The sequence below is a fragment of the Somniosus microcephalus genome, chromosome 3, assembly GCF_052327205.1.
Source record: "Somniosus microcephalus isolate GS21.2 chromosome 3, FLI_Smic_1.0, whole genome shotgun sequence".
NCBI classification, from domain to species: domain Eukaryota; kingdom Metazoa; phylum Chordata; class Chondrichthyes; order Squaliformes; family Somniosidae; genus Somniosus; species Somniosus microcephalus.
The window spans coordinates 205,140,293-205,212,381 of record NC_140989.1 but is presented as its reverse complement, the minus strand read 5'-3'; the positions used below and the strand labels follow the sequence as shown (position 1 = coordinate 205,212,381).

General features: G+C 48.6%; 1 pseudogene; it reads right to left on the bottom strand.

Annotated features, from left to right (window-relative positions):
- Window positions 1–21,977: 21,977 nt before the first annotated feature.
- LOC147121679 (uncharacterized) lies at window positions 21,978–55,667 on the bottom strand (annotated as a pseudogene).
- Between the last annotated feature and the right edge of the window lie 16,422 nt (window positions 55,668–72,089).

Below are 72,089 nucleotides of genomic sequence, written 5' to 3'. Positions count from 1 at the left end.
GCCATTCGGCCCTTCGAGCCTGCTCCGCCATTCGATGAGATCATGGCTGATCATCCAAATTCAGTACCCTGTCCCTGCCTTCTCCCCATATCCCTTGAGCCCTTTAGCCTTAAGAAATATATCCAACTCTTTCTTGAATATACTTAATGAACTGGCCTCCACCACCCTCTGTGGCAGAGAATTCCACAGGTTCACCACTCTCTGGGTGAAGAAATTCTTCCTCATTTCAGTCCTAAATGGCTTACCCCTTATCCTTAGACTATGACCCCTGGTTCTGGACTCACCGGCCATCAGAAACATCCTTCCTGCATCTAGTCTGTCCAGGCCTGACAGAATTTTATAGGTTTCGATGAGATCCCCTCTCAATCTTCTAAACTCCAGTGAGTATAAGCCCAATCGACACCATCTCTCCTCGTACGTCATTCCTGCCATCCCAGGTATCAGCCTGGTGAATCTTCGCTGCACTCCTTGCATGGCAAGAACGTCCTTCCTCAGGTAAGGCGACCAAAACTGCACACAATACTCAAGGTGCGGTCTCACCAAGGCCCTGTACAACTGCAGCAAGACATCCTTGATCTTGTACTCGAACCCTCTTGCTACGAAGGCCAACATACCATTTGCCTTCTTAACCGTCTGCTGCACCTGCATGCTTACCTTCAGTGACTGGTGCACAAGAACACCCAGGTCTCTTTGCACTTCCCCTTCTCCCAATCTATTGCCATTCAAATAATAATCTGCCTTCCTGTTTTTGCCAACAAAGTGGATAACCTCACATTTATCCACATTATACTGCATTTGCCATGCTTCTGCCCAATCACCCAACCTGTCCAAATCGTACTGGAGTTTCACGACATCCTCCTCACAGCATACCCTCACACCCAGCTTTGTGTCGTCTGCAAATTTGGAGATATTACATCCAATTCCCTCGTCCAGATCATTAATATATATTGTGAACAGCTGGGGTCCTAGGACCGATCCTTGCGGTACCCCACTAGTCAGTGCCTGCCACTTGGAAAACGACCCGTTTATTCCAACACTTTGCTTTCTGTCCGCCAACCAGTTCTCTATCCAAGTCAATAACTTGCCCCCAATCCCATGTGCCTTAATTTTGCACGCTAATCTCTTATGCGGGACCTTATTGAAAGCCTTCTGAAAGTCCAAATACACCACATCCACTGGTTCTCCCTTATCTATTTTACCGGTTACATCCTCAAAAAATTCCAGTAGATTTGTCAAGCATGAGTTACCTTTTGTAAATCCATGTTGACTTTGTCCGATCCAGTCACTGCTTTCCAAGTGCCCTGCTATTACATCTTTTATAATGGACTCTAGCATTTTCCCCACTACCGATGTCAAGCTTACCGGCCTATAATTCCCCGCCTTTTCTCTATCACCTTTTTTGAATAGTGGGGTAACATTAACTACCCGCCAATCCATGGGTACCGTTCCAGAGCCTATCGAGTTCTGGAAGATGACCAGCAATGCATCTACTATTTCTAGGGCCACTTCCTTAAGTACCCTGGGATGTAGATTATCAGGCCCTGGGGATTTATCGGCCTTCAGTCCCATCAATTTTCCTAACACCATTTCCCTACAAATACTGATTTCTTTCAGTTCCACCCTTTCATCAGACCCTATGTTCCCCGGCATCTCTGGGAGGTTATTTGTGTCCTCCTTTGTGAAGACAGAACCAAAATATGTATTTAGTTGGTCTGCCATTTCTTTGTTCCCCATTATAATTTCCCCCGATTCTGACTGCAAGGGACCTACGCTTGACTTCACCAATCTTTTTCTCTTCACATATCTATAAAAGCTTTTACAGTCAGTTTTTATGTTCTCTGCAAGCTTACCACATATTCTATTTTCCCTTTCTTAATTAATCCCTTTGTCCTCCTTTGTTGAATCCTAAACTGCTCCCAATCCTCAGGATTATTGCTTTTTCTGGCCAATTTATATGCCCTCTCCTTGGACCTTATGCTATCCCTAATTTCCCTTGTTAGCCACGGTTGGGTCACCTTTTTTGTTTTATTTTTATGCCAAACTGGGATGAACAAATTCTGTAGTTCATCCATTCGGTCTTTGAATGTTTGCCATTGCCTATCCACCGTCAACCGTTTGAGTGCCATTCCCCAATCAATCCTACCCAACTCGCTCCTCAGACCATCGTAGTTTCCTTTATTTAAATTGAGGACCCTAGTCTCCGAGTCAACTACTTCATTCTCCATCTTAATGAAGAATTCAATCATATTATGATCGCTCCGACCCAAGGGGCCTCGTACAACAAGATTGCTAATTAATCCTTTCTCGTTACATAATACCCAGTCTAAGATGGCCTGATCTCTGGTTGGTTCCTCGACATATTGGTCCAGGAAACCATCCCATAAACACTCCAGGAATTCCTCCTCCACAGTATTGTTACTAATTTGGTTGGCCCAATCTATATCTATATCTATATCTACTGAGCATAGAAACCAGACCTTCATGGAAGTCCTCTGGAATAGGACTTCCAGTGCAGAAACGGGTCCTCATGGCCCCCCTGAAGTGCAGCAAGGTGCTGTCAAGCCACTTGCTATCTCTGAAGTAGGGCTGACCCATGAGAGGGATGTTGGTGGCAGACAACAAGGAAGTGGGGGTTCCTCTCCCAGCGCTCAAATGACCATGCCACTGCAAAGCCCTCAGTCAGCGCCCCACCAGAGCCCTCACCCAACTGAGATGGGTGTCTCATCCCCTGCACAGTCGCAGGAGCAGCAGATTGTTGCCGAGCCCTCACACGTTCGCAACCCCAGAGGATGGCCGCCAAAGGTGTCGAGACAGGAGCAGCAAGAAAGTGAGCAAGGGGGCTCCACATCTGCTGAAGCCACAGGGGAGGCACCGCGTAGGAGCACATGTAAGAGGGGGATAATGCACAAGTAGTCACAAGGGTAGTCACTTGGGTGTTATGTTGTGTTTATTTTTGAAATGCCACCAGTTGCTTGTTGTGATAAAAAATTCTGATGGCAAACTGTTGAAGTTGTGGCCTGTGTCATTTCGCAAATGGGACTTCCACATTGAGGGCTTAGAGCGACTTGCAATTGTCAGTACGGTGGTCAGGGTGATAGGAATCTGCAGGTTCTTGTCCATTGTCGATGCTTTGGTAAGAAGGTGTGAGGCAAAAGTGTTTGATTGTGCAGGCTAAGCAAAAGTGAACAACATGAGTGCGTCCCTTGCATCCTGGGCAGCAATATGGTCACGCTCTGGTGACTTCTGGCCTGTGCATCTTCAGGTGGGTGACTAGCAGCTTGGCACTCCTGTTGATGCTCCTGCTGTTGGTGCTGCTGTTGCTCATGGTTCTGCTGCTGCCGCGGCTGGTCTTCATCTGAAACTAATGTCCAGGAGGAAAGGAATTAAATGGTCGCCATGCTTCTGGTATATGCCTCAGTTGAGGAAGCGCTTAGTCAAGGTGGGGAGAGGGTTTTCCCAGGAGGTCACACTGGAGATGGGTGTCAGGCTCCAAACTTCTACAACACTGAGCATGCCTGTTAAAAGTTCCCCCAGACCTGTGGCAACAAAGCTCTGCCACCTGCAAATGATCATTACATAGAAGATAGGAGCAGGAGTAGGCCATTCGGCCCCTCGAGCCTGCTCCGCCATTCAATGAGATTATGGCTGATCATCCAAATTCAGTACCCTGTCCCTGCCTTCTCCCCATATCCCTTGATCCCTTTAGCCTTAAGAAATATATCTAATTCCTTCTTGAATATATTTAATGAATTGTGAATATATTTAATGAATTGGTGAAAACTCCTTTGTTATGGTGGAGCTGCAGCTGTTCGTAAGCAATCCACTTGTGAGTCCGCCAGCATTACCTGGTGTGTTCCAGACGAGGCGTGAGGGATCAGTGGAATGACTAAAAATTGGAAAGGCCTCTCAAAATGGGATTATAGAGGCTATTAAGTGGTTGTTAAGGGCCTTAAGGGCCTATCTCTTGGAGGTCAGAAAACACGCTTTTGGGAAACTTGCTCGGGGGCGGGATGGAGGTGGGGTCAGGCCCGACCACCAGCCATTATTGGTGATTTTAACAACTCACACGCCTCCAATCCCGCCTCCTCAGGCCTGGCAAAATTGAGCCCTATGAGTCAGTGTTGAGGACTCCCAGGTCCACTCCTTCCCGACTGTATACCACTGTGCCACCACCCCTGGTGGGTCTGTCCTGCCGGTGGGACAGGACATACCCAGGGATGGTGATGGAGGAGTCTGGGACATTGGCTGAAAGATATGATTCTGTGAGTATGATTATGTCAGGCTATTGCTTGTCTAGTCTGTGGGATAGCTCTCCCAATTTTGGCACAAGTCCCCCAATTTTGGCACAAGTCCCCAGATGTGTGAGGAAGACTTTGCAGGGTTGACTAGGCCGGGTGTGCCGTTGCCGTGTCCGTAGCCGGTGCCGAGGTCGATGCCGCATGGTCCGTCCGGTTTCATTTTTATTATTTTGTTTCGTGGCGGTTTGTTACAACTGAGTGACTCGCTCGGCCATTTCACAGGGCAGTTCAGAGTCAACCACATTGCTGTAGGTCTGGAGTCACATACAGGCCAGACCAGTTAAGAACGGCAGATTTCCTTCCCTAAAGGACATTAGTGAACCAGATGGGTTTTTACAACAATCCGATAGTTTCATGGTCACCAATACTGATACTAGCTTTTTATTCCAGATTTATTTAATTAACTGAATTTAAATTCCCCAGCTGCCGTGGTGGGATTTGAACTCACGTCTCTGGATCATTACTCCAGGCCTCTAGGATTACTAGTCCAGTGACATTACCACTACGCTACCATTGCCATGGTATCTGGTAGAAAATGAATTTTAACTTTTCAAAGCACTTTGTTTTAATTGGATTACAGTAAAATAAAAGATTGCTATTGTTTTATGGTTTAAATTGGTCTCATTTTAAATCAATTCAAACGTTTACAAAGCACTGTCTTCATAATTTGGTTACTGCCAGTTCTGAGTTGTGCTATCGTGAGTGACTCCTCCCCCACCCTCTATGGTTTTAACAAGTAAGAAGCAATCAGAAATTGTAAATTGATTGGGAAAATTATCATTAGTAAATGATGAAATAAAGAAAAGAGAAAGAGAAAGGGGGCGATTTTCCCACTGGAGGCGGGTTGGAGGTGGGTTTTGTGGTGTATGTAACCTGTTCCACCTTAAGAGAACTACCTTAAGAGATGTACTACTTTCTCTTGGCTGCTGTATACTGTAATACTGTAATACCGGTGGTGACCACACCGGTATATAAGTGTTGTGCAAGGATTTGCTGGGCAGTTTAGCCCTGACCTTCGAATAGTAAAGACCTGTTAAAAGTTATTCTTGTTGTCTGTGTCCAGTGATTGATCCTAAACATAACTGGGACATACAGACTCAACAGTGGCGACAAGTCCGATCTTACCCTGCGGCAAATTTACATCCAAGGCAGCTTCGTCCTCAAAACGGGCGTCGAGAAGAGGCATCCGCCCTCATCATCCTGCTGAGCACCATCGCACGGGAGGCATCGAGAACCCGGGTTAAAAAGAAAATGAATTCTGACCACGAAGCCCTCCATCAGCGACAGGCAGTGATCATCCCTTCTACCACGGTGGTGGGTAAGCCGATCAGCGACATGAGCAGAAAGTCGGCCGCGTTGACTGTGGAGTAGGGGAGGGAAAACGGAGGAATAAGGGCGGAGAGCTCGACCACGGCCGGTAGAAAGGGCCGGGCTGCAATCGAGGCCGAGAGGCGCAGCGACTGGGGCAGCTTAAGGCTCGAGAGCCGCGGAGAACTCAAACGCAGCTGGTGTACAGGACCGGGCTGCGAGCGGGGCTGCGAGGCAAAGCAGTGTCGGGGAGTTGAGAAGCTTAAGGCACGAGAGCCGCGGAGAATTCAAACGCAGCCGGTGTAAAGGACCGGGCTGCAAGCGGGGCTGCAAGGCAAAGCAGCGTCGGGGAGTGAGAACCGCTGGGGAGGCAAGAACGGCAGCAGCAAGACAATCCCCATTGCAGCCAGCGGGGGAAGAAGGCAAACGTGGGAATCCGCCATTGTAGTCGGCGGGGTTGAAGACGAGCGTGGGAAAGACCGCCAAGCGTGGGAAGCCGCCATTTTAGTAGGCGGGGGAAGAAGACAAGCGCGGGAAGCCGCCATTTAAAAAATATATATATTTTAAAAACTTGCAAGGATGCCTAAACATGGGAGCATTAATACCTTTGATAGTGATGTCGAAGATTGGACCACGTATGTAGAACGCATGGAAGTTTATTGTAAAGCAAATAAGGTACCAGATGATGAGAAAGCATTAACCTTATTAAGCTCAATGGGGGCGAAGACATACGGGCAATTGAAGCACCTTGTATCACCAAATAAACCGGCGGATCAGACCTTCGCGAATATTGTTAATGTCCTGAAAAATCATTTAAACCCTACGCCACTGATGACAGCGGAACGATTTAAATTTTACAGAAGAACGCAGTTGAAAGACGAAAGCAACGCTGAATTTTTAATTGAACTACGTAAGTTATCGAAGTACTGTCAGTTTGGGACAGGGCTAGCAGATGCGCTGAGAGATAAATTTGTGTGTGGATTGTTAAAAGAAGGAACACAAAAGCGACTGCTTGAAGAGAATGATCTTACGCTTGATAAAGCTGTCACTATTGCAGCATCGCAAGAAGCCGCAGCAAGAGGCACTGCGGAAATGCAGCTACGGTCACCGGAACTCTGCACCAATCAAATGGTCTTGAGTACAGTAAAATGTTATCGTTGTGTAAAGACAACACACGATCAGAACCAGTGCTGTTCAAAAATCAGGAATGCAGAAAATGTGGCAGGCTTGGTCACATAGCTAAAGTATGCCGGTCAGGAAAGAAGACCAGCAACAAAAAGTCACCGCAGGAAAAGTACAAAAAGGTACACAAGGTGACAGAGAACAGTTCGAACGAACAGAAGTCAGATTCAGATGCCAGCAGTAATGAACTGGGTAGTCTAAGAGTACACAATGTTGGTAAGGAAGCAGACCTCCAAACAATTTGGGTCACACTTCAGATAGCAGGAGTCCAAGTGAAGATGGAATTGGACACTGGATCGGCATTGACGGTCATGAATAAGAAAGATTACAAAAGGTTATTCCCACATATTCCCCTACGGGATACGGAGATTGTATTGAAAACATACACGGGGCAAAGAGTATACCCCATCGGGAAGATAGAGGTAAAGGTGGTCCACAAGGGCAAAGAAAGCCGAGGAATGGACTTATATGTGCTACCTGAGGGAGGTCCACCACTACTGGGACGGGAGTGGATTAGGAAAATAAATATGGACTTGCATTCCTTTAAAGCACTAACGGTAGATTCCGGTACAAAAGATGTCAAACCTAAACGGTTGTCCAGAATATTGGCCGATGCTAAAGAGGTGTTCCAACAAGGACTGGGAACACTGAGAGGAATTACGGCAAACATCAAGGTTGAAGAACATGCAAACCCGAAATTTTTCAAAGCCAGACCTGTACCTTATGCAATACGACCTGCTGTGGAAGCTGAGCTGGAAGGGCTAGAACGTTCAGGAGTACTGTCTAAGGTAGACTGGAGTGAGTGGGCCACGCCCATTGTCCCAGTCATGAAGCGTTCATCGAGCAACAAGCCGGGGGAACTGGGGAAGGTTCACATCTGTGGTGATTTCAAGATCACTGTTAATCTGGTGCTTCACACGGTGCAGTATCCGCTTCCACGGATTGAGGATATCTTCGCTTTGTTGTCTGGCGGGAAACACTTCACCAAGATAGACCTGGCACAGGCGTACTTACAAATGGAAGTTGAGGAAGAGTCACGCCAGTATCTCACGATCAACACGCATAGAGGCTTGTACCGGTATAATAGACTGGTTTTTGGAGTGGCATCGGCTCCAGCAATTTGGCAGAGGGCCATGGAGCAGGTATTACAGGGAATTCCAGGTACACAATGTTACCTGGACGATATTCTGATTACAGGAGATGATGACGAGGAACACCTTGCAAACTTGGAACTGGTGCTCACCAGATTGAAAGAATATGGTCTTCGAGTTAATCGCCAGAAATGTGAATTCTTTCAGAAGCGGATCTCGTACTGTGGTCATGTCATTGACCAGGAGGGGCTTAATAAGTCTCCTGACAAGATCGAAGCTGTTGTGAAGGCTCCCGCTCCGGATAATGTATCCCAATTGAGGTCGTTTCTAGGGTTGATTAACTATTACCATAAGTTTCTGCCAAATTTATCCACGGTGCTGCACCCGCTGAACGCTCTTTTGCAGAAGGGAGTACCATGGAAGTGGAGCGAGGACTGTAAGAGGGCCTTTCACGAAAGCAAGGCACTGATCACCTCAGAGGAAGTGTTGGCTCACTTCAACCCAACGCTGCCTATTCGTTTGGCTTGTGATGCTTCTCCATATGGTATTGGGGCAGTACTCTCACACAAGTTGCCAAATGGCCAGGAGAGGCCAGTTGCGTTCGCATCTAGATCATTGACCTCCGCTGAGCGCAACTATGCTCAGATAGATAGGGAGGCTCTCAGCCTTGTGTGGGGAGTAAAGAAGTTTGATCATTACCTGCAGGGCCAAAAGTTTACACTTCTGACAGACCACCAGCCGTTGGTATCCATTTTTAACCCTAAGAGGGGTGTTTCGGTGATGACAGCACAGAGACTCCAGAGATGGTCCCTTTTCCTAGGGGCACATCAATATCAGATAGAATTCAAAGGTACAAAGCAGCATGGTAATGCTGGTGGGCTGTTGCGCCTGCCACTACCTACAGAGGAGGAGGCACCAACGGTTGACCCTGTTGAGTTATTTCACTCGACCGTCATCGAATGTTTACCAGTCACCAATGCAAGTATTGAAAGAGAAACCAGGAACGACACAACACTGTCCAGGGTCTACGAAGTGACAGTGAAGGGATGGCCAGCACATGGTGATCCACTGTTACCGGCATTCTCAGCAAGATGAGAACAGCTGTCCGTCTGTCAAGGAACATTGATGTATGGAACAAGGGTGATTATTCCTCCTAAGTTAAGAGAGAGAGTTCTAAAGGAACTGCATGAAGGTCATCTGGGGGGAGTCAAGATGAAAAGCCTTGCTAGGGCTTATGTGTGGTGGCCGGGTATCGACCAACAGATAGAGGAGCTGACTAAAAGCTGCTCAGGGTGCCAAAAAGTGCAAAATGCACCTTCGATTGCACCGCTGCATCCATGGGAATGGCCTTCAACCCCATGGCAACGTGTACATATTGACTTTGCTGGTCCTTTCATGGACTCCATGTTTTTAATTGCGGTGGACGCACATTCTAAATGGCCAGAAGTGATTAAGATGACTACCACTACCTCGGAAAAGACGATCGCGGTGTTAAGAACGATATTTGCGAGAAATGGATTGCCAGAACAAATATGTTCAGACAACGGACCGCAGTTCGTGTCAGAAGAATTCCAGAGATTCATGAAGAAGAATGGGGTGAAACATTATACCTCTGCCCCATATCATCCGGCTACAAACGGGTTGGCCGAGAGATTTGTACAAACGTTTAAAAAAGCAATAAAGGCCATGAGCGAAGATCAGATTCCACTACAACACAAGGTGGACAAATTCCTACTGGCATATCGAAACGCCACTCATGCAGTGACAAACCAAAGTCCTGCCATGATGTTCTACAACAGGAGGTTGCGGTCCAGGTTGGACTTGTTAAAACCAAATGTGCGGAGGGAAGTTGAAAACAAACAGCTCCAGCATATAAATAACAAGACCACTCGGAGTTTCAAAATAGGACAACCAGTGTTAGCCCGGGACTATAAAAATGAGAAATGGCAATCTGGAACAATTCGGGCCAGACAAGGACCCCTGATGTACACGGTAGATATTGGTGAAAATGCAATACGGCGTCATGCTGACCAACTGGTAGAATCAAGAACAAGGGTCGAACCCATGGTTATGGCAGAGACAACCGTGAAAGAAGTTAGTGAACCTGAAGCATCTACCTCAGAAGTAAATGTACCTGATGATGATGTCCAATCCATAAGAGACCAACTAGATGAGTCACCCCAGCAACGAGAATCAGAGACCCCTGAAAGGCGTTATCCAACTCGAATCAGGAGGCCTCCTCAGAGACTGAATCTTTGAACTGTTTTGCATGAAGTTGTATATATATATGTTATTATGTTATGTTAAATGGGGATATAACTGTTAAGCTAAAAAGGGAGGATTGTGGTGTATGTAACCTGTTCCACCTTAAGAGAACTACCTTAAGAGATGTACTACTTTCTCTTGGCTGCTGTATACTGTAATACTGTAATACCGGTGGTGACCACACCGGTATATAAGTGTTGTGCAAGGATTTGCTGGGCAGTTCAGCCCTGACCTTCGAATAGTAAAGACCTGTTAAAAGTTATTCTTGTTGTCTGTGTCCAGTGATTGATCCTAAACATAACTGGGACATACAGACTCAACAGGTTTCGCTTTGGGTGGGTTCCAAACCTGCCTCCACTGAGAGGTGGGAAAACTTTTCCCCTAATTGGCCAGTTGATTTCAGAGGAGTGGGTTCCCCTAGGCCAATTAGTGTTTTGGGATTGAAACTCGCCTCTGCTGATGTCACTTATCCAGCTTCATTTAAGGGCTGCTTGCTGCCTTGCTTCATTCCATTGGCTGTTGTCTCCTTGAAGAATGGCCAGCTCAAAGGCAAGGGCCTCTCCAAGGTTCTCGGATGAGGCGCTGGGTATGCTGGTTGAGGGGGCGAGAGCTAGCAGCGAGGTGCTCTTCCCCTCATCTGGGAGGAAGAGGCCTCCCAAAGAAACCAAGGCTGTGTGGGTCCAGCTGGCAAGGGATATAGGGCTAAAAATTGAGCAGCGCCCCATTTAACTTCATGTAGCGCCTTGGAAAAATTGGCACCCCACACCAAAAATTGAGTGGTTGCGCCCCAAGAGGGAAGCGGGACGTTACTGGAAGCGCCCCGCATCCCTCTTGGGGTGCTGTGAGTCAATATCATGGCGCTACGTGCCGCAGCGCATGCATCGCGCCAGCGGTATTGCAGGCCTTCCTCCCCTTCTTAAAGGGGAGGGGCCTTGCGCAGCGCTACCCGGGGCCCAGCTGGGCTCCCGGGGTTGGGGAGTACCGGCAAAAGAGCCCGACACTCAAGATGTGCCGGGCTCTTGGACCGCAGCCGGCACTCCATGGCATGTGCTGCTCAGGAGGCCGGGGACGGCAACGCAGGCCGCTGCTGGCAGCAAAAATGGCCGTCCTACACATAGAAACATAGAAGATAGGAGCAGGAGTAGGCCATTCAGCCCTTTGAGCCCGCCCCGCCATTCAACGAGATCATGGCTGATCATCCAAACCCTAGCACCCGGTCCCTACACCGACAGCCATCCCACCCAAGCCCTATCCCCATAACCCCGTAACCCCACGTATTTAATCCCCCTAACACTAAGGGCCAATTTTTTATCATAGCCAATCAACCTACCCCGCACATCTTTGGACTGTGGGAGGAAACCGGAGCACCCGGAGAAAACCCACGCAAACACGGGGAGAATGTGCAAACTCCACACAGACAGTCACCCGAGGCCGGATTTGAACCCGGGTCCCTGGCGCTGTGAGGTAACAGTGCTAACCACTATGCCACCTCACCTTTAAATAGCGCCTCCCGGGCCACAGGTAGGTCCCCCTGACCCCGTCGGACATAGCGTCCAGTGGTAACTCAGGAGGTGCTCCCGAAGATCGTGGCGGGGCGCGAGCAGGGCACTGCGCACGGCGATGATGTCATCGCTGGAAGCGCAGTGCCACGGGGCACTACCAGTTAGTGCCACTGCTAACTTCGCACTGAATTTCATGGGAGGCGTGGGCAGCTCCACGCCCGGGCACTAGTTACTTTGCACCCCGTTATCACCCTCTTTTGGCACTAACAGGAGGTGCAAAGCAACCCAATTTTTCCCCATAATATCCAGATCTGTGTGCAGATTGGGTGATTGTTTCTGTTTATTAATTAAATGCCATCCCTGTGGGAATGTATTAAAATTAGGTAATGGCAAACTGTTGGCGTGATGGCATATGTTATTTCGGCTTAGGCAGCTCCACATTGCAGGCTCCGCAACACTTGTGTGGTCAGGTTGGTGGTCAGTGAAAGGAGGCCAGAGAGTCATGTCCATTGTCTATCATGTGTTAAGAAGGAACCAAGCACATGTGCCACAATGGGCAACTTATGCAAATCTGGCCAGGATGAGTGCATTCCTTGCACGACGTGCTTCCATGCGCTAGTGCCTTCTGCCCTATGCAGCATCAGGTGGGTGAGCAGGAGGTTGGGTCTCCTGCAGCTGTTGCTGCTGAGCCGCCTGGATCTACTGCTGCCATGGCTGCTCCTCATCCAAATCTGAGGTCCATGGTGAAAGGAAATAAATGGTTACTGTGGTGTATGTAACCTGTTCCACCTTAAGAGAACTTAAGCCTGTTCCACCTTAAGAGATGTACTACTTTCTCTGGCTGCTGTATACGTAATACCGGTGGTGACCACCGGTATATAAGTACCGTGTCGTGATATTGCTGTTAGTATAGCCCTGACCTCCAACTAGTAAAGACCTGTTGAAACGTTATTCTTGTAGTCTGTGTCAGTAATTAATCTTAAATACAACTAGAACACACAGACTTAACAGTGGCGACGAGTCCGATTCTTACCCTGCGGCAGTTTATATCCACGGCGGCTTCATCCACAGAACGGGCGTCGAAGAGAGGCATCCACCCTCATCACCCTGCTGGAAGACACGTCGCGCGGCAGGCAACGAGAACCCGGAGTGCAGAAGATATCCTGAACTCGAAGCCTCCATCAGCGGCAGTCAGCTATCTTCCTTCTACCTCGGTGGTGGGTAAGCCGGTCAGCGACGCGAGCAGAAAGTCGGCCGCGTTGGCTGTACAGACGGGGAGGGAAGACGGAGGAATAAGGGCGGTGAGATCGATCGCGACCGGAGATAAGGGCCGGGCCACATTCGGGCCAAAAGGCGCAGCGCGGGGACATCGATCGCGGCTGGTGATAAGGGCCGGGCCGCATTCGGGCCAAAAAGGCGCAGCGTCTGGGGCGACTGAAGGCGCGAGAGCCGCGGTGAAGGCGAACACAGCCGGTGCTAATAACCGGGCTGCAAGAAGGGCTGCGAGGCACGACATCGGGGAAGCGCGAATGCCCGAGGGAGCCGCGGTGAAGCGGAGGCAGCGTCAGGGGAGTTACTAACCTCTGGGAAAGGGGAGCAGCAGCGGCACGCCAAACGCCATTGCAGCCAGCGGGTGAAGAAGGCGAGCGTGGGAAAGACCGCCAAGCGCGGGAAACCGCCATTTTGTAGGCGGAGGACGAAGACAAGAGCGGGAAGCCGCCATCTTGGAAAAAGGGAAATCACTAAAAAAAATAATTGCAAGGTGCCTAAACATGGGAGCATTAATACCTTTGATAGCAACATCGAAGATTGGGCCACGTATGTAGAACGCATACAAAATTATTGTAAAGCAAATAAAATCCCAGATGATGAGAAAGCACTAACTTTATTAAACTTAATGAGTGCGAAGACATATGGGCAATTGAAACACCTTTTATCACCAGATGAACCGGCGGAGAAGACGTTCAAGGAGATTGTTACTGTCCTGAGAAATCATCTAAACCCCACGCCGCTGATGCTAGCGGAACGATTTAAATTTTACAGCAGAAAGCAGCTGAAAGATGAAAGCAATGCTGAATATTTAATGGAATTGCGTAAGCTAGCAAAGTACTGTCAGTTTGGAACGGGACTAACAGATGCGCTAAGAGATAAATTTTTGTGTGGATTATTAAAAGAAGATACACAAAAGCGACTGCTCGAGGAGAATGAGCTGACGCTTGAGAAAGCGGTCACTATGGCAGCATCACACGAAGCCGCAGCGAGAGGCATGGCAGTAATGCAGCTACGGTCACCGGAACTCAGTACAAATCAACAGGTTTTGAGCACTGTAAAATGTTATCGTTGTGGAAAGACAATGCATGATCAGAACCAGTGTTGGTTTAAAAATCAAGAATGCAGAACGTGTGGCAGGCTTGGCCACATAGCTAAAGTATGCCGGTCAGGAAAGAAGACCAGCAACAAAAAGTCACCGCAAGGAAAATACATAAAGGTACACAAGGTGACAAAGAACAGTTCGAATGAACAGAAGTCAGATTCAGACGCCAGCAGTAATGAACTGGGTAGCTTAAGAGTACACAACGTTGGTAAGGATGCAGATCTCCAGACAATTTGGGTCACTCTTCAGATAGCAGGAGTCCAAGTAAAGATGGAATTGGACACTGGATCGGCATTGACGGTCATGAATAAGAAATATTACAAAAGGTTATTCCAACATATTCACCTACGGGATACGGAGATTATATTGAAAACATACACGGGGCAAAGAGTGTACCCCATCGGAAAGATAGAGGTAAAAGTGGTCCACAAGGGCAAAGAAAGCAAAGTAATGGACTTATATGTGCTACCTGAAGGAGGTCCACCACTACTGGGATGGGAGTGGATTAGGAAAATGAATATGGACTGGCACTCCTTAAAGGCACTAACGGTAGATTCCGGGGAAACAGATGTCAAACCTAAACAATTGTCCAGAATATTGGATGATGCTAAAGAGGTGTTCCAGCAGGGACTGGGAACACTGAGAGGAATTACGGCAAACATCAAGATTGATGAACATGCACACCCAAAATTTTTCAAAGCCAGACCGGTACCCTATGCAATACGACCTGCTGTTGAAGCGGAACTGGAAGCGCTAGAACGTTCAGGTGTACTGTCTAAGGTAGATTGGAGTGAGTGGGCTACGCCCATTGTTCCCGTTATGAAACGTCCTTCGAGCAACAAGCCAGGAGAACCAGGGAAGGTTCGCATCTGTGGAGACTTCAAGATCACCGTTAATCCGGTGCTTCACACGGTGCAGTATCCGCTTCCGCAGATTGAGGATATTTTTGCTTCATTGTCTGGCGGGAAACACTTCACCAAGATAGACCTGGCGCAGGCGTACTTGCAGATGGAGGTTGAAGAAGAGTCACGCCAGTACCTCACGATCAACACGCATAGAGGTTTGTACCGGTATAATAAGCTGGTTTTTGGAGTGGCATCGGCTCCAGCAATTTGGCAGAGGGCCATGGAGCAGGTATTACAGGGAATTCCAGGCACACAATGTTACCTGGACGATATTCTGACTACAGGAGATGGTGATGAAGAACACCTCGCAAACTTGGAACTGGTGCTCAACAGACTGAAAGAGTATGGACTTCGAGTTAATCGGAAGAAATGTGAGTTCTTTCAGAAGTGGATTTCGTACTGTGGTCATGTCATTGACCAGGAGGGGCTTCATAAATCTCCTGACAAGATAGAGGCAGTTGTAAAGGCTCCCGCTCCGGATAATGTCTCTCAGTTGAGGTCGTTTCTAGGATTGATTAACTATTACCATAAGTTTCTACCAAATCTATCCACGGTACTGCACCCGCTGAACGCTCTTTTACAGAAGGGGGTACCATGGGAATGGAGCGAAAACTGTAAGAAGGCATTTCGCAAAAGCAAAGAATTGATCACCTCAGAGGAAGTGTTGGCTCACTTCAACCCGACACTGCCTATTCGGTTGGCTTGTGATGCTTCTCCATATGGCATTGGGGCAGTACTCTCACACAAGTTGCCAAATGGCACGGAAAGGCCAGTCGCGTTTGCATCCAGATCATTGACCTCCGCTGAGCGCAACTATGCGCAGATCGATAGGGAGGCTCTCAGCGTTGCATGGGGAGTGAAGAAGTTTAATCATTACCTGCAGGGCCAAAAATTCACATTTCTGACAGACCATCAGCCGTTGGTATCCATTTTTAACCCTAAGAAGGGTGTTTCGGTGATGACAGCACAGAGACTCCAGAGATGGTCCCTTTTCCTAGGGGCACATCAATATCAAATAGAATTCAAAGGTACAAAGCAGCATGGCAATGCTGATGGGCTGTCGCGCCTGCCACTACCTGAAGAAGAAGAGACGACGAAAGTTGACCCTGTTGAGTTATTTCATTCGACCATCATCGAGTGTTTACCAGTCAACAATGCAAGTATTGAAAGAGAAACCAGGAACGACCCGACACTGTCCCGAGTCTACGAGGTGACAGTGAAGGGATGGCCAACACATGGTGATCCTCTGTTACCGGCATTCTCGTCAAGGCGAGACCAGCTGTCCGTCTGCCATGGTACTTTGATGTACGGGACAAGAGTGATTATTCCTCCCAAGTTAAGGGAAAGAGTTCTAAAGGAACTGCATGAAGGTCATCTGGGGGGAGTTAAGATGAAAAGTCTTGCTAGTGTCGAAGTCTCGACTCCCTAGTAAGACTCTTAAACACAAAGTATCGTTAAAGACAGGCTTTATTTGCTTGCAAGGGAAGAGTTGTGTAGACAAGGGCTACATCAGACCTCTTCAAAGTAATACAGAAATTGTAACATATTTATACAGTAAAAAGCAAAACAGGCTTTCTATGCCACATGACATAGTATTGAATCATAACTGATTACAAAGGCACAGACCGTGCAAATTATTGAAACAACGTATTCCGGGCTGCGTTAGAATAACGAACGGAAATACCTTGGGATAAGATTAACTAATCCTTTATTATGGGATCTCTCTGTTCCCTCTGTTCTCTCACTGTACCAACTGGACCCGTGGGCCGATATTTACCTTATCATGTCCTTGGCTGTTTGTTTGGTAACTGAGGCTCCTTGTTAAGCTTGTCACAGATAAGGAGTATGTATGTCTCATCCCCTTGCCTTTAGTGAATCATGCTGTCGGCCATTTGAGTTTTTATTCTATGCCTAGGAAGCCATTTTGTGTCTAAGTGAGAAACTGTACTTCTACATTCTTCCCTTTTGTCCTTACTAGGACAACATAACTGAAATTAACCTCTTCTTATCGGTCCTCGTACTAAATTTAGATTTTAGCCAAGGCTACCGACTTCTTTTCCGTTTGGAACCATCCCTGGGATTTACCTGTATTGATGGTTGACCTTGTTTAAGATCGTCTTTCTTCTCTGTCTATTCTTAGTGTTTGGGCGTGTGTTTTTGTAGGGTTTAATTATGTTTGATTTGATTTCAGGTTTATGTCTTTGTATTTCTGCAGCTTATATTAGCCTGCAGTGTTCTAATTTCCCTGCAGCTTATATTAGCCTGCAGTTCTAGTGCCACTATGCACTTTCTAAAAGACAGGGAACAGCAGCTTATAGAGGAGGACTAATTCATGGCCCACACAGTTTATAACTAACCTGTGGGGTTCTCCTAAGCACAAGTGCTTCTATGTAAGCCCCCAAAGTGCGGACCAAGTGATATACAAAGTCGACGACACTGGCTTGTTGTTGAAGGGAGTCCTCTCTCTTTTTCCTAGCCTGCAGTTCCCATTTGAAATGGAAAATGTGTTTTGCAGAAAGAGGAGAGCATGTGGAATATATATATATATGTATATATTTATCTAAGTTTTCTAATCCCTATAATTGTATTTTATTCAATCGTTTCAGTTCCTCATCCAGGGGACCAGTCTTTTCCTCTACTGACCTTACTTCTCTCTGTATCATCATATTCATCGTAGGCAAGACTGCGTTGCCCAACCTATTGCAACAACACTTAATCGTTGTGACAAACACAGCAATGCATACAATCAGGGCTATTACTACTACCAGTCCATGCAATAATATTTGTCCTACTGATCCCAGCCATCCTCCCAATATCCAATCAGCCCAGCCTTGGTTCTTTGGGTTTTCATACTGACTTACTGCGTCTAGCACATTCGTAAGACATGTACAAAAAAGTATTCACGTGTAATTCTCGTTTCTTTCGGGATCTTTCCCCATCTCCTTGGCATATTAGACTCAGTAGTCCGATTAGTATAAAAAATATAAGTAACGTCTTCATTGTTAGAGTCTTTCAAAATTCAATTGTCTCTATTCGGTGCCTTCTTGCAGTGGGATGCGTGAATCCAGGAAGATCTTTCCTTGACTTTTATGGCTGTGTTTGTAGTCAGGAGCACTTGATATGGTCCTTCGAAGCGTGGTTGTAGACCATTCTTTCTTTTAAAAACCTTCACGTAGACGTCATCTCCTGGTTCCAAGTCGTGACACTTTCCCTCTGCTGGACTCGTTTGAGCTTCCTTTACCTGTTGGTGAAAGCTGGAAATACATTTAGTTAATGCAATGCAATAGTTTAGCATAGCCTCGTCCATTTTATGAATGTCCATTTGTTTCACCGTAAATGGTGCCGAAAATGGCAGTCTTAGGGGTCGTCCCATAACAATCTCATGTGGAGACAGTCCATTTGTCCTGTTAGTTGCTGCTCGCATTATCATCAATGCTAAGGGTAATAGTTCGACCCATTTAAGTCCGGTTTCATTGCAAAGTTTAGAAAGTTTATTCTTCAGCACTCCATTATGTCTTTCCACCAGTCCTGCGGATTGTGGATGATAACTGCAGTGAAGATGCTGGTTAATCTGCAAAGCTTTACATAGTTCTTTTATAATTGCTCCAGTGAAATGCGATCCTCTGTCGCTTGAAAGCTGCATAGGTATTCCAAACCTTGGTATGATTTCTTTTAACAAGCACTTTGCTACTGTTACAGCATCATTCTTTTTACATGGGAACGCTTCAACCCATCTTGAAAACATATCTATAATTACTAACACATACTTAAATCCTAAACATGGAGGTAATTCAATAAAATCCATTTGTAAATGTACAAAAGGGCCTGATGGATTTGGGTGGGAGGCAGCCTGTACTTTCTCTGTCTTGCCTGGATTCATTTCCTGGCAAATGGTGCACCTTTCACTAATTTGTTTTGCAATTGCCGAAATACCTGGTGCATACCATGTTTGATTAATATAGTCTGCCATCCCCCCTTTGCCCGCATGCGTGAACACATGAACGCATCGGGCAATCCATGGGAGTAAAGATTTAGGCGCCACCATGCGGCCGTCATGGTGAACCCATACCCCTTCAGGCGTTTTAAAGCAAGAATCCCTTGCCCAAGCTAACACTTCATCCAGGTTAGCCTGTGACTGAAAGGCTAAAACATCATTAATAGAAGGTGGGTCATTATCTGATTTTTGTTGACGCATAACAAAGGCTGAGACCAGTGGCCCTGTATCTGACAGAGCGGCTGATTTAGCAGCTCTATCTGATCGCTCGTTACCCAAGGATATCTGATCCTGACTACCTATATCAACCTGACATTTAATAACTGAAATCTTAGTGGGACACACTAGAGCCTTTAAAAGATTATTGATTTGCTCAGCATTCTCAATAGTTGATCCTGAGGAAGTTAGAAACCCCCTTAATTTCCAGATCTGTCCATAATCGTGAGCAACTCCAAAAGCATACCTGGAGTCGGTATAAATGTTAACAGTTTGATCAGTAGCCAATATACAAGCTCTGGTAAGAGCGAAGAGTTCTGCTTGTTTCGCTGAAAAGGATTGAGGCAGTGAGAGTGCCTCCACAATCGAGTGATCATCTGATATGGCATATCCAGCCCTAGGTGATCCCTTGTCATCCCTAAGGGCTGACCCGTCTACGTAGTACGCTAAGTCACTATTGGAGATAGGAGTTTCTGATAAATTTGTTCGCGGCTTAGTCACCAATTGGGTGATCATTTCGCAGCAATGTGGAGTTCCGTCTTCTTCTGTGGGTAGCAGCGTGGCTGGATTCAAGGCCGAACATCTTTGAATTAGGAGATTAGAGTTGGATAATAACTCAACCTCATATTTACTGCTACGGGCTGATGTTAGATGCTGAGTGGCGCATTTTGATAACAGAACTTCCACTGAATGTGGTACAAACAAAACAGTTCGGTGATTAAGCGTGATGCCTTGAGCCTGTTGTACAGCGTAATAGGCAGCAGCTAGAATTGGCAGGCATCCAGGCAGGCCGCATGCAACGGGATCCAATTGAGTAACTGTCTTTTATAGTCGTGTCTTTTCCCGTGCCTTCATAAAAAAGCAGTGCAATGCAGATTCATGTGCCAGCTGTTCTTGTAAAAGGCAAATAGTATACCTATCGGTCGGAACGTGTATCTGCAGTCCCTTTTCTGAACAAATTATTGTTGCCTGCATTTTGCACAACAAGTCTCTCCCTAAAAGGTTCATGGGGGCGTCGTCTGATAACAAAAAAGCATGTTGGCCAGAAAAATTATCTGCTCGTATTTGTAACGGTTGTGACCATGTCAGAGTCTGTGAGACACCAGAAAGTCCTATGCAGGTAACATCCTTGTCAGTGCATGGAATTCCTGTAGCATATTGTTTTGTCAATAGTGAGGTTGTGGCTCCTGTGTCGACGAGAAAAGGGACTTTCTTGCCTTGCATATTTATGGATAGATATGGCTCATCTCTAGAATTTAGTGATACTAAGGGTAACTGCAGGAGGTGGGTAACGTCTGAGGCTGTGTCTCTGCGTCATGCTGAATAATTTTGCACTGGCATTCCGGATTGTCCTTCCGTAATCTGACCTCCCCAAGGATCCCCTGTTGTAAAGCCTGCTTGTGGACAAGTGCGAACCTGGGCTTGGGTATTTGTATTTACTGGGGCACCTCCCCAGCCTTGATTTTGCTGTTTGGGGAACGGGCAATTGGACTTCCAGTGTCCGATCTGACCACAGTTAAAACACGGAGAGTTTGTGCCTCTTCCGTTCCACTGGCCTCTGCCAGTCCCTCCTCTACTATTTCCTCTAAATCCGCCTCTGTTATATCCTCTACCTCGTCCCCTGTTCTGACCCTGGTAGTAAATAGTAGTCTGGGCGGTCGAGGCTGGAGAAGCTGCCTGCTCCATTAACAAAGAAATTTTACTCTGATCTTTATTCCTTTCCTGTATTCCTTTCAAGATTTGTGTCAATTCAGGAATGGTTTTATGTCTCCAGTCAAGGCAAACTAAAGTCAACGGTTCCTTAAGTTCTGTTCTGAGGCTGTTTACAAGGGCGTTAATTAAAGGGATTTGGTAATTTTAATAATTTTGTCATACCCGAATGCTGTCCCATAACTGCTTCTATTCTTTCTATATAATCCTCAACGTCTTCATCCCTTTTCTGAGTTGTCTCAATTATCTTATCTAGTGTTGATTATATTCTCCTGACTTACAGCACTGGGGTCGGGTGATTCACCAGCTGCTGCGGCTGGTTGTTGTGCTTCGTAGTCAGGAGGCGGGGCTGGTCTTCTGAACCATCCCTCATCCTCGTCATTACTGGAATGAGTCGTGGGAATGGGAGGATATTCACAAGGAGGGGCGGTAGGCTTCGGGTTTTGTCTTAAAGGCATTAGCGTAACCTTTTCTTGTTTAATCAATTTATTCATTCGATCTTTTTTTCTTATTTTTGTTCTCAATTTTGCTAGTTAATATGCTGCGTTCCTTACGTTTTTCTGCTTCCCTTTTCCAGTCTGAGAAGGCAGGCCAATTTACTGATTTTGCACCCCTTCTATGTGGGTCTCTGCCTGCTAGGCAGTTTTCTAGACACGTGATTCTATCTAGATTGAATGTACCATCCAAGGGGAAAGGGTGTCTGTCTTTCTTTGTCCATTTAGCCCACTTAGGTAAATCATTTGTAGATATCTGACCATAGTAGGTAAAGACATAAGAAGCGGGAGTTCCCTTTTCTGGGATCTTGCTCTGTGCAGCTCCCATCTTAGTCTGTTTGGTGTTGTTTTTTTTTAAACTAGGCTCTCTTCTTCTAGATCGCAAGTTTCACCCCTTACCCCTTTACGATTATTACTGACTGTCCAAAGGACCACAAGTGATGAAAAATAACAAGTAATAACAACAGTCAAAGAAATGATAAGCAATGCAGCTGCCCAAACAGGCAAAAAGACCAAATATTCAGACATTTATCTTATACTTTAAACTAAACAAATAGTCAATTCTCAGTTTGCGTTATACGCCACTACAAACTGAGTCCTTAACGTTTAACTTATACTTTATGTGAGAGTTTTCTGTCTTAATGCTGTCAATAGTCAACAAAAAAAATAGAAAACAATAGAATCCTTATGCTTTAATGCGAGGGGCTTGAACCCTCGTAGAAGGTATCTCAACGGAGAAAAATCCTGAACCTGATAATACAGATCTTAAAAAATTACAGTGACAATTCTCAAACGATACTTTCTGCCGCGGGACTCAGCCCCGGCTCAAGGGACCCACCCTTGATCAAGGGACCCACCCTTGATACTGCAGTTTGAACTTGGTACCTTATGGGACTCAGCCCTGTCGACTTTCCTCTTGCCTTCTTTGCCCGATACTTTTTTCTTTAAAGACTTGAGTTGTCAGTATTCTCCTCCTTTCAGTGGTCAACAATAAAAGAAGCAAAAGTTACAGGATTCAACTCAAGTCTAAAACATGAGTCTTAACTAGATCACAGTACTCCCGTCAGAAGAAACAGACCACACCAACTTAATATCTAATGAGAAATCCTTTTATGTGATAAAGCATCACTGTGGCCATTCAGGATCTGTCATTAGAGATTCACGATGCCCTTGTCCGTGACTTACCGAAAGGCAGCAAGCGATCTCGGTGGAACCTCCAAGTAACTGTCGAAGTCTCGACTCGCTAGTAAGACTCTTAAACACAAAGTATCGTTAAAGACAGGCTTTATTTGCTTGCAAGGGAAGAGTTGTGTAGACAAGGGCTACATCAGACCTCTTCAAAGTAATACAGAAATTGTAACATATTTATACAGTAAAAAGCAAAACAGGCTTTCTATGCCACATGACATAGTATTGAATCATAACTGATTACAAAGGCACAGACCGTGCAAATTATTGAAACAACGTATTCCGGGCTGCGTTAGAATAACGAACGGAAATACCTTGGGATAAGATTAACTAATCCTTTATTATGGGATCTCTCTGTTCCCTCTGTTCTCTCACTGTACCAACTGGACCCGTGGGCCGATATTTACCTTATCATGTCCTTGGCTGTTTGTTTGGTAACTGAGGCTCCTTGTTAAGCTTGTCACAGATAAGGAGTATGTATGTCTCATCCCCTTGCCTTTAGTGAATCATGCTGTCGGCCATTTGAGTTTTTATTCTATGCCTAGGAAGCCATTTTGTGTCTAAGTAAGAAACTGTACTTCTACACTAGGGCTTATGTATGGTGGCCGGGCATTGACCAACAGATAGAGGAGTTGACGAAAAGCTGTGCTGGGTGCCAAAAAGTGCAAAATGCACCTCCGATCGCACCGCTACACCCATGGGAATGGCCTTCAGCCCCATGGCAACGCGTACATATTGACTTTGCTGGTCCATTCATGGACTCCATGTTCCTAATTGCGGTGGACGCACATTCCAAATGGCCAGAAGTGATCAAGATGAATACCACTACTTCAGAAAAGACAATTGCGGTGTTAAGAACAATATTCGCAAGGAACGGATTGCCTGAACAGATATGTTCGGACAACGGACCACAGTGCGTGTCGGAAGAATTCCAAAAATTCTTAAAGAAGAATGGGGTGAAACATTATACCTCTGCCCCATATCATCCGGCGACAAACGGGTTGGCCGAGAGATTTGTCCAAACATTCAAAAAGGCAATAAAGGCCATGAACGATGATCAGATTCCGCTACAACACAAGGTGGACAATTTCCTAATGGCATATCGAAACGCCGCTCATGCAGTAACTAACCAAAGTCCTGCCATGATGTTTTATAACAGGAGGTTGCGGTCCAGGTTGGACTTGTTAAAACCAAATGTGCGGAGGGAAGTGGAAAACAAACAGTTCCGGCATATTAATAACAAGACCACTCGAAGTTTCGACGTAGGACAACCAGTGTTGGCAAGGGACTATGGAAACGAAAAATGGCAGTCCGGAACAATTCGGGCCAGACAAGGACCTCTGATGTACACAGTAGATATTGGTAACAATGTGATAAGGCGTCATGCGGATCAACTGGTAGAATCGAGAGCAAGGGTCGAACCCATGGTTGCGACAGAGACAACTGTGGAAGACGTTAATGAACCTGAAGCATCTACCTCAGCAGGGAATGTACCTGATGATGACGTCCAATACATAGGAAACCAACTAGAAGAGTCACCTCAGCAACAAGAATCAGAGACCACTGAAAGGCGTTATCCAACCCGAATCAGAAGGCCTCCTGAGAGACTGAACCTTTGAACTGTTTATACCTGAAGTTATATATGTATATGTGTTATTATGTTATGTTAAATGGGGATATGACTGTTAAGCTAAAAAGGGAGGATTGTGGTGTATGTAACCTGTTCCACCTTAAGAGAACTTAAGCCTGTTCCACCTTAAGAGATGTACTACTTTCTCTGGCTGCTGTATACGTAATACCGGTGGTGACCACCGGTATATAAGTACCGTGTAGTGATATTGCTGTTAGTATAGCCCTGACCTCCAACTAGTAAAGACCTGTTGAAACGTTATTCTTGTAGTCTGTGTCAGTAATTAATCTTAAATACAACTAGAACACACAGACTTAACAGTTACATAGAAACATAGAAGATAGGTGCAGGAGTAGGCCATTCGGCCCCTCGAGCCTGCTCCGCCATTCAATGCGATCATGGCTGATCATCCAAATTCAGAACCCGGTCCCGGCTTTCTCCCCATACCCCTTGATCCCTTTAGCCTTAAGAAATATATCCAACTACTTCTTGAATATATTTAATGAATTGGCCTCTACTGCCTTCTGTAGTAGAGAAGTCCACAGGTTCACAAATCTCTGGATGAAGAAATTCCTCCTCATTTCTGTCCTAAATGGCCTACCCCTTATCCTTAGACTGTGTCCCCTGGTTCTGGACTCCCTGACCATTGGGATCATCCTTCCTCCATCTAGTCTGTCCAGTCCTGTCAGAATTTTATAAGTTTCAATGAGATCCCCTCTCATTCTTCTAAACTCCAGCGAGTACCAGCCCAATCGACCCAATCTCTCCTCATACGTCATTCCTGCCATCCCATGTATCAGCCTGGTTAATCTTCGCTGAACTCCTTCCATGGCAAGAACATCCTTCCTCAGATGAGCTGATCAAAACTGCACACAATACTCAAGATGTGGTCTCACCAAGGCCCTGTACGACTGCAGCAAGACATCCTTGTTCCTGTACTCAAACCCTCTCGCTACGAAGGCCAACATACCATTTGCCTTCTTAACCGCCTGCTGCACCTGCATGCTTACCTTCAGCGACTGGTGCACAAGGACACCCAGGTCTTGTTGCAATTCCCCTTCTCCCAATCTATTGCCATTCAGATAATAATCTGCCTTCCTGTTTTTGCCACCAAAGTGGATAACCTCACATTTATCCACATCACATTGCATCTGCCATGGTTCTGCCCAATCACCCAACCTGTCTAAATCATCCTGGAGTTCCTCGGCATCCTCCTCACAGCACACACGCCCACCCAGCTTTGTGTCGTCTGCACATTGGGAGATATTACATCTAGTTCCCTTGGCTAGATCATTAATATATATTGTGAATAGCTGGGGTCCAAGGACCAATCCCTGCGGTACCCCACTAGTCATTGCCTGCCATTCGGAAAAAGACCCGTTTATTCCAACTCTTTGCTTTCTGTCTGCTAACCAGATCTCTATCCAACTCAATACCTTGCCCCCAATCCCATGTGCCTTAACTTTACATGCTAATCTCTTATGTGGGACCTTATCAAAAGCCTTCTGAAAGTCCAAATACACCACATCCACTGGTTCTTCCTTATCTATTTTACCAGATACATCCTCAAAAAATTCCAGTAGATTAGTCAAGCACGATTTACCTTTTGTAAATCCATGTTGCCTTTGTCTGATCCTGTCACTGTTTTCCAAGTGCTCTGCTATTACATCTTTTATAATGGACTCCAGCATTTTCCCCACTATCGATGGCAGGCTTACCGGTCTGTAATTCCCCGTTTTCTCTCTACCACCTTTTTTGAATAGTGGGGTAACATTTGCTACCCTCCAATCCATGGGTACTGTTCCAGATTCCATCGAATGTTGGAGATGATCAGCAATGCATCTACTATTTCTAGGGCCACTTCCTTAAGTACGCTAGGATGTAGATTATCAGGCCCTGGGGATTTATCGGCCTTCAATCCCATCAATTTCCCTAACACCATTTCCCTACAAATACTGATTTCTTTCAGTTCCTCCCTTTCATCAGACCCTATGTTCCCCGCCATCTCTGGGAGGTTATTTGTGTCCTCCTTTGTGAAGACAGAACCAATATATGTATTTAATTGGTCTGCCGTTTCTTTGTTCCCCATTATAAATTCCCCTGATTCTGACTGCAAGGGACCTACGCTTGGCTTCACCAATCCTTTTCTTTTCACATATCTATGAAAGATTTTATAGTCAGTTTTTATGTTCCCTGCAAGCTTACTCTCATATTCTATTTTCCCCTTCTTAATTAATCCCTTTGTCCTCCTTTGTTGAATCCTAAACTGCTCCCAATCCTCAGGTTTACTGATTTTTCTGGCCAATTTATATGTCCTCTCCTTGGATCTTATGCTATCCCTAATTTCCCTTGTTAGCCACAGTTGAGTCACGTTTTTTGTTTTATACTTATGCCAAAATGGGATGAACAAATTCTGCAGTTTATCCATGCGGTCTTTGAATGTTTGCCATTGCCTATCCACCATCAACCCTTTGAGTGACATTCCCCAATCAATCCTACCCAACTCACGCCTCAGACCATCGTAGTTTCCTTTATTTAAATTCAGGACCCTAGTCTCTGAGTCAACTATTTCATTCTCCATCTTAATGAAGAATTCGATCATATTATGATCGCTCCGACCCAAGGGGCCTCGTACAACAAGATTGCTAATTAAACCTTTCTCGTTACATAATACCCAGTCTAAGATGGCCTGATCTCTGGTTGGTTCCTCTACATATTGGTCTAGGAAACCATCCCGTAAACACTCCAGGAATTCCTCCTCCACAGGTATTGTTACTAATTTGGTTAGCCCAATCTATATGTAGATTAAAGTCACCCATGATGACTGCTGTGCCCTTATGGCACGCTTCTCTAATTTCCCTTTTAATGCCACCCCCAACCTCTGCATTACTGTTTGGAGGCCTATATACCACTCCCAGTAATGTTTTCTGCCCCTCGGTATTTCTCAGTTCTACCCATACAGATTCCACATCATCAGAGCTAATATCCTTCCTCACAATTGTGTTAATCGCTTCTTTAACCAGCAATGCTACCCCACCTCCCTTTCCTTTTTGCCTATCTTTCCGGAATATTGAATACCCCTGGATTTTGAGTTCCCAGCCTTGGCCACCCTGGAGCCATGTTTCTGTAATCGCAAACAAATCATATTTTTTTACCTCTATTTGCGCAGCTAATTCATTCACCTTATTATGAATGCTCCTCGCATTAAGACACAAAGCCTTCAGGCTTGTTTTTTTAACACTCTTAGACCTATTAGAACTATTATTTACTGTGGCCATGTTTGTAATAAACCGTTGATTTCTCTGACTGCCACTTTTTTTTTGCTCCTTCCTATCTTTTGCTTTTATCCTTGTTTCCCTTTCCTCTGTCCCCCTGCTCAGGTTCCCAACCCCCTGCCATTTTAGTTTAAACCCTCCCGCAGAGCACTAGCAAACACTCCCCCTAGGACATTGGTCCCGGCCCTGCCCAGGTGCAAACTGTTCGGTTTGAACTGGTGCCACCTCCCCCAGAACCGGTTCCAATGTCCCAGGAATTTGAAACCCTCCCCCTCGTACCATTCCTCTAGCCACATATTCATCTGAAATAGACTTCTATTTCTACTCTGACTAGCACGTGGCACTGGTAGAAATCCTGAGATTACTACCTTTGAGGTCCTGTTTTTTAATTTACCCCCTAAATCCCTATATTCAGCTTTTAGGACCACATCCTATTTTTTACCTATGTCGTTGGTACCTATATGCACCACGACAACTGGCTGTTCACCCTCCCCTTCCAAAATGTTCTGCAGCCGCTCTGAGTCATCCTTGACCCTTGCACCAGGGAGGCAACACACCATCCTGGAGTCTCGTTTGTGGCCTCAGAAATGCCTATCTATTCCCCTTACAATAGAATCCCCTATTACTATAGCTCTTCCCGTCTTTTTCCTCCCATCCTGTGCAGCAGAGCCACCTCTGGTGCCAGGATTTTGGCTGCTGCTGCCTTCCTCTGATAAGCCATCCCCCCCAACAGTACTCAAAGTGGTGTATCTGTTTGAGAGTGGGATGTCCACAGGGAACCCCTGCACTACCTGCCTGCGCCTAGTACTCTGTCTGTTGGCCACCCCTTCCCTTTCTGCCTGTCGAACCTTTGCCTGCGGTGTGACCAACTGCTTAAACGTAATATCCACGACGTCCTCAGCATTGCGAATGGTCCAGTATGTATCCAATCGCAGCTCCAGCGCCACAATGCAGTCTGCCAGTAGCTGCAGCTGGACACACTTCCTGCACACATAGTTGACAGGGACACAGGAAGTGTCCCTGAGTTCCCACATAGCGCAGGAGGAGCATACCATGGCACTGGGCTGTCCTGCCATGACTTACCCTTTAATTAATTGTAATTAAATTAAATCAAATCAATCGCACCAATTACTCTACAGTTACATGGTACATTTAAGGGTTCTGGTTTGCCAACAGTCCCTGCTATACCACAGAGACCTTAGAAACTATAAACCACAGAGTTAAAGTTTAAAAAGAGAGAAATACTCACCAACCAATCACTTATCTGCTTTCTGGTGATGTCGGACTTCGATTACTTTTTACTTCTCTCCCTCCCTCTGAGCTCGGAGACTGGAGATTAGTAAGCTCTGAGGCCTACCTGAGCATCGACGCTGCTTAAATAACCGCCGCTCTGCCGATTCTCCTGCAGGTCCGCCGCTCTCGCCGCTCTGAGGCCTACCTGAGCCTCAATGCTGCTTAAGTAACTGCCACTCCGCCGATTCTCCCGCAGGTCTGCCGCTCTCAGGCCTAGCGGAGCCTCAACGCTGCTTAAATAACCGCCGCTCCGCCGATTCTCTCCCAGGTCTGCCGCTCTCGCCGCTCCCATGCTGCTGGCAGATACCTCCATTGGGGAAGCGCACAGTCCCAGCAGGGAGAAGGTCTTCCAAGGAGGTCCCACAGTTGAGAGATAGGGCATGGAGGCGGGACAGCTGGTAAATTCGGAGAAAGTGGGGGCGGATGACAAACCCGCCCCCATCCCTCCTCTGTGCCCTTTTGCCAGGAGGTGGGATGATGTGCAGCTTCGGGTCCCATCTCCTGGAGGCGGGAAAGACATTTAATCCTTTTAACTGCCAGTCAGAAAAAAGGATTAGTGCCATTTGACTTTCACAGGTGAAGGCTTCCCGACCTCGGAGAATCCCACCGGGTTGGAGGAGACATGGAGGAGTTCTGCGGTGGTCGGAGGCACCTGGAAGTAAGATGTAGAGGTGAGTGATGGGTGCAAGTGTGGAGTGGTAACTTTGCAAGGTGAGTAATAAGTTTTAAAAAGTGTTCACTTACTTTATTTTCTTCCTACAGCCTTCAGCCGCGGTGGATCGGGAGAGCTGACATCCTCCTTGTCAGTTTCACAGATTGGCTGTTGGAACCTGTAATGTATGTACCTTTAAGAGAGGAACTATCTTTTACAGCCCCTGTATACTGCAGTACCAGTAGTGACCACACCTGTATATAACACCGTGTAGTAATTTGTACAGTTAGTTCCAGCATACCCTCTGTTCAGTAAACACCTGTTATTACCGTTCTCCTGCAGTCCGTGTGTTAGTTATACGCGGACACCACAGTGGCGCCGAGCAGGTTCGAACTCACCTGCAGTACTGCATCACCTCACGGGGATCCATCCCTAAAATGAAGCTTCTTGGAGGTCGAAGCCAGAGCAACGGGCTTCGACCGCAGGCAACCGCCCAGTGATCCATTAGAGTTCAGAGAATCGCAGGGGAGGTTGTGGAGAGCTGGGCTTGGTTCTCCAGTCAAGGTGTTCCAGCAAATCGGGCTGGTAGCAGGTAGTGCGCTGACCCTTCCTGGACTGCGGCGGGCTAGAGCTCGATCGAGCGGCTCTGCAAGGGGGCCGAGCAGTGTCATCGGGAAGAAAAAGAGAGAGAGAGGGTGGAGCGCACAGGGCGCGGCTGGTGCTCAAGAGCCGGGCAGCGTTAAAGAAAATTTAAAAAAGGGGAAGGAAAAGAGACGCGCAGTGGACAGTGTCGAAGAAGAATAAAACTAAGAAAATTAATTAACAAAAGAGAGACGCGCAGAAAGCCGCGAGGCGCCGCCATTACTATTTAGAATGCTAGGAGCAGCATTGGCAGCAGCGGGGGAAGAAGGAAAAGCGCGGGAGGTGCCATTTTAATCCATTAGGGAAGAAGGAAAAGTGCTGAAGGCGCCATTTTAAACCACCCAAGATGCCGAAGAGTGGCAGCATCACTGCTTTCGACAATGAAATAGAAGACTGGACCATGTATGTGGAAAGAATTGAAGTGTACTGCAAGGCAAATGAGGTGGCCGATGGAAAGAAGGCGTCGGTATTATTGAATTTGATGGCCGCGAGAACGTACGGCCTATTGTGGAATTTAATTACCCCAGCTAAACCAATGGAGAAAAGCTTTGAAGAGATTGTCAATATCTTACAGGAACGTTTAAACCCTACACCGCTGCTGATAGCAGAAAGATTCAAGTTCCATAAAAGAAACCAGCACAAAGACGAAAGTAATGCTGACTATCTTACGGAACTACGCAAGTTATCGAAACACTGCCAGTTCGGAGCAGGACTGGCAGATACCTTAAGGGATAAGTTTGTCTGCGGGCTCCAGAGTGAAGGAACCCAAAAACGACTACTTTCGAAAAAGGACCTTAAGCTAGAAAAGGCTTTCAGCGTTGCAGTATCCTACGAAGCAGCAGCATGGGGAGCTGCGGAAATACAACAGAAACCGCAAGAGTTTAGCACCAATAAAATGGCATATGGAGCAGAAAAGTGCTATTGCTGCGGCAGAACAACCCATGACCAGAAGGATTGCTGGTTTAAGGACAAAGTATGCAGGCAATGTGGAAAAGTGGGACACATAGCACGAGTCTGCAGGTCGGGAAAGAAAACCAACACTAAAAGAACTACTAAGGAAAAGTACAAGAAAGTACAAAAGATGACGGATAGTAGTTCAGAAGATCAGAAGAGTGATCTTGAGAGTCTGGAGCGTTCGGGTGTGCTGTCCAAGGTGGACTGGAGCGAGTGGGCCACACCCATCATTCCTGTAATGAAGAAATCATTGAGCAGCACGCCTGGGGAGCCGAAGAAGGTTCGCATCTGTGGGGACTTTAAGGTAACTGAACCCAGTCCTTCACACAGTACAATGTCCACTTCCACGGATAGAAGATATTTTCTATAAAGCCGCTTGGGGCGGGGGGGGCGCTTGGGGCGGGTCGGGGGGGTGCTTGGGGTGAAGGGGCGGGTGGGGGGGTGCTTGGGGTGGCTGGGGCGAAGGGGCGGGTGGGGGGGGCGCTTGGGGCGAAGGGGCGAAGGGGTGGTTGGGGAGCGTGCTTGGGGCAAAGGGGCGGGGGGGTTGCTTGGGGCGAAGGGGCGGTGCTTGGTTCGAAGGGGTTGGGGGGGTGCTTTGGGTGAAGGGGCGGGTGGGGGGCATGCTTGGGGCGAAGGGACGGTAGATAAGGTGCTTAAAAAGGCATATGGGATACTTGCCTTCATTAGCCGAGGCATAGAATATAAGAGCAGGGAGGTTATGATGGAGCTGTACAAAACGCTGGTAAGGCCACAGCTGGAGTATTGTGTGCAGTTCTGGTCGCCTCACTATAGGAAGGATGTGATTGCTTTGGAGAGGGTGCAGAGAAGATTCACCAGGATGTTACCTGGGATGGAGCGCCTCAGCTATGAAGAAAGACTAAACAGGCTGGGGTTGTTTTCCTTGGAGCAAAGAAGGCTGAGGGGGGACCTGATTGAGGTGTACAAAATGATGAGGGGCATAGATAGGGTAGATAAAGAGGAACTTTTCCCCTTAGTAGGGGGGTCAATAACAAGGGGGCATAGATTCAAGGTAAGGGGCAGGAGGTTTAGAGGGGATTTGAGGAGGAACTTTTTCACCCAGAGGGTGGTTGGAGTCTGGAACTCACTGCCTGAAAGGGTGGTAGAGGCAGGAACCCTCACAACATTCAAGAAGCATTTGGATGAGCACTTGAAATGCCATTGCATACAAGGCTATGGACCAAATGCTGGAAAATGGGATTAGATTGGACAGGGCTTGATGGACGGCACAGACACGATGGGCTGAAGGGCCTCTTTCTGTGCTGTATAACTCTATGACTCTATGACTCTAAGCATCTAGAAAATACCTCATGATAAACACTCACAAAGGTCTTTACCAGTAAAACCGACTGGTATTCGGGGTAGCATCAGCTCTGGCTATTTGGCAGAGGGCGATGGAACAAGTCCTGCAAGGGATCCCGGGGACCCAGTGTTATTTGGACGACATCCTGGTTACAGGCGAAAATGACAGTGAACACCTTGCCAACGTGGAGCAGGTGCTCACTAGATTACAAGAATATGGACTACGAGCCAACCGCCCCAAATGCAAGTTTTTCAGGAAACAAAACTCGTATTGTGGCCACGTGATTGATGAAGAGGGGTTACATAAGTCCCCAGACAAGATTGAGGCAGTAGTCAAGGCTCCAGCACCGGAAAATGTGTCACAACTGAGGTCGTTCCTCGGGTTGGTGAACTACTACCATAAGTTCTTGCCAAATTTTCTACAATTCTGCACCCACTGAACGCCCTGCTGCAAACTGGAGTAGCATGGAAATGGAGTGATGAGTGTAAGCGTGCCTTTCAGAAATGTAAATGCCTAATCACTTCAAAAGAAGTATTGGCCCACTACAATCCAACACTACCAATTCGGTTGGCATGTGATGCGTCTCCCTACGGCATTGGCGCGGTGCTGTCGCACAAATTCCTTGACGGTTCAGAGAGGCCAACAGCCTTTGCGTCACGCTCGTTAACCTCAGCCGAGCGTAACTACGCCCAGATTGACAGGGAGGCCCTCAGCCTGGTGTGGGGGGTGAAGATGTTCAATCACTATCTGCACGGGCAGAAATTCACCTTACTGACTGATCACTGGCCTCTTGTCTCCATTTTTAACCCAAAGAAAGGCATTCCAGTGATGACGGTGCAACGGCTGCAAAGATGGTCCCTTTTTCTAGGGGCACATCAATACGAAATATAGTATAAGGGCACAAAACAGCATGGAAACGCTGATGGGCTGTCGCGCCTGCTGCTGCCTACGGTGGAGGAAGCACCTGCAGTGGACTCTGTTGAGATATTCCATTCGACCATAGTCAAATGTCTACCTGTTACAAACTCAAGTATAGAGAAGGAAACCCGAAATGACCCGACACTCTCTCTGGTCTATGATTTGACGGTGAAGGGATGGCCAGCACATGGCGACTCACTGTTGCCAGCATTCTCGACAAGGAGAGAACAGCTGTGAGTGTGCTGGGGGACCTTGATGTGTGGATCCCGAGTGGTAATTCCACCCACGTTAAGAGATAGAGTGCTCAATGAGCTTCATGAGCATCATCTGGGAGGGGTAAAAATGAAGAGCCTAGACAGGGCATTTGTGTGGTGGCCGGGAATCAATAAAGAAATCGAGGAAATGACCAAGAGCTGCACAGGATGCCAGAAAGTCCAAAACGCTCCACCACAGGCCCCACTACACCCATGGGAGTGGCCCTCATCTCCATGGCAACGGGTACACATTGATTTTGCTGGTCCATTTATGGACTCAATGTTTTTAATCGCCGTGGATGCACCTTCGAAATGGCCAGAGGTCATCAAAATGTCCTCCGCCACCACGGAGAAAACTATTGCAGTCCTACGGACCATCTTCACCAGGAATGGCTTGCCAGAACAGATTTGCTCCGACAATGGACCACAGTTTGTGTCCGAGGATTTCTGGAGGTTTTTGAGGAATAATGGGGTAAAGCATTACACATCCGCCCCATATCATCCAGCCACAAATGGATTGGCTGAGAGGTTTGTTCAAACCTTTAAAAAAGCAATAAAGGCGATGTATAATGACAACATACCACTGCAACACAAGGTGGATAATTTCTTGTTTGCTTACCGGAATGTGACACATGCAGTCACCAACCAAGCTCCAGCCATGATGTTCTTTAACCGAAGGTTAAGATGTTGCCTGGATTTGCTCAAACCAAACATAAGACGAGATGTTGAGAATAAGCAATTCCAGCACATCAATGAGAAGCCAACCAAAAGCTTCAAGATAGGGCAACCAGTCTTGGCCCATGACTACTGAACAGAAAAATGGTAGCCAGGAACGATATGCACACGGCAGGGACCACTAATGTACACAGTGGACGTTGGAGAGAGCATCGTGAGATGCCATGCTGACCGGACTCTAGAGTCACAGGAACAAGTCAAACCCATGCCATGATCATACGCACCTGGTGATGAACCCGAAGTACAGATTGCGTCTACCTCAGAATCAGTGGTATTGGACGCTGACGAACCAACCAATGACAATGAGCCAGAATCGACTCCGCCGCAAGAACAGGATACTCGAGAAAGGCGCTATCCAGACAGGATCAGGAAGCCTCCTCAAAGACTGAATTTATAAATGATTACTTTCAGCTGATGTATATAGTACAAAGAAAATTGCAATTGTAATTAGTTATTATTGAATTGTTAAATGAATGTTATGTACTGTTTATCTAAAAGGGGAGGAATTGTAATGTATGTACCTTTAAGAGAGGAACTATCTTTTACAGCCCCTGTATACTGTAGTACCAGTAGTGACCACACCTGTATATAACACCGTGTAGTAATTTGTACAGTTAGTTCCAGCATACCCTCTGTTCAGTAAACACCTGGTATTACCGTTCTCCTGCAGTCCGTGTGTTATTTATACGCGGACACTACAGAACCTCCAAACCAACAGCCATGTGAAATTTACAAATTTGAAAGGTTTGATGAGTCCTGAACACAAGGGCTCATCAAACTAAAGAGAATGTCAAGAGTTTGACAGCTTCACAGAGCTGTCAAATGCTGACATTTCTTCTTCCAAGAAGTCTTGACAGATAGCACAATAGCAAAATACTGCGGATGCTGGAAAACTGAAATAACAACAGAAAACGCTGGAAAAACTCAGCAGGCCAGGGAACATCCGTGGAGAGAGACAGTCAATGTTTCAGGTCGAAACCCTTCTTCAGATAGCATGTCTGACGTTGACGTGCTCCGTCAGTGACTTCCTCCCTAATTGGCATGCTGAGCCCGCAGGGCGGGCTGAATAAGCTCAATCAGGGGAAAATCCCTCTGGTTGGTCAGGCGAGAATGGAGGCAGGACATTGACACGACAAGCAGCAGTCCCACCTCCAAGTCACCTCCATTTACAAAATCCAGCCCATAGAAGTTGCAGCACCTCTGACTTCGGTAGGCCTGCTAAAAGTGCTGAAAAACTTTTAGAACAAAAGTTCTGCCACCTGCAACTGCTCCCTGATTAAAGCTCCATTTTAATGGTGGAGCTGCAGCTGTGAGGAGGTCACCCAGTTGTCAACCCGCCAGGATTAGCTGGCGTGGTTTAGGGGGGTCGTGCAACACGCTGAAAATGTGGTAAAATAATGAAGGCCTGTCAAAATAGGATTATAGAGGCCCTTAACTACTATTTAAGGGTCTTAACTACCTCTCCTGACTGATGGAGGCGGGACCGAATCGCACCCATCAAACCCACCACCGGCAAAATTGCACGGAGGCGGTTTGGAGGCAGGTTCCGCACCCGCCCTCAGTTTTTGCCATTTTGCCAACTGTTCTGCCTCCAAACCCACCTCCTCGAGGCTGGGAACATCGCCCTCAAAGATTCTGTCCCTTTTCTACTTTTAAAGGCTGCACAATTTCAGTGGATTGTCCCTTTAAAAAGCCTGTATGAATGTTGCAGAGCCACCGGCTGTGGTGAAGCTTCTTTTTTACCTTTTGTGCAGAGTGTTCAAGTTTTTTTGTTTCAATGTGAAAGCAAACTTTTTCTTCAGTTATATTCAGTATTTTTACAGTCACTTGTATAAAACACCTAAAGGAAGAGATAAGAGAAAGATGACAATTTACTGGGTTTCTGTAAACACTTGATTTTCCTTGTGATTGTTTTATCTGCTCTGTATCATGTTTAGTTAATAAAATATCGGTCTTAATTAAATTGGAATTAATGGAGGTTAACTAACCTATTAAATTGTGAAAACCTGACTTTCATTGTGGCCACGGTGAAATTCTGGTCGTGGTAAATTGTGTGAAAGTCTTTAGTTCTGGACATGAGATTCTCACATTTAAAAGATTTGAACTCATTTTTACATTTTTAATGATTTGAATTGGAATAGTGGGACATGGGGGGACTTCTGTTTGTTTAACTGGTTAGTGGTGCTGGAATGTGTGTGGATAAAAAGGGAGGAATGTTACTGCTATAAAGCAGTATGATAAAGATCTGGAGACATCTTGTAGTTAGATTGTATTACCGAATTATCTCACTTAATATTTAAAGTGGAAAGTGGTGTTGCTAATGATTTATGCTGTTTTTAACTGATTTTAAATTCCTGGGGATAGATAAAAATTTGGTAACATTTTTGTGCCTTCGTAGCTCATGTTCTGAAAAATTGGACATAAAAGGGAAGCTGAATTTTTTTCTGGATTAAATTGTATCAGGAAATTTTGTGCAAATTTTGAAGGTACAAAGACTTTGGACAAAAGTAATTGGAGCCTGGTTCTTTTCATTCGAATGTGAAGTGATGTAATTGCATGATGTTTACCTCCACCTTCTTATAACCTGCAAAGAGTTAACCCTTTCCCCTGACAGCTATTTTTTGTTCACCGCACAACTTTTGTATTGCTGAATGAAATTTATATATTGGGCATTATTAAATTTAAGTTTCGTAATGTTAAGTGGATATTTCCCCATGGGAACAGAAGGAATTTTATGAATTGATAAATTAACCCCTTGGGCTCTTAAGCAGAGCCAACTAGTGGGAAGGATATAGAGGAGCAAATTTGCAAGGAAATTACAGAGAGGTGCAAGGACTATAGAGTAGTGATAATGGAGACTTCAACTATCCTAATATAGACTGGGATAGTAATAATGTAAAGGGCAGAGAGGGGGAAGAATTTTTAAAGTGTGTTCAGGAGAACTTTCTTGATCAGTACATTTCTGGCCCAATGAGGAAGGAGACATTGCTGGATCTGGTTCCGGGGAATGAGGTGGGTCAAGTAGAGCAAATTTCAGTAGGGGAACATTTAGGGAACAGTGATCACAGTATCATAAGGTTTAGATTAGCTGTGGAAAAGGACAGGGAGCAATCTAGAATAAAAATACTTAATTGGAGGAAAGCCAATTTCAGTGGGTTGAGAATGGATCTGGCCCGGGTAAATTGGAATCAAAGTTTGGCAGGCAAAACTATAATCAAACAATGGGCTGCCTTTAAAGAGGAGCTGGATCGGATACAGTCGAGGTACATTCACACAAGGGGGAAAGGTAGGGCAACCAAAGCCAGAGCTCCCTGGATGATGAAAGAGATAGAGAGTGAAATGAAGCAGAAAAAAGGGGGCGTATGGCAGATGTCAGGTTGAGAATACAAGTGAGAACCAGGCTGAATATTGAAGTTCAGAGGGGAAGTGAAAAAGAAAGTAAGAGGGGCAAAGAGGGGGTATGAGAATAGATTGGCAGCTAACATAAAAGGGAATCCAAAAGTCTTCTATAGGAATTTAAATAGTAAACACATAGTAAGAGGAGGGGTGGGGCCGATTAGGCACCACATAGGTGCAGGGGGTTGCTGCACAGATGTGTTCATGTCAGTCAGCTTTGCCTCTGACTACCTTCCTTGAGCGGTTCAAATCGCTCGCCCCATGGGTTCTGGACACCGGACTTAGATACAGGCAGCGATACAGAGAAGACTCGAGTAGACAGGTGGTTGGATGCAAACAAAACCAAGATTTTATTGAAGAGGAAAAACTTGATACAATCTTATGGAAAATTAGTAGTTTACACTTCTACAGGCAAAACTTACAAGAGAGTCATAATAATACTATACTTATACAGGGAATGGGGAAGACACGGCACATCGAGGAAAAACAATTACCTTAACAATCCCTTTATTCTTATCCCACCCCCTATACGTAACTAGGTTAATCTATGAGGGGTCAGAATTCATGCTCACCAATAAAAGGGGTTTGTTCGACTCAAAACAGCGGTTGGGTTCGGGGTTCGCTCTTGGTGCTCTCTGGAGCCTGCCGTCGTCATGTGGGTACTGCAAGGGCATTGTCCAGGTTCGAGTACCCCAACGTTACAGTCTTTGCTTGGGTACTTTACCTTGCAGGGATGATTCTTTGCCGACAGCTTGAGTTTGCATGAAGATACTCGCAGGTCAGCTGAGGCTGAAGGCCCGATAATTCGAAGCCTACCCTCAGTTGGCCTTCCCCGGGTGGTCTTCCTCCTCCCCTCGTCGCGTCCCGCTTCGCCTGGCCTGAATTGCCCGTGTTCGCCCGACCCGGTGTCGGAGCGAGTCCAGATGGAGTTGGAGAGGGCATGGGCAAAGGCCAGGGGGTAAGCGCGGGATGGGGGAAAGAGCGGCAGCCACGACGGCGAGGGGCCGAAGGACCGGGGAGCAGTGATACTGACAGCAGTCAAGCAGCAGTCTTCTTCTTCTTCTTCCAACGACTACCCCCGATTGCTACCTGGGGGCCTTCAATTATACCTTCACCGACAAACCTTATCTACCCGCCAAATCAGGTTAGTTCTGTTGAGATACCGCGGCAAACGTGGGAGTCGAGACAGAGCTATTGAAAACACAACTGCTTTATTCTGACCACATGGCAAACAGGAACTAGAAAAGCCTGCACATCCACTTAAATACTTCCCAGACAGGAAGTGCTCCCGGCAGCCTGTCCCTGCGGGAAACAAGTTGCTGGAGGAAAGGGCCCCCGGCTGGGGGCTTCTGCTTAGACTGTCTGTGCCGCCGTGAGCGGATTATGTCCAGTGGTGGCGTGTTGCCACAGAGCTCCCCCCAGAATCCGCTTGGGAGGAGTGGACGAGTCGTGACGGTGGTCTAATGGTTCTGCCGCAGCGGCTCTGAGTGGTCGCCGGTCTGGTTGGTTGGGTCGGGTGGTTCGCCGCCGGCTGTGCTGGCTTGCCGGGGGGACGGCCTCTGGCTGGAGGCTGGGCCACGGGGACCTGTTCCCCTGGTTCTGTGTGTGCTGGTTTGAGCCGGTCGATGGAGACTGTCTCGACCCTGTCGCCGAGTCGCAGCTTGAATACCTTGTCCCCGGTTTGTAGTACCTCGTACGGACCGTCGTACGGGGGTCGCAGGGGCCCGCGGTGCGTGTCGTGTCACACGAAGACGAAGCGCGCCTGCTGTAAATTTGGCGGGACGTGAGGTGCGAGTTCGCCGTGTCGGTTGACCGGAAGTGGGGCGAACTGCTGAGCGGAAGAGAAAGAGTCGAGCCACTGCTGTTCGGCCGACCAAGACTTGGTAGGCTCCGGAAGGAATTCGCCTGGGACGCGCAGCGGTTGTCCGTAGACTAACTCCGCTGCCGAGGACTGGAGGTCTTCCTTGACCGCGGTGCGTAGGCCGAGTAGCACCCACGGTAGGCGGTCAGTCCAGGTACTGTCCTGCAGGCCGGCGCGGAGTGAGGCCTTGAGTGACCTGTGGAAGCGTTCACAAAGTCCGTTGGCCTGCGGGTGGTACGCCGTGGTGCGGTGGAGCGTCACCCCGAGGTTGCGTGCTGTGGCCGTCCAGAGTTCGGAGGTGAACTGGGCGCCTCTGTCAGAGGTTATGTCGGCCGGTACGCCGAACCTCGCAACCCAGGTGTTAACGAACGCCCTGGCGATGTCGGCTGTGGTGGTGGAGGTCAGCGGCACTGCCTCAGGCCAGCGTGTGTAGTGGTCGACCATTGTGAGGAGATAAGTTTGGCCTTGCGATGGCGGCAGGGGACCGACGATGTCGACGTGTACATGGTCGAAGCGGCGGCTGGGTACCTCGAAGTCTCCCAGGGGTGCTTTGGTGTGCAGCTGTACCTTAGCCCGTTGGCAGGCGAGGCAGGAGGTGGCCCAAGTCCGAACGTCTCTGCTAAGGCCGCGCCAGACGAAGCGCTTGGAGAGGAGTTTGACGGATGCGCGGGAACCCGGGTGAGAGAGCCCGTGGAGCGCGTCGAAGACGCGGCGGCGCCAGGTCTCAGGGACGACCGGCCTGGGTTGGCTGAGTGAGACGTCGCACGTGACTGCCGTGGCTTCGGTCCCGTGCGCGACCTTGGCTAGGCGTAGCCCTGGCAGGCTGGTAGCCACCGAGAGGAGGTCTGGGTCCGTGAGCTGGGCCGCTGCTAGTTGTGCGTAGTCGACCGCGAGGTGATTCGCACAGATGGCGGGACGGGAAAGGCAGTCGGCGACCACGTTGTCTCTACCGGAGACGTGCTGAATGTCCGTAGTAAACTCGGAGACGGCCGCGAGCTGGCGTTGCTGCCTAGAGGACCAGGGTTCGGTGTGCTTGGCCATCGCGTATGTGAGTGGCTTGTGGTCCACATACGCGGTGAAGGGGCGGCCTTCCAGGAGGAACCTGAAATGGTGGACCGACAGGTGGAGTGCGAGAAGCTCGTGGTCGAAAGTGGAGTATTTGACCTCCGGGGGGCGCAGTTGGCGGCTGTAGAAGGCAAGTGGCTGCCACGCGCCATTGACCCACTGCTCGAACACGGCCCCGACCGCGTGGTCGGAGGCGTCGGTGGTGAGCGCGACCCGGGCATCGGCCCTCGGGTGCGCGAGCAGAGTGGCGTCGGCGAGCGCGTTTTTGGTGGCGTTGAAGGCGTCTGCCGTGTCAGTGGTCCAGGCTACGTCCATCTTGCCGGATTTTCCTCGGAGGGAGTCGTATAGGGGCTTCATAAGGGCTGCGGCTCTGGGGATGAACCTGTTGTAGAAGTTCACCATCCCGAGGAACTCCTGGAGGCCCTTGATGGTTGTGGGCGGGGGAATTGCTGGACGGCCTGCACCTTGTTGGGCAGGGGGACGGCCCCAGCAGGGGTGATGTGGTGACCGAGAAAATCGATCTCGGTTCGGCCGAATTGGCACTTCGCCGGGCTGAGGATGAGCCCGTGTTGGGCTAGGTGCCCGAACAGGATGCGAAGGTGTTCGAGGTGTTCCTGTTTGGAGGAGCTGGCCACGAGAATGTCATCTAGATAGACGAATAGGAAGTTCAGGTCCCTGAGGACTGAGTCCATAAGGCGCTGGAAAGCCTGTGCTGCATTCTTGAGGCCGAAGGGCATCGTCAGGAACTCGAACAGGCCGAATGGGGTGATGACGGCCGTTTTGGGGATGTCCGCGGGGTGTACGGGGACTTGGTGGTAACCGCGCACCAGGTCGACTTTGGAAAAGACGGTTCGTCCGGCCAGTCGGGCCGAGAAGTCCTGGATGTGTGGCACCGGGTACCGATCGGGGGTGGTGGCGTCGTTGAGGCGGCGGTAGTCCCCGCAAGGGCGCCAGCCTCCGCCGGGCTTGGGTGCGATGTAGAGGGGCGAGGCCCAAGGGCTGCTGGAGCGGCGGATGATGCCGAGTTGTTCCTTGTTGGTAAACTCGGCCCGCGCGATTTCCAGCTTGGCCGGGTTGAGTCTGCAGGCGTGGGCAGAAACTGGGGGGCCGGTGGTGGGGATATAGTGTTCCACACCGTGCTTGGCGGCTTTGGCCGAAAAGGTCGGGTTAGTGAGGGCGGGAAACTCAGCTAGGAGTGCTGAGTAGTCGTCCGTGGCTCTGGTCGTCGGGCCGGCCGAACGGGCCGGGGTAAAGGCGCCGGGGATGGGGGCCATAGTGTTGATGTCGACGAGGCGGTGCCTCGGAATTTCGACAAGGAGGCCGTGGGCGCGTAGGAAGTCGGCGCCAATGAGTGGGCAGAGGACCTTGGCTGTCAGGAACTCCCAGCGGTAGCGGCGGCCCGCGAGGTCGAGCGTGACCATGCGGGTGCCATATGTGCGGATTTCAGAGCCGTTGGCTGCAGCCAGTGTGATACCCCGTGTGCCGCGTTGGATCTCGAGGGCGGAGGCGGGGGTGATGCTGTGCTGGGCCCCTGTGTCGCACAGAAATCGGCGGTTGGTTCTGTCGTCAGTGACGTACAGTAGGGGCTCCTTCTGCCCCGCGGCCATCGCGGGGTCCGGTGCGGGGGGGGGTTTGAAGGAACACGGTGGCGTGCAGCGTTGAGCCCTAGCGCCAAAACGGGTGTGGTAGTAGCAGTGACCCAGAGTGGTAGGGCGGTCGGGCCTAGCGGCCCGGGAAGACCGCGTGGTCGTTGCCGTGAGATCGGGCGCGACGTCGCGAGCGGCCTGTGCAGAGAGCAGCCGGTCGGCCTTTTCGGCTATCTCATTCAGGTCCGTGGAGTCAGACTCCACAAGGAGCGGGCGGATGCTGGCGGGGAGCTGCCGAATGAAAAGCGTGCGAAAAAGGGCACCGGGATTTTTGTCGTCGGAGAGGGACAGCATGTGGGAAAGCAGGTCTGATGGTGAAGCATCACCAAGGCCGGGGAGGTCCAGGAGTTGGCAGTGGCGCTGGTAAGAGGACGTTTGAAATTTTTTAAGTAGCGCAGCCTTTCAGATGCTCGTACTTGCCCTCCGTTGGTGGATTCTGCAGCGCTGCCCAAACCTTGGGGACTGTAGCGTAGGTGAGCGAGGCGACGAGGTAGTCGTACTTCATGGCGTCGACTGTAATGCCTTTCAGCCGGAATCTGGACTCAGCTTGAACGAACCAGGCTTCGGCGAGGTTCTCCCAAAAGTCAGGTAATTTAACCGTGACTACGTTTGTATCCGCCATGCTAGCTTAGGATTCGTCCTGAGCGTCGGGGTCACCAGTGTTGAGATACCGCGGCAAACGTGGGAATCGAGACAGAGCTATTGAAAACACAACTGCTTTATTCTGACCACATGGCAAACAGGAACTAGAAAAGCCCGCACATCCACTTAAATACTTCCCAGACAGGAAGTGCTCCCGGCAGCCTGTCCCTGCGGGAAACAAGTTGCTGGAGGAAAGGGCCCCCGGCTGGGGGCTTCTGCTTAGACTGTCTGTGCCGCCGTGAGCGGATTATGTCCAGTGGTGGCGTGTCGCCACAGTTCTTTTTTTTATTTTTGGCGGGCTAGTTAAAATAATGGTAGCAATCTGTACTGACGGGTTTTTAGATGGCCGGTAATTGCATCTACCGGCCCGATAATTGACTCGTATTGTCCTGAAAGTCCTTGATGGGCTTGTCCGGCCTCGATGGATGTGTTTATTCTGTTGCCGATTATGTATGCAGACTGTTTGATGGCTTTAACTGTAGGCCTCATTGAATTCAGATCTGCCTCTAATTCGGCCTAATACATAATTCACAGGTTGTCTGGGTCCCAAACCACAAAGTTCTTTTCACAGGAAACCTGCAGCCTTAGTTTCGATTTCCCTCAAACTGCCTGGGCTGCAGAATCCATTTTGGAGACCCGCAGGCTTCCTGCCACGAGGCACGGACGCCATCTTGGGTACCCTTTTTAATTTCAAAAGAAATGTCCACGCAGGGTCCCTTTTATCGATAATAACCTTTGGGGAAATGCACAAATTTTGCGAATCTTACATTCCCCCTGTGATACTAAAACTTGCTTGAAGTATCATACTTTTCCAAGGTGAGCAAAATTTTTCTGACCCTCCATAGTCAGCCTTCCTCTGTAATTATCTATCTAATATACCCATGACACATGCACTTCCCATTCCGCGAAAATATAATGTTCATCAGCATACAAAGAGGAAAATTACAGGCTTTACACACACATCCAAGCATGGAGGAGGTCCTACACCCCTGCACCACTTGGTACACATAACTTTATTAAACCACATCGCAAAAGAAAACAACAAAAGAAAGAACCTTTAATTAAAAAAACAAACACAAAGAAACAACAGTTCTTCAATTGAAATACGGGAAAACTTAAACTGGCGTATCTTCCTCCACCTTTACATAATGTTCTTTCCAAAAGCTCTGGTTTCGGAATTCTGACCACCGACCTTTTCCCTTACACTGGATGCAAACTAAATACAGCACTATTCCTAACTGGCAAACCAGGAGAATGTGAGAACCCAGTCTGATCCATGAAGGGACCTCTATATTATTGAAAAGGTTCCACCAGGGTGGAATCACAATATCCAATATCTTAGTCCCTAGCTCCACTGTTTTCTGCTCGAGAGTGTAGAAATGTTTCTGTGAAAATATGACGGCTTTTAGAATTTTGGTCAAATGTTCAGGGAGGGGGGAATTTCGTAGCCAAAGTACGCTATATACTTCTGCAAGCTCGTAAAATTCTCCTTCACAGTGAGGTGAACAGTGGAGGGTTCAGGGATGGGGACAATTTGCTCCTGGGCCACTCGAACTTCTGCCTTGGGTTTAAAGCAGAAACTGCTGTCACTTACCGGGCACCAGCTGTGCTGACCATGCTGGTAGTGGGGCGCGCCGGTGGTGACACAGTATGTCCCACCCCCTATATATGCTACCTGCGGGGGAACATGGCCTTGTGCCATTGCCGCCATGGTGCAATTTATAGGCTTCACGTCAGCAGTTCTGAACCCACACTGTGGTCTTGAGAAGGCATTCAAGTGCTGGGGGCATAGGATAATGTGTGCTCCCCGGCTCCGGCACCCTGAGAGGTCAGTACCTGTCATAGCGTGCTCCCACTTAATGATGTAAGGCGGGACCGCTGTGAACCGAATGTGTGCACCCCCCTGAATGACTCCAATGTTCTCTACCCTGTATACCGGGGCGGGTCGGGCTGTCCTACCCATGACCAGCATCCTAACTACTACTCCCATGATTGTGTGGTTGGACCGCCCACAATCCATGGGGAATGGCTAGGCTTCGGAGGCTAGCCGGAGTTGGCATGGGCTCAACGTGTTCTCAAAAGGGCGGAGGGCTGCGAGGTGCTTGTTGCTAATCCAGGAGGGGGCCAAACCTTGTTTTAAATTCTCCAGGTTACTGCAGCCCTTGGCCAGTAACCACGCCCCTTATAACACGCACACCTCATTCTGCGTAGCTTGGTCAGAAGCATTTCTGTCCTCCCTTATGAGAGCATTTACCATCTTTGCGTGCTTTTCCAACTCGGCTATAATCTCTTTTAAAGTGACCATCATGGCCAGGTCCTCATGCAACTCCAGCCAACTACCTTGTTCTCATCCAGTAATATCCCTTTTAACTGTGTTTTTAAACCCTTTATCTGGGTCTGCAGCTCTATGTCATCCAAGCTGTTGATGACAGAGGACCCAGTGTTAAACGCAGTAAAAACATCATTCCATACACCCCTTCTTTGTCTCCCTGGGTTACCCAAAAATTCCCGGCGTGTGGTGTAGAGTTCGGTCTTGTCCACGAGGGCAAAATCGAACTCGTAAAACTTTCGGAACATGTCTTTAAATAGGGCCTGGTATAACTGCTCTGTTTCTTTGCGGCACCACTCCGGCAAATGTACCTCGGTGAGATTTAAAATCACAGAGGCTACCGCGTAGTGTACCCCCTGGTACAGCATCTGATCGGTGGGGACTAGTACCAATCCATTCCCTGGTCCCTTGGTGGCGGTAGGGCAATCTTCCCTGGATAACCTCGCCGCCTGCACCTTGGGCGGGGACTTACGGCGGCGGGTTACCAGCTCAGTGGCATTGACTGGGATCGGGGAGAATGGGACTGCGCACGTGTCCAGGCTGGTCTCCCACCTTATCCCCTCCCCGGCGTCTTGCCACTGCCGGTGGAAAACAATGGATATGCCTGCGGGGATGACCATCTCTGACCCCCACATACAGATGTAAATCCCTTGTCCCAACACACACTCAGTCCTCCATGAGTCCCGGTAATCGTCCGATGGGTGTTATTCCCCAGGCGCTCCCATTCGACTTTGGGGTTCCTCATGTCCTTGCTCAACTTTCGGAGCCACCACCATTGGTCCAGTGGAATGTGTCCTTTGCATGTTAAACATATTCGCTTTCCAACGGTGACGCTGACCCACGTGGAAACGACTTGCACTCGGGGGCACAGGAGGGAGGCTTCCTCATACGTGAATCCGGTTTGGCTGGAGTACTGAGATGAATTGGACCCCAACCATCCTGGCCACCTTCCCTCATGGAAGTAGACAACGGTTTCCTCCTCATCCCGTTCGCCACTCCCATCGATTGCCAGGTGCGCCTTGTCTCCCGAACACCCATAGATGTGGGAGTCTTGGACGTCTCCCCTCCTCTCCTTGCTCATCCCAATTAGGGTGAATAGGACCATGATCCAGTCCATCCCGAACATCTTTCTGCAAAAAGATGTATAAACATGCAGCCAGGTCCCAAAGAGATTCTCTGGCTTGGTGAGGCATGGTCGGTTCCCGCGAACTCGACCCAAATATATACACTCTCGGCAGATTTATTATTCAAACTACCCATCACCTTATTTAACCTAAGCTAAACACCCAAACTTAAGTTTAATAATTACAGTGTAGGAATTGTTAGGTTCCTAATCAAAAGACTGAGACCGAGTCAGTCTGTTAACTAAACTAAGTTTAATACTGTTTTGCAGAACTAACAATCAAACGCAGGAGAACTAACAAACAGGTCTATGCTCAATGCTGCCTCCACGAGGACTGAGAGAGAGGGCTCCTCCCTCTGACATCATGACATCATCACGTTTCCCACCATTGGGAACGTGGTGACGTCATCGCGTTTGGTCTTAACCCTTTAGAGACCGCGCTATTTGCATGTAGTAAAACGAATACAGGTACAGATTCATTCTGTTACAGATAATTATGTACATTGATATAAGAGTCCCTTGGTGGCTCTGCCACATGCGCCGCCGCCCCCCCCCCCCCCCAGAATTGCCTTTAACAGTGAAAGTCAATCGAAGAGGAGGTCGGACAAGTCTGTTCGAATGACTCCTATATTCCCGGAAAGGAATTTTTTGAGCGGTAGATGGGCTGACAGGTGGAATGATCCATTCGGACGTAGTAGCAGCAGGCGGTCGACCACGGCGTGGTGGCTGTGCAGTTTCGACCGGCCGGTTGAGGTCCAGGTGCGCGGGCTTGAGTCGGTCAAACAAAATGTAGTCGGGTTTGCACCCGATGTCGACCAAAAAACTCTTGTCGCCTGCTTCCCGCACCCGGAAGGGGCCCGTATAAGGAGGCTGGAGTGGACCGTGATGGGCATCATGGCAAACAAAGACAAACTCGGCCTGCCTTAACTCCGTTGGAATATGAGAGGAAGGAAGGCCGTGGTGCGACGTCGGAATCGGCTTAAAGGAGTCGGCCGTTTCTCGGTGGGTGCTGAGTTGATCAGCCGCGGACCACGGCTTAGTTGGCGATGGCACGAAATCGCCCGGCACCCGGAGTGTTTGGCCGTACACCAGTTCCTGAAGATGACAGCAGATCTTCTTTAGGCACTGTGCACAAACCAAGCAGAACCCACGGAAGCCGATCCACCCATGCCGTGCCCTGAAGGGTGGCCCTTAGCGACGCTTTTAGCGACCGATGGAACCGCTCACACAACCTGTTCGCCTGCGGGTGGTAGGCCGTGGTGCGATGGAGCTTGGTGCCCAAACCTGAGGCTGCAGCATTCCAAAGTTCAGACGAAAACTGTGGCCCGCGGTCGGACGAAATATCTGACGGGACACCGAAAGGTGCGACCCACGAGGAGATAAAAGCCCTGGCGACATCAGCGGAGGTGGTAGATGTCAAAGGAACCGCCTCTGGCCATCTTGTAGTGCGGTCAACCATGGTCAGGAGGTGTGTGAACCCTTGTGACGGCGGATGCGGCCCAACGAGGTCGACGTGGACATGGTCGAAACGACGTTCTGGCACTTCGAAAGTTGCCAAGGGGGTTTTTACATGTCGTTGAACCTTAGATTTCTGACACACGACGCAGGTGTTAGCCCAGTCGTGAACATCTTTACGCATCCCTCTCCAGACGAATTTAGATGCCAGTAATCTTTGCGATGCCTTCACGCCAGGATGTGAAAGCCCATGTATGGCATCGAAAACTTTGCGACGCCAGGAGGTCAGAACGATCGGGCGGGGATCCCCCAAGGAGATGTCGCAGAGCACGGAGGTGCCTGCTGAGTGGAACTGCACATCTGCTGGCTGGAGGCAGGAGGAGTCGGAACGGAACGCCTGTGTTTCCGGATCGGTGGCTTGGTCGGCAGCCAGTTGGGAATAGTCGATCCCCAGCTGAACGGCTTGGACGGTCGCACGCGAAAGACAATCAGCCACCACGTTGTCCTTTCCGGCCACGTGCTGGATGTCGGTAGTAAACTCCGAAATAAAGGTAAGTTGTCGCTGCTGTCGAGCCGACCACGGTTCGGCAGTCTTGGCCATGGCAAACATCAGTGGCTTGTGATCCACGAACGCGGTGAAGTGGCGTCCCTCTAATAAAAATCGAAAATGGCGGATAGCCAGAAACAGCGCCAACAACTCCCTGTTAAACATGCTGTATTTGCGCTCATTACGTCGTAGTTGGTGACTAAAAAATGCCAGTGGCTGCCACGTGCCGCTGACCCACTGTTCTTGCACGGCGCTATGGTGTAGTCCGAAGCGTCGGTCGTGAGAGCGATAGTGGCACCCGGCAGTAGGTGTGCCAACATAGTGGTGTTTGCAAGAGCGGTCTTCGTGTCGCTGAAGGCGCAGTCCATCTCGGGCATCCAAACCACGGGCCCTTTACCCGTCTTTCCCCTGAGAGCCTCGTAGAGTGGTTGCATTAGTTGAGTGGCCCTGGGAACGAAATGGTGGTAAAAATTTACCATACCCAGGAACTCCTGGAGGGCCTTGATGGACTGCGGCCGTGGGAACGCTGTAATCGCCTGTACCTTCGACTGAAGCGGCATCGCACCCTCCGAAGTGATGCAGTGGCCCAAGAAGTCAATTTGTGGTAGGCCGAACTAACATTTGGCCGGGTTGATTATCAAACCATGTTGATGGAGGCGGCGAAAGAGGGTGCACAACTGGCAGATGTGTTCCTCTTTGGTGGAGCTGGCGATCAGAATATCATCAAGGTAGACGAATAAAAAGGAAAGGTCCCGCAGCACCGAATCCATCAGACGCTGAAACGCCTGCGCCGCATTCTTAAGTCCAAACGGCATCCGGAGGAACTCGAAGAGGCCGAAGGGAGTAATGACCACCGTCTTTTGGATATCTTGGGGGTGTACCGGCACTTGATGGTATCCCCGTGCGAGGTCAATCTTCGAGAATATTGACTTTCCCGCCAAATGCGCGGAGAAATCCTGTATATGGGGTATTGGGTATCGATCCGGGGTTGTAACGTCATTAAGGCGTCGGTAGTCACCGCATGGCCGCCATCCGCCACCGGGTTTCGGGACGATATGGAGTGGTGAGGACCAGGGACTATTCGACCGGCGAATAATCCCCAACCGCTCCATTGCGGCGAATTCTGCTTTAGCGGCCGCGAGTTTGGTGGGTTCCAGGCACCGAGCTTGTGCGTAAACCGGAGAGCCACTTGTTGTGATGTGGTGCTCCACGCTGTTTTTGCCAGTGGATGAGGAGAAAGTAGGCTTGGTTAGCTCCGGAAATTCACCGAGCAGGCGAGTGAATTCGTTAGGCACGGGCGTAGCACAGGAAACCGTGTGCGACACAACTGTGCTGCGGAAACAAGGGATGGAGTTGAAAGTGGCCGCGTTAATCAGACGCCGATTTCTCACGTCCACCAAAAGGCTGTTGGCGCATAAAAAATCTGCGCCGAAGATGGCTTGTGAGATTTTGGCGGAGATGAAGTCCCATTGAAAGCGCTGTCCGCCGAAACACACCTGGGCTCGCCGTTTACCGGAAGTACGGATAGCACCGCCGTTGGCAGCCTGGAGGGGAAAACGACACCTCCCAGTCCGGATGTCGAGGACGGAGGCGGGCAGGATGCTACACTGCGCCCCTGTGCCGCATAGAAACCGTCAGCCAGAGATGGAATCAGTAATATAAAAGGAGCTTCCCGGAATCACCGGTCACCATCGCGGCCGTGGGACATCCCTCTGGCTCGGGCTTCCTTTCCCGGACTTGGCGCTGGTGTTTTTTCTTCGGTTGAGGCGTGAAACTGCTGGGAGGCCGGCAGCATCTGGCTCTCGCGCCGAAACGGACGTGCTAAAAGCACAAGCTGGGCGATGGAGGCGTCGGGGCGGAATCCGTGAGGGGGTTTTGCCTCGTGGCGGCGCAGTACTGCTGCGTGACCGCATAAATGGTGTCTGCCTCAGCGGCAAGTGCGACGCAATCCGTAGTATCCGATCTTGCGAGGGCTGCCTGTACCTGCTCGGGCAATTGGCTCAAAAACAACTCTCGAAAGAGGAAGCATTGCGGTTCGGAGCCAAGGAGCGTGAGCATCTGGCACATCAACTCCGATGGCTTGGAGTCGCCTAACCCGGGCAGCGTAAGTAAACGGCGTGCGAGTTCCGCCTTCGTGAGGCTGAAAACCTGAATTAACCGTGCTTTTAGCATTTCGTACTTGCCGTCGACCGGGGGGTTTTCAAGCAGGTTGATGACCCTTGAAGCGGTGGAGCCGTTGAGTGCGGAGACCACGTAGACGTAACGGGTCTGATCCGCCACGATGTTTCACAGTTCAAACTGAGCTTCCGCTTGCACGAACCAGGAGGCCGTCTGTTGTTCCCAGAACTGAGGGAGCTTCAAAGCCACTGCGTTCGCTTCCATCATCTTGTTGCGCGTCGCTTCCTCCGCGAAGATCGTTCGCGAAAGTTCGGGGTCGTCACTGTAGGAATTGTCAGGTTCCTAATCAAAAGACTGAGACTGAGTCAGTCTGTTAACTAAACTAAGTTTAATACTGTTTTGCAGAAGTAACAATCAAATGCAGGAGAACTAACAAACAGGTCTATGCTCAATGCTGGCTCCACGAGGACTGAGAGAGAGGGCTCCTCCCTCTGATGTCATGACGTCATCACATTTCCCGCCATTGGGAATGTCACGTGACCCACGTGGTGATGTCATCGCGTTTGGTCTTAACCCTTTAGAGACCGCGCTATTTACATGTAGTAAAACGAATACAGGTACAGATTCATTCTGTTACAGATAATTATGTACATCGATATAAGGGTCCCTTGGTGGCTCTGCCACAACACCTACTTAAACGTAAACTTACACTATACTATATACATCCGCCGCCCGTCTCCGGGCAGCCAGGCTAATCCCTGGTCGGACTGCGGCTCGCCGCTACACCGGGCGTGACCGCAGCGTCCTTCACGTTTGGTCCATCGCAGCCCGAGGCTGCTGGCTGAAGACCTCTGTCCTTGGACCTCTCCCTGGCTCGAGGGGCGGCCTTTGGGAACGGGAGGGCTGGTGACCATGGCTTTCTCGGCTGGGGCGTCCGTGGGGACTTTCTGGGGGCTTTGGCAGGTGGGGCTTCCTTGGCCGCTGGGCCTTTTACCCGAACCGCTGCTCTTCCAGTCTTGACCTCTCCCAAACCTGGACTGGGGGTAGGTAACTTTTCGCAGCCTGCTGCTGCGAGCTGAGAGTCTCTGCCCCCAGGTCCCATGGCTGGGTCCGAGGCGGGGTTTTCGACCTCAGGTCCCTCCCTCTCTACACCTGGGTTAGGGGCGGGGTTTTCACCCTCAGGTCCCTCCCCCTCGTCTGGATCCCAGAAGCGTGGGGGCGTGTCCCAATCGATGGGCTGGATGGCCTCTCCCTTCAAGCAAGCCACAGCGCCTGCCTGTGTGGTCTGTGATCTCGCTCGTGCTGCAGGCTGAGGATCTTTATCCTCAGACCTTACCCCGACTGGCTGTTTTCCCCTTTCAGGCTGAAACAGTTTGCACTGGTTGATATAACCAGCGGCCTGTTTTAAAACCTGTGTGGAGGGCTCGCCCGCTACCCCGAGCGGACCTTCTAGGGGCTGTCTTTTCTCTTTTTTCACCGGGACGGTCTTGCAGACGGGATCTCGGATCCGGACCCACTTCGGGTCTGGGGCCAAAACTACCCCCCATGTACCTCCCTTGTCCCGGACTGCGGCTTCTGGGCCTGCCCGATAGGGGTCTCGGGATTCTCCTTCCCCAGCCCTATCTATGGCCCTTTCTCCAGCGCGTATGGCCAGACCAAGGAATTTCTCCTCCTGCTGGCCGATCTGTGCATTCTTGGGATTCACTTTGAAACCCTTCTGTTCTAACAGCTCCAGCAGTTCGGCCAATAGTGGGCCATGCTCCTCTTTCGAATCAGTGAACAGGAGCAGGTCATCCACATATAGTACCAACTGTCCGGGCTGGCTAAAGTCCTTCAAACTGTCTGCCATAAACTGATGGAAGATGCTGGGGCTATAATAGAAGCCCTGAGGCAAGCAGTTCCATGTGTACTGTTGCCCTTTAAACATAAAGGCAAACTTGTACTGATCCTCCCTCCTTACGGGGATGGATCAAAACCCATTGGAAATATCCAGCACCGTGAAAGTGGTCGCGGATGCTAGAATACTCCCGATCAGGTCGGCAACTACTGCCACTGTGGGTGCACTGGCTGGGATGTTACTATTGAGCACCCGATAGCCACCGTGGCCCTCCAGGAATTGTCTGGTTTTCTAACTGGCCACAACGGAGGTTTCACATGGGTGGCTATCGGCCTCAGAACTCCCTGGCGTACTAACGAGGACATGGCTGCTTCCATGTCCGGCTCTGTATCCCTGGGGAAGTTATACTGTTTCTGTGGTCGGGCCATGGGGTCCCCGTCTACTCTGACCTCAGACCCTGTGACCCTCCCGCAGTCGTGTTTGTGAGTGGCAAATGCGGCCAGGTGGGCCTGCACAACTGCCTGGTACTCTGGTGTGGTGTTGCTGGCCATGAGCCCAAGGTTATAATCCTCTTTAGGCTTCATGGTGCAGAGGGTCCCCTTCCCTTCCTTACCCGGGATGACTATGATCTCACCGTTCTTTACCTTTCCTGCCCCCCAGAGGCAGTGATTCCTTAAATCCACTAGGATCCCGTGACCTATGATAAAATCGGCCCCCAGGACCCCTCTTCCACTCTCTACTTCCCAATTCATCAGGACGCACGTCCACGTGGAGCGGAGTGGTCCTAACCGAATGGCGAGCGGGATGGAGACTGAGCCAGCCTGTTCCTTACCCGTGAACCCCGATAGACTGTATGGGACCCTGCTAGAGAGAGGTGAGGTGGTGGGGTTAGCTGAGTAGATCACGGTGCGTGATGCCCCCGTGTCCAACAGATAGGTCCCCGCTACCTTTTCCACCTCCATCTCCATCATGGGTCTCCTCCACTCATCATATCGGAGCGAGCACAGACACACAGGCTGTGCCGGCTCTAGTCACTGTTGTGGGTGGGATGGGGCTGACGGGGTGAGAGCACCGGTCGCGGCTGCTAGTCTCTCCTGGCCAGTCAGTAAGGACCTCATGGCGTCCAAAAGTGACTCAACCTCTGCGGAAGGGGCCCCTACCCCCACCTGTTGGGCCGGGGCTGTGGGATGCTTTCCCTTGTTATCCTTCCAAGGGTTCTTACACTCCTTCCGCCAGTTACCATCCTTCCCACACCCGTAACAATTGGTCTTTGTGTTGGGGGGGCCACTCTTTCCTACCCGGTCCGGGTTTTACCTCATGCAGCTTACCCTTGGGTGGGTGTGCATCGGCTCCCCTACCGTTTTTATAGGCCAGAGTGAGCTGTCTAATTACCGTGATCCCTGTGGTCTGGGCATCTTTGGGGTCGAACCAGGCTTCTGCCTTGGCCCGGATCTGTGGCAAGCTGTTCGCCACCAGACAACGGAGCCAATGCATCAGAGGTTCCCCGTTGAGGAAACCCCGGTCCCGCGTCCCCGGGCAGGCTTTCCGGTATACCGGCCACAACCGGTCTGCAAAAGCCTGTGGGGTCTCCCCTGAGAGTTGTACCGTCTTCTCCACGCGGGAGAAAGGACTTCCCTCATCCATCCCATGGCCTCCAGAACCACGTCTCTAAGCTCCTCGTACCCGCTCTGTCCCCTCTTATACTCTTCAGAGAGGGATTGGAGGAGATTACTCTCCAGGAAGAATAGCAGCATCTTGGCCTTTTCAGCATCATCGCAGTCATTGACGCTGGTGGCCTGCTCTATTTCCCTGAAGTGGATCGAGGGGTCTCCCTTGGCGGAAAGCTTCGGGACACGGTTGACAATAACCCTAAGCTGTTGGGTGTTAAAGGGTAATACGAATTGGTTTTGGAGGGGTCCCTCATCTTCGCCATTGGCGGGTGGGCTGAACCTCTGATGCCGTGCTGGGCACATCGGCTCCGGTTCCGACTTTTCGTGCGGGGGTTGCACTACCTCCGCCTCCACCTCTGGCTCCACTCTGGGCTGCAGCCCCCCTTGTTGCCAAACCTCACTGAAACTTGGCGCTATGTGTGGTGGTCGTGAGGTCTCCTCTCTCTCAACCGGGTCGTCCCTAGACACTACCGGTGACACTGGAACTGTTCTCCCCTTGTTCCACATAAAATCTGCTTGACCTGCCTTTGGGCTTTTGAGGTATACGATGCCTTTTGACTTCCGGAGGGCCCGGCTCAGATTCTCTATTTTCTCTCGGCAGGGGCCGTGGTCTGCCTCCTCAAACCCCTGTTCATTAACCAACTTGTAAGCGGCTTTTACCTCCTGTACTTTCTCTTCCTGTTCCCTAACTTGCCTTGCCATGCGGGTGTTTTTCTCCCACAACCTTGACTCATTTCCCTTGGCCTCAGTGACTTGACACCGTAGGTATTCCAACTGGGCCTTGTTTTCCCTTACTAGATGTACTCTTTCTTGTTTCAAAGCCTGCAGAGCTACTAACAACTTTTCCCCCGCGAGAGCCTTATCCTGGATCTCCAGGGCTGACTCCCTTAGCTCAATTGCCTGTGCGGCAACGAGCCCGTCCAAAAGCTGGATCTGCTTTTTAAAGCACATCAGCCAAACTGCTTTCGCTAAGGACTTCTTGTGTTCCCTTCCCTCTGTCCACTTGGCTACTGCATCTACCGGATGCCCAGCCTTTAACAGAGTGGTGATCCACTTCTTAGTGACATTCACCTTGCTAAAAACATAATCAGAAATCCTTTCCTCCATCACGGTTCGCTCATCCGAACCACTGTCTACCGTATCGCAACCTTGTTGCCGGTGTCCTGCTGCGGTCGCCATTTCTGTAGGGGGTTGTTGCACAGGCATGTTTAGGTTAGTCAGCTTTGCCTCTGACTACCTTCCTTGAGTGGTTCGAATTGCTCACCCCCTGGGTTCTGGACACCGGACTTAGATACAGGCAGAGATACAGAGAAAACTCGAGTAGACAGGTGGTTGGATGCAAACAAAACCAAGATTTTATTGAAGAGGAAAAACTTGATACAATCTTATGGAAAATTATTAGTGTACACTTCTACAGGCAAAACTTACAAGAGAGTCATAATAATATTATATTTATACAGGGAATGGGGAACACACGGCACATCGAGAGAAAACAACTACCTTAACAATCCCTTTATCCTTATCCCACCCCCTATACGTAACTAGGTTAATCTATGAGGGGTCAGAATTCATGCTCACCAATAAAAGGGGTTTGTTAGACTCAAAACAGTGGTTGGGTTCGGGGTTCGCTCTTGGTGCTCTCTGGAGCCTGCCGTCATCACGTGGGCTCCAGGTGCTGCAAGGGCGTTGTTCAGGTTTGAGTACCCCAAAATTACAGTCTCTGCTTGGGTACTTTACCTTGTAGGGATGATTCTTTGCCGACAGCTTGAGTTTGCATGAAGATACTTGCAGGTCGGCTGAAGGTGTAAGGGGTTTTCTCTCTGAGATCGCTGAGGTTTCTCTCGCCAGAGGCCTCTCTCTCTCTTTTGCACAGTAAAACCTTGAGTGGTTCGACCCACTCGCCCCTTAGTTTCTAGACACTGGACTTAAGTGCAGGAACTATAATGCAGAGAAGACTCTTATAGACCAAGTTTAATGAATCAAAATGGAATTTTATTGCATATGGAAAAACAAATCAAATGCAAGCAAATAAGAGGGTACATGGGAGGGAAAAACAAATCATAACAATACAGTACTAGCTAAAATAGATACAGGCATATTATACCTTACAACAATCATTATGAAATGGGGAAACACACAGAACATCGAGGGACAACAACTCATGTTAATTATACCCAAAATGACCACCCCATTTACCCTATCTAGATCCGATTATGAAGGGCCAGAAACATGCTCACCAATCCAGTTGGAAAAGTATAGTTTTGAAACAGGTCTGCGTTTTGATCCCCTCAGGCGTCCTGTTTCCTCGTGGTCAGTGGAGCCACAGCGGGCTGCGCCACACTTCTCTCTCTCTCTCTCTCTCTCTCTCTCTCTCTCTCGAGGTGAAGGTCACAGACAGGCTGGATACTGACGGGCCTGGATGTCGGCGGAGATCATCTGCTTGACCACGGTTGGAAGCCCCTAGCCGGCTTTCATATAGGTTTCTTCAGTAGTTTTCTACCCCCCCGTTTCGTCAACGGCCCGGGGTTGGTCGATGATCTCCCGATGTTTTACCCCGGGGCGGGACACTGACTCGAACCGTCTTCTTCTCTGAACTCCAGCTGCTATCAAATGTAACGGGTGTTACCGAAGGTCCTACGAAAATGATGAAGAAAAGGAACCTCTCTCTTCCCAATATCTAAGATGAAGCTTTTTTTTTTTTGGCTACCCCGGGTGTCTCCAATTATACTTGTCAGATGAGGCCTTTATCTCCTGCCAAATCAAGGTTAGTCTTTGTTTAACTTTTGGCGGGCTTATGGCACAGCTGGGTAGTTATTATATTTAAACTGCTTTCGGGATGGCCGGTGATGGCCATCTCTGGTCTGGAATGACCTGGTAATGTTTTAATGTTTTCTTGATGTCTTTAACAGGTCCTTGATGCATTCTTTATGAATATGGAACTGTTCCCCTTTGTCTGGGTAAACATTTAGATGGCCTTTATCTACAGGCCGATCTGACTGGATCTGCATTCAATCTTTATGTATGTGTTAAAGTCTGGGTTCTTTTTCTCAGAAACGGCTTCCAGAACTTACTATGGGTTGAATCCACAAAGGCTGTCTGGGAACTGCAGGAACCATTTTAAAGTGTCCCAATAAGCTAGTCACGGGGTCTGGCAGCCATTTTATGTGCCCCTTTTCTGGGCTTCTTTTAAAACAGTCTTTTAAAATCAAGGCCTCTTCTGCCAGAGGACCCTTATAGTACAATATTAAGTTTGCGAATTCTACAAAGGCCCGATAATTTGAAGCCTACCCTCAGTTGGCCTTCCCCGGGTGGTCTTCCTCCTCCCCTCATCGCGTCCCGCTTCGCCTGGCCTGAATTGCCCATGTTCGCCCAACCCGGTGTCGGGGCGAGTCCAGATGGAGTTGGAGAGGGCACAGGCAAAGGCCAGGGGGTAAGCGCGGGACAGGGGAAAGAGCAGCAGCCACGAGGGCGAGGGGCCAAAGGACCGGGGAGCGGCAATACCGACAGCAGCCGAGTAGCAGTCTTCTTCTTCTTCCAACGACTACCCCCGATTGCTACCTGGGGGCCTTCAATTATACCTTCGTCGAAAAACCTTATCTGCCCACCAAATCAGGTTAGTTCTTTGTTTTATTTTTGGCGGGCTAGTTAAAATAATGGTAGCAATCTATACTGACGGGTTTTAAGATGGCCAGTAATTGCATCTACCAGCCCGATAATTGACTCATATTGTCCTGAAAGTCCTTGATGGGCTTGTCCGGCCTCGGTGGATGTGTTTATTCTGTTGCCGATTATGTATGCAGACTGTTTGATGGCTTTAACTGTAGGCCTCATTGAATTCAGATCTGCCTCTAATTCGGCCTAATGCATAATTCACAGTTTGTCTGGGTCGCAAACCACAAAGTTCTTTTCACAGGAAACCTGCAGCCTTAGTTTCGATTTCCCTCAAACTGCCTGGGCTGCAGAATCCATTTTGGAGACCCACAGGCTTTCTGCCACGAGGCACGGACGCCATCTTGGGTACCCTTTTTAATTTCAAAAGAAATGTCCACGCAGGGTCCCTTTTATCGATAATAACCTTTGGGGAAATGCACAAACTTTTGTGAATCTTACATAGGAGGCCTATGCATAGAGGCAGAGGGCATGGTTGAGGTACGAAATGAATACTTTGCATCTGTCTTTACCAAGGAAGAAGATGCTGCCAAAATCATAGTTAAAGAGGAGGCATTTGAGATACTGGATGGGATAAAAATTAATAAGGAGGTGGTTCTAGAAAGGCTGGCTGTACATAAAGTAGATAAGTTACCAGGACCAGATGGGATGCATCCTAGTATGCTGAGGGAAGTAAAGGTGGAAATTGAAGAATACTGGTCATAATCTTCCAAGCCTCCTTGGATACAGGATTGGTGCCAGAGGACTGGAGGATTGCAAATGTTACACCCTTGCTCAAAAAAGGATGTAACAATAAACCCAGCAACTAAAGGCCAGTCAGTTTAACCTCGGTAGTGGGGAAGCTTTTAGAAACGATAATCCGGGACATAATTTACAGTCACTTGAACAAGAATGGATTAATTAAGGAAAGACAGCATGGATTTGTTAAAGCCAAAGGATTTGTCCATGAGTTTTTTGATGAGGTAACAGAGAGGGTTGATGAGGGCAATGCAGTTGATGTGCTGTACATAAACTTCCAAAAGGCATTTGATAAAGTGCCACATAATAGGCTTGTCAGCAAAGTTGAAGCCCATGGAACAAAATTGACAGTGGCGGCATGGATACGAAATTGGCTAAGTGACAGGAAACAGCGAGTGCAACAATTTTAGATCATAACCTCGGCCCCCATTACATTTTTACTTATATTTTTTATCCACACTTTGTTTTGGTTTTTCCCTCCCCCCTTTCCTTTTTTTCTCTTTCCCACATGGCAGCTGTCTCCCATTCTGCCAGCGCATTTCACACCTAATCTAGAGCCGTCTTTTGTCTCCACTAGTCCTATCACCATCTCATCTCGTTTTGAATACCTCTTAATGTCTCTTCATTTCTCTTTTGTTCTCTCCCAGCCCAGCCTCTTAATCTATTTCATTCCCTGTGCCTCTTTAGTCTTGATAAAGGATTTTGACCAGAAACATTGACTCTAATTTCTCTCCATGGATGTTGCCTGGCCTGCTGAGTTTTTCCAGCATTTTCTATTGTTATTTCGGATTTCCAGCATCTGCAGTATTTTGCTATCATAGTAGTGGTGAATGGTTGTTTTTCGGACTGGAGGAAGGTCTACAGTGGTGTTCCCCAGGGGTCGGTACTAGGACCACTGCTTTTCTTGATATATATATTAATGAATTAGATGTGGGTGGGTGTACAGGGCACAATTTTGAACTTTGCAGATGACACAAAACTTGGAAGTATAGTGAACAATGAGGAGAATAGTGGTAGACTTCAAGAAGGCATAGACAGGCTGGTGGAATGGGCAGACATGTGGCAGATGAAATTTAATGCATAAAAGTGCAAAGTGATACATTTTTGTAGGAAGAACGAGGAGAGGCAATATAAACTAACGGGTACAATTCTAAAGGGGATGCATGAACAGAGAGACCTGGGGGTAAATGTGCACAATTTGTTGAAGGTGGCAGGACAGGTTGAGAAAGCAGTTAAAAAAACAGTTTCCTGGGCTTCATAAATAGAGGCAGAAAGTACAAAAGCAAGGAAGTGATGAAGAACCTTTATAAAACACTGGTTCGGCCTCAGCTGGAGTATTGTGTCTAATTCTGGGCACAGCACTATAGGAAGAATGTGAAGGCTTTAGAGAGGGTGCAAAAAAGATTTACAAGAATGGTTCCAGGGATGAGGGACTTCAGTTACGTGGATAGACTGGAGAAGCTGGGGTTGTTTTCCTTAGAGCAGAGAAGATTGAGAGGAGATTTGATAGAGGTGTTTAAAATCAAGAGGTGTCTAGACAGAGTAAATAGAGAGAAACTTTTCCATTGGCGATAGTGTCGAGAACCAGAGGACACAGATTTATGATTGGCAAAAAAACTAAAGGCGACATGAGGAAAACATTTTTTACTCAGCGAGTGGTTAGGATCTGGAATGCCCTGCCTGAAAGGGTGGAGGAGGCAGATTCAATTGTGGCTTTCAAAAGGGAATTGGCTAAGTTCCTGAGGGAAAAATTTTGCAGGGCTACGGGGAAAGGGCGGGGGAGTGGGACTAGCTGAAGTGCTCTTGCAGAGACTGGCACGGGCTCGACTGGCCGAATGGTCTTTTTCTGTGCTGTAACCATTCTATGATTCTATGGGTGAAAAATTGAGTCCCGCCCCCTTTGGGGCGCTAACTTCTCCAGGATGCTACTTTTAGCGACCCGGAAAAATGAGCGCCCCCGCGACAGAAATTGAGTGGTGGCGCCCCAAGAGGGAAGCGGGGTGCTACTGAAAGTGCCCCGCCTTCCTCTTGGGGCACTGCGAGGGAATATCGCGGCACTACATGCCGCGGTATTGCAGGCCTTCCACCCCTTCTTTTAGGGGAGGGGCCTTGTGCAGCGCGACCCGGGGCCCAGCTGGACCCCCGGGGATCGGGAGTGCCGGCAAAAGAGCCCGGCACTCAAAAGAAGTGCCGGGCTCATGGAGGGGGCAGATAAGGAGGCCAGGGATGGCAGTGGAGGCAGGTGCTGGCAGGCGGCCAGCAACAAAAATGGCCGCCCGGCACCTCGCCTTTAACTAGCGCTGTCCCGGCTGCAGGTAAGCCCCCTGACCCCTCTTAGGGTGCTAACGGGAGGCACAAAGCAACCAAATTTTTGCCCCTATGATTCTATGATTCTCGAGGTAGAAACCTTCATCACATTTTAAAAGTACTTGGGTATGCACTTGAAGTGCTGTAACCGACAGGGCTACGGACCAAGAGCTGGAAAGTGGGATTAGGCTGGATAGCTCTTTTTTGGCTGACATAGACTGTCAATTTCTATGATTCTATGACAAATACTCCATAAGGAAACCAACTTTGAAACAACCAGAAGAGAATTAAACATACTGGTACCTGGCAGAGTGATTAAAATTGAAGAAAAGAGCCATGTAGAGTTTGGATTGGGACAATTGAGGGCTAAGGAGAAATAATAATTAGCAAGAATTATCCACAAGACGCATACAGATAAAGGGAGAGCTGGAGAATCTTTTATGTCCATGATTTCTTGATTATATGGCAAACTGTAGCTTTTTGTACAATGTATTATGATTTTTGTACAATGTATTATGATTTTTGTACAATGTATTATGATTTTCTTTGTATTATGATGTGTTGCTCGAGACATATGCTTAGAAGACTTGGTCGATGTGCTAATGACTTAGAATTAATGGGCCTCCTACAGAAGGAATAAGATTGAGAGAAGGGTTGGAAGTAGCTCCTCCCCCTTAAGGCATGGCCTGTAAGAATATAGGCTGAGAAGGGTATTCAGAGGGTGTAGGCTTGAAGGGGGTTAAATAACTAATTTTTTCAGCTGAAATTACCTTTCTGCAGAAATGGACTGGTTTTAGGCCCTCAAATCAACTGGTGGCAGGTGGAGTATGTCTGATTTGTACAGGAGTGGTTTTATTGCAGACTAAGGAAGTGAGGGCAAATTTGCGAGATGAAGCTTTCTGTACTGTTATCTTTTATCACTCCTAGATGTAGTCATGCTACTAACAATTATTTTTCCAGTATTAAAGCATTGCTAGACTGTAGTTTAATATTAAGATTGCCAGTTTATAGTTTTAATAAGTTAGTATAGTTTTATTAATTTGGACTTATTTCTCCTCTGTTAGAATTAGGGGAAAGCCTGTTAAAAACCAGACTCCAATTAGAACCCGTTGTCATCAAGGTCCTGGGTGACATCATCACCATGGAAACAGAAACCAAGAACAGGGAAAGCTTGTCGGGAGGATAAAAACAAAGATAAAGGTGGCCTTGTTTGGACAAGGAGGCCATGGTTGTACACAAATCAACTACAACAACAACAACTTGTATTTATATAGTGCCTTTAACGTAGTAAAACGTCCCAAGGCACTGCACAGGAGTGTTATAAGACTAAAAAAATTGACAAGCTAAAGGTAGGGAACAAGGAGGCCATACCTTACACAGGAAACATGGACCCCAAGTGAGAAGCAGAGGACCTCAAAAGGGTTACATTTGGACACCCAATCCCACCTCAATCATTTGGTCTCGAATCAGTGGTATAGCCGAGGCACAGCCTCTCAAAAACATCTGGTACATATGCAGCAGAACAATCAGGAGATTGAGAGGAATACACAGGAATTGGGAAAACACAAATGGTGGGAAGTCACTTATAATGCAGGAGAAACCCCCTGGGTTCGTCCACTGTCATGTGCTTTTATTTTTGTTCAAGCTTTTTTGACTATTGTTCTGATTATATCCCTGTGATTGTTATGGAATGCAAGAACCCGCTTACATCAAATTGATATGATACAATTGTTGAAAAATTATAAGTGAAGGAACAAGTTTTCCCGACATCGGTTAAAGCATAGCATGCCATGAGTACAATCTGTACAATCTAGTAATGAGACCTGTACTGGAGTTGGAAAGTATATCTGGGAGGGAAGGCTTATCAATATACTTGAGGAGCGACTGAAGGAAAATCTACTTTAAACATCCCTGACAACAAGAAGAACTGTAATACAAAAGAGAACTTTTAATGATGGCTAAACCACATTAGAATGCAAGTTGAGAACAGGAGTATGGAGGAACATTTTTAACATAAGACATAAGTGTTGTGTATGTAATATGTGTGCTACTTTGAACCTATGGACAGGACTGCACTACTTGTAGGGCGTAGTGATACGCAGTACCACTCCTGGCCATAGGGGTATAAATAGTACTGTGGGTACTGATCTCCCCTCAGTTCCCGCCTGTGGGCATGAAGTAAAGACCTACGTATAGTCCCTACCTCCAACCAGTAAAGACCTGTTTGAGTTATACGTTTAAGTCTGGTGTTAATTGTTCAATACAATACACATACTTAACACTGGCGACGAGTCAGGTTCTTACCCTGCGGCAGTTGAAGAGAGGTTTCAAACATCAACACCCCACTAGAAGCGACAGGCTTTAGGACTCTGAAGCCTCCATCAGCGACTGAGCACTGGAGAGCAGCAGCCATCCTGACAGCTTCCAGCGACTGACAGAAGTCTTTCTGCAGTTTCCTTGTTCAACCTAGGTGGTGGGGTAAGCCGTGCAGTGTTGGCTGCAAAGACAGGGCTGGGGAAGTTGGAGAAGATAAGGGCGATCGCAATCCCTGATAAGAGCCGCAGTGAAACGCGCGAGCGGGTAAGCCAGAGCCCGGGAGGGAGCGAGCAAGAGCCGCGTGAGCGGGTGAGCCAGAGGCCGGGAGCCGCTTCAAGTGTGAGGCGCAGCGCGGGCCAGCGATCGGGACCAAAGATAAGGGCCGCACTCGGACTGAAAGGCGCGGCGGCTGCAGAAGCTCAAGGTGCGAGAGCCGCGGTGCACAGCGCGGGCTATCGATCGCAGCGAAGATAAGGGCCGCACTCGGGGGCTGAAGGGAGACGGCGTCGGGGGACGGGTGAAGACCGCCAAGCGCGGGAAAACCGCCATTTTGTGGGCGGAGGACGACGGCAAGAGCGGGAAGCCGCCATCTTTGATAACAAGTAAACAAAATAAAATCTGAGAAATTGCAAATCTACAATGCCTAAACACAGGAATATTAGCACCTTTGATAGTGACCTCAAAGATTGGGCCATATATGTTGAAAGAGTAAAAAATTATTGTAAGGCCAATAAAATTCGTGACCAAGATAAAGCTCTAACATTATTAAATTTAATGGGTGCGAAGACATACGGGCAATTGAAACACCTGTTATCACCAGATGAACCGGCGGATAAGACGTTCGATGAGATTGTTACTGTCCTGAAAGATCATCTAAACCCCACGCCGCTGATGCTAGCGGAACGATTTAAATTTTACGACAGAAGGCAGCTACAGCATGAAAGCAATGCTGAATATTTGCTGGAATTGCGTAAATTAGCGAAATATTGCCAGTTTGGAACGGGACTGACAGATGCACTACGAGACAAATTTGTGTGTGGTTTATTTAAACAGGATACACAAAAGCGACTGCTCGAGGAGAATGAGCTGACGCTTGAGAAGGCGGTCACTATGGCAGCAGCACACGAAGCCGCAGCGAGAGGCACGGCAGTAATGCAGCTACGGTCACCGGAGCTCAGTGCACACAAATTGGGTGTGAGTTCTGGCAAATGTTATCATTGTGGAAAGACAACGCATGATCAGAACCAGTGTTGGTTTAAAAACCAAGAATGTAGAACTTGTGGTAGGCTTGGACATATAGCTAGAGTATGCAGGTCAGGGAAGAAGACCAGCAACAAGAAGTCACCGCAAGGAAAATACGCAAAGGTACACAAGGTGACCGAACAGGAGTCCGATTCAGACGCTAGCAGTAATGAACTGGCTAGCTTAAGCTGTAATGAACTGGCTAGCTTAAGAGTACTCAACGCTGGTAAGGGTGCAGACCTCCAGACAATTTGGGTCACTCTTCAGATAGAAGGAGTCCAAGTAAAACTGGAATTGGACACCGAATCGGCATTGACGGTCATAAATAAGAAAGATTACGGAAAGTTATTCCAACATATTCCCCTACAGGATACGGGGATTATATTGAAAACATACACGGGGCAAAGAGTGTACCCCATCGGGAAAATAGAGGTTGCAGTGGTCCACAAGGGCGAAGACAGTCAAATAATGGACTTATATGTGATATCTGAAGGAGGTTCTCCACTACTAGGACGGGAGTGGATTAGGAAAATGAATATGGACTGGCATTTCCTTCAAACAATAACGAGTGAGAACTCGGTGAAGATAGTTGGCCCAGACTCTGGAACGGATGATGGTAAGCCCAACTCAGGTGCAAAAGACAAAGTTTCAGCACAGAATTCCACTGAGCAACAACAACATAGTTTAACTGTGGATTCTGAGTCTGGCAAGTCTACTGATGTGCCCATTTCTGAGGGACACCGGGCTCGAACTCAACTCCATTTCAAACTACAACAGCAATTAGAACAAATGCTTCGCCGTTTTGAGCAAGAGTTGAATGCAACGAAAGAGTTCTTTGATATAGAGTTGGAGAATCTGGAAAGACAACAGAAGCAGCTGATGGAGAAAATGGAGCAGGAGCACACAAAACGTCTGATGTCAGAGGAGTTAACGGTCAGCCAACTCCTGCATATGCTGAAGGACAGGACTCTGAAATGGGAAAAACTTGAACACGAACTTCAATATTCAAACGAAAGGGGTTCGGAGCTCTCAAAGGTTATTGGAAGAGCTGAGGTGGCAACACAGACTGAGATGACTGCAACAGAGCAGCCCTTGGATGCCAAAAGTACGCTGGCTCACGTCAACGTAGAACAACAGACCGCTGAAACAGCTGCTCCGGTAGAGGGATTGAATAGTCTGATCAATCAATCTCCAAAAGAAGTTGAAGTAGTAAAATCTCAAATGAGGTCATTAGTAAACGACTTGCTGAAAGCCCAGAAAAAGCTGGATGAAGAGGTACGCATGAAGAAGTCTCTTCAGGAAAGATGTCTGGACTTGGAACAAAAGCTGGCAGCTGACAGTGGAGCCCAGAGAGTCTCCAAGAAGCAGAAAAGGAAAAGTCGAAACAGAAGATGACCCATCTGAACCATTATTACCTCTACCAGATCACACACGTGGTCCTTCCGAACGGAGCCAATTCAGTTCGGAAGTTCAAACTGTTAAATCCATGGAAGGACTATTGAATGAGTCACTCCAGCAACGTGAACCGACTACACCAGAGATTGAATCTGTGAACTGTTTTCCGCAGAGACTGAATCTGTGATCTGTTTTGACATGAAGTTATCTATGTATCTATGTTATTCTGTTATGTAAACCTGAAGTTATATATGTATATATGTTATTACGTTATGTTAAATGGGGAGATGACTGTAAAGCTAGGAAGGGAGGAATGTTGTGTATGTAATATGTGTGCTACTTTGAACCTATGGACAGGACTGCACTACTTGTAGGGCGTAGTGATACGCAGTACCACTCCTGGCCATAGGGGTATAAATAGTACTGTGGGTACTGATCTCCCCTCAGTTCCCGCCTGTGGGCATGAAGTAAAGACCTACGTATAGTCCCTACCTCCAACCAGTAAAGACCTGTTTGAGTTATACGTTTAAGTCTGGTGTTAATTGTTCAATACAATACACATACTTAACAATAAGAACATAAGATGTAGGAGCAGGAGTAGGCCATTTGGCCCCTCAGGCCTGCTCCACCATTCAATAAGATCATGGCTGATCTGATCTTGGCCTCAACTCCACTTCGCTGCCCGTTCCTCATAACCCTTGACTCCCTTATCGTTCAAAAATCTGTCTATCTCCACCTTTAAATATATTCAATGACTCCGCCTCCACAGCTCTCTGGGGGAAGAGAATTCCAAAGATTCACGACCCTCTGAGAGAAGAAATTCCTCCTCATTTCCGTTTAACAGACATTACTCAGACAAAAGAAGCAGTTGTAACTAAGGACAAATCTGGGGTTGCTATGGAACCAATGGAACTGACCGGCACTGTCTTGAGATAAAACCCTCATTAACCTACAACACATGACACGCATGATGAAGTAACCACACTAAACTTTGAACCAACCATGAATAACAAGGGGAAAAGCCATGCTTGAAGGAGCCAATCATTGAGTTCTACATGTGAAAGTCACAAGAGTAATCTGACACAAAAGATGTAAGAACTGACACAATACCTAGTTTTTATTGACGTCCACCGGGACAAACATATCCTGGTCTAACAAAGAGGAAACGTCTAAAGATTTGAACAGGCTTCAAGTGATCGTCTGTTTGGCTACCGGGCACTTGAAGGTTCTAGGACAGGTTGAATTGGGTTTTTATTTAATCAGTGTGTTTAAAAGATTTCTGGGAGAGCTAGTGGGCTGGATTTTCATTGAGGAGTCAGGTAGGAGGCGGGACTACAACTTTCGGGGTTGTAGTCCCGCCTCCATTGAGTTCTAGCCAACCCATGCGATTTTGATGTGATTGACCTTGTTGAGCCCACCCAGTTGGCTCAGCAGGCCAATTAAGGGCCACCCGGCAACAGGTGACGTCACAGATTGATATTTCATCTGTCAAGACCTTTTGACAGATGAAATATCAGCGTTTCACAGCTGTTTGAAGCTGTCAAACACTGACAATCTGTATTCTAAGTTAATTCCTTCCTCTCAGATTTAGAGATGAGATGAGATGAGGGAATCCCGAGACCTGAAGGAAGGAAGGCTGTAAAGTAAGTAAAGGTATGTAAAACGTCTTTAAACACTTTACACACACCAAACACTCTTACCTTTGCACTCATGCACCCATCACTCACCTTAACACCGGACATCTCGACCCCTCCAAGCCCTTCATCCCAACGATCCGCCTCCTCTAACTTGGTGTGGTTTGGAGCCGTCGGGAATCCCACACTTCAACATTAAAAATAGGGATTAGGCTAAAAACTGCTTGCTAACTACCTGTTAACAGGCACTTAATTGGCACTAATCCCCTTCCCGCCTCGGGGAGGCGGGTCCCAGTGCGGGGCGGGTACCCGCCTCCTTTGAAACTGGCATGGAGGCGGGTTGGGGGTGGGATGGGTTCGTGCCCCCCAATTTTGGGATTTTAACCCCCCACACGCCTCCAATCCCGTCTCCACGGCCCAGTGAAAATCCTGCCCAGTGTATCTGTGTGGTTTTCTGTTAACGCGATTTCAGGTCTATGAACCCCACTCTAACACCTGTGAAAGTCATAAAAAATCCTACACCCCCAGTCACTGCCCAGGGGGTGACGGTCAAAATGATCCCAGTTAATGAATAGAGAGAGTTCCATTCAGCACAGCTGTTCTTGCATTCTCTGAAAATATCTCAGGATGGTCAACTGCTCGAACTTCCTCCTTCAGGGAGATTTTACAAAGTAACATGATATGCCAGTATCGCAAGGGGTATGAGAAGATGTGACCCTCAGAATTGGAAGTGCCAATAAACTGAGCTTTGTCTTACAACATTACAATCATTATATTTCTTCAGAAGATCTTACGAAGGGTAATTGATCCATTGTAGACGGTCCTCATTGCACTTTTATTGATAGACTGTACTGATGGTGAGTCTCCCTTTTTACAAGCGATCCTGATGCTAAAGGTCCCAAGAGTGAAACGCTCTCTTTAAAGAAAGGAATATTGTATTCATATAATGCCCTTCAAAACCTCAAGATGTTCCAAACTGCTTTACAGCCAATGAAGAATTTCTTTAAGTCTAGTCACTGTTGTAATGTAGGAAATGCGGCAGCCAATTTGTGCACAGCAAGGTCCCATAAACTGCAATGAGAGAATAACCAGATAATGTGACTTTTAGTGATGTTGGCTGAGTGACAAATATTGGTCAGGATTGCAGGGATAACTCACATGCTCTTTCTGAAATAATGCCACGGAATCATTTTTGTCCACCTGAGAGAGCATACAGGGCCTCGATTTAATGTCTTATCAGAAAAGCGACTCCTCTGACAGTGCAGAACACCTCAGTATTGTAACTCCAACAGTGCAGCACTCCCTCAGTACTATCCCTCAGAGAGTACAGCACACCTTCAGTACTAATCCTCAGAGAGTACAGCACTCCCTCAGTACTAACCCTCAGACAGTACAGCACTCATCAGTTCTGCAACTCCGATAGCACAGTGCTCCTTTACTACTGTCGTCGACAGTGCAGCACGCTCTCAGGCTTGCAGTTCTGACAATGCAGCATTTCCTCAGTACTACCAATCCAACAGTGCAGCACTGCTCAATATTGCCCCTCTGACAGTGCAGAGCTCCATCAGTACTACCCCTTCAACAGAACAGCGGTCCCTCAGTACTGTTCCTCAGAGTGCAGAATTCCCTCGGTCCTGACCCTGCGAAAGTGAAGTACTCCCTCAGTGCTGCCCTCCAACAGAGCAGAACTCGCTCAGTACAGCGCCTCCGACAGTGCAGCACTCCCTCAGTACTTCAAATCCAACAGTGCGGCACTCCTTCAGTACTGCCCCTCCGAAAGTGCAGCACTCCCTCAGTACTGCCCCTGTGACAGTACAGCACTTCCTCAGTACTGCCACTCCGACAGTGCAGCGCTCCCTCAGTAATGCCCCCTGACAGTGCAGCGTGCCCTCAGTCCTGCCCTCCAAGAGTGAAGTACTCCCTCAGTACTGCCCTCCAACAGTGCAGAACTCCCTCAGTACTGCCCCTCCGACAGTACAGCACTTCCTCAGTTCTGCACTTGAACTGTGCAGCGCTCCCAGGGTACTGCCTGTGATGAAATATGCCATTCATCACTCATCTATATTCTCTGTGTGCCTGTGACTGTGGTTTAGTTTCAGTTTCATTTCCCTCACCTCAGTTCCGTTTCCTCACTTGTATTGTATTGTGTAGGGCTCCGCACATACCTGGCCCCTATGTAAGCAGGCCCAGCGTGTCTCGCATCCAGTACAGCAGACATCTGGATGGGGAGACACTTCTCTACTGTGTTACCTTCTAAGTTAATAAAAGCCTTGCTTTGTTCCGCCAACATTGAGTCTCGGATTTATTGAGGCACATCAATTTTATTAACTTATTTTTCAACACAATGGATCAACTCTTGAAACCCGAACGTTTGGATTTGGACCAGCATGCTCCGGACGCATCGGCATGCTTCGGACACTGGTTTAAGTGTATGGAATTCTTCCTGGACAATTCCGCAGCCATCACAGCCGCTACGGACGCTGAGAGTATGAAACTCGGAATTCTGCGGAATTGGGTAAGCCACCGGGTTTACCCCCTCATCCAAGACGCCGACACGTACCTGGCCGCCTGCGACATCTTAAAGGCGCATTACCAGCAGCCTACGAATGAGGTGTATGCTAGGCATCTGCTCGCTACTCGCGCACAGCGACCTGGGGAATCGCTGGATGAGTTCCTAGTCACCCTGAAAACGCTGGGCAAAGACTGCAAGTGCCATGATGTAAAAGCCGCAGTGTACACTGACGAGGTTGTTCGCGATGCCTTTATCACAGGCCTCCGCTCCACTTACATCCGGCAGAGACTGCTGGAAAAAACGGGATTGGACCTGAACCAGGCTGTGGACACAGCGCGATCCCTGGATGTGGCCCAGAGAAACTCGGACGCCTACTCTTCAGCCTGCGCCGCCCACGCTGCCACGTGTGCACCAAGGGCGCTGCCATCTTGGAAGGCATCTTCCCCGCCCGGCAGCCCGACACCGTTGGGGCCCCGCTCTCCCCCCAGAAGCCCTACGACAGCCGCGACGCGTCGGGGACCCAACTGCTACTTCTGCGGGCAGCCGAAGCACACCAGAAACCTGTGCCCGGTGAAAGGCACCACCTGCTTTAAGTGCAGTAAGAAGGGGCACTTCGGGAAGGTGTGCAGAGGGAACCCCGCCGGAAAATCCGCCACCACCGCGTGTGCGCCGTGGGAGCGGCCATCTTGGACGCCATCTTGCCCGACCTCGTGGGGTCCGCCATCTTGTGAGCAGACAGCGTGGACGCCATCTTGTCTCGATCAGGGCCCTACAGTGGCATCGGTCACAGTGGACCAGACCAGGCCGCACCCGCTATCCAAATCAATGGTGGACATCGAGGTAAACGGGTGCGGGGTTAAATGTTTAATTGACAGTGGAAGCACGGAAAGTTTTATCCACCCTGAACTAGCACAACAATTCTCCCTAACGGTGGTCCCTACTCGGGGTACCATCTCTATGGCTGATAAAACACAGACATCGACCATTATGGGTTACTGCACGGTACAATTGTCCATTAACGGAACTGTATACGATAATTTTAAAGTACTAATCATGAAGAATCTATGTGCGAGCGTGATCTTGGGCCTGGATTTCCAGTGCCACCACCAAAGCATCACGCTCAATTACGGTGGGTCCCAGCCGCCCCTCACAGTGTGCGGTCTGGCTACCCTGAAGGTAAAGCCGCCTTCGCTATTCGCGAACCTTACCCCTAACTGTCGGCCAATAGCGACCAAAAGCAGGAGGTACAGCTGGGAGGACAGGCGGTTTATCGCGACCGAGGTAGACAGGCTCCTGAAGGAGCGCATTATTGAACGCAGCAACAGCCCGTGGCGCGCCCAAGTGGTAGTGGTAAGGGGTAGCGAGAAGAAATGGATGGTGATCGACTAGAGCCAAACGATCAACAGGTACACCCAACTAGACGCCTACCCGCTACCCCGCATATCAGAAATGGTGAACCAAATCGCCCAATACCGGGTGTTCTCCACCATCGACCTCAAGTCAGCGTACCACCAGCTCCCTATCAGACCAGAGGACCGCCCGTACACCGCCTTCGAGGCGAACGGACGCCTCTACCAATTCCTCAGAGTCCCCTTTGGGGTGACGAATGGGGTCTCGGTCTTCCAGAGGGAGATGGACCGCATGGTCGATGACCACCACTTGCAGGCAACCTTCTCCCTACCTCGACAACGTCACCATCTGCGGTCACAACCAGCAGGATCACGACTCGAACCTCGAGAGGTTCCTGAAAACCGCACAAAAACTCAACCTCACTTACAACGAGGACAAGTGCGTTTTCAACACCATGCGCCTCTGCATACTAGGCAGCGTGGTGGAGAATGGGGAAATCGGACCAGACCCCGACCGATTGCGCCCCCTACGGGAGCTGCCCCTGCCCAACACTCCCAAAGCCCTGAAAAGGTGCCTGGGGTTATTTTCTTATTATTCCCAATGGGTCCCCAACTACTCCGACAAAGCCCGCCCCCTCTTGAAAGCATCCTCTTTTCCGCTCTCTGCTGAGGCCCACGCCGCCTTCAAAAGCATTAAGCGGGATATTGAGCGGGCCACGCTACAGGCAGTGGACGAGAACACTCCCTTTCAAGTGGAAAGTGATGCGTCTGACTTTGCCTTGGCGGCCACCCTCAACCAGGCGGGGCGGCCCGTAGCTTTCTTCGAGGACCCTCCAAGGGCCCCGAGATCAGACACTCCTCCGTGGAAAAGGAGGCCCAAGCCATCGTGGAGGCAGTGCACCACTGGCGCCACTACCTAGCCGGCAAACGCTTCACCCTACTTACCGACCAGCGGTCGGTAGCGTTTATGTTTAATAATAAACAGAAGGGGAAGATCAAAAATGATAAGATTCTCAGGTGGCGGATCGAGCTCTCCA